This window comes from Spea bombifrons, chromosome 7, assembly GCF_027358695.1.
Source record: "Spea bombifrons isolate aSpeBom1 chromosome 7, aSpeBom1.2.pri, whole genome shotgun sequence".
Lineage (NCBI taxonomy): Eukaryota > Metazoa > Chordata > Amphibia > Anura > Pelobatidae > Spea > Spea bombifrons.
The window spans coordinates 2,765,473-2,835,938 of NC_071093.1; the positions used below are offsets into that span (position 1 = coordinate 2,765,473).

General features: G+C 44.0%; 7 protein-coding genes across 8 annotated transcripts in view; 2 read left to right on the forward strand and 5 right to left on the reverse strand.

The window, feature by feature from the left end:
* Window positions 1-5,267: 5,267 nt before the first annotated feature.
* LOC128501937 (C-X-C chemokine receptor type 2-like) lies at window positions 5,268-6,402 on the reverse strand. The gene has a single exon (XM_053471596.1). The coding sequence runs from the start codon at window positions 6,386-6,388 to the stop codon at window positions 5,318-5,320; it is 1,071 nt and encodes a 356-aa protein (XP_053327571.1). The 5' UTR covers window positions 6,389-6,402; the 3' UTR covers window positions 5,268-5,317.
* A 3,053-nt stretch (window positions 6,403-9,455) lies between these two features.
* Window positions 9,456-10,767, reverse strand: LOC128501936 (C-X-C chemokine receptor type 2-like). The gene is made up of 2 exons (XM_053471595.1): window positions 10,654-10,767; window positions 9,456-10,547 (listed from the first exon to the last, which is right to left on the reverse strand). The coding sequence occupies exon 2, from the start codon at window positions 10,533-10,535 to the stop codon at window positions 9,459-9,461; it is 1,077 nt and encodes a 358-aa protein (XP_053327570.1). The 5' UTR covers window positions 10,536-10,547; window positions 10,654-10,767; the 3' UTR covers window positions 9,456-9,458.
* A 5,888-nt stretch (window positions 10,768-16,655) lies between these two features.
* ARPC2 (actin related protein 2/3 complex subunit 2) lies at window positions 16,656-23,390 on the forward strand. The gene is made up of 10 exons (XM_053471599.1): window positions 16,656-16,848; window positions 18,545-18,579; window positions 19,069-19,181; window positions 20,886-20,931; window positions 21,205-21,391; window positions 21,635-21,728; window positions 21,975-22,101; window positions 22,350-22,450; window positions 22,827-22,927; window positions 23,020-23,390. Exons 1-10 carry the CDS (start codon window positions 16,775-16,777, stop codon window positions 23,042-23,044), a joined length of 903 nt encoding a protein of 300 aa, XP_053327574.1. The 5' UTR covers window positions 16,656-16,774; the 3' UTR covers window positions 23,045-23,390.
* Window positions 23,391-23,453: 63 nt separating this feature from the next.
* Window positions 23,454-28,271, reverse strand: LOC128501935 (keratin, type I cytoskeletal 18-like). Of its 2 annotated transcripts, none has more exons than XM_053471593.1 (8): window positions 27,754-28,271; window positions 26,831-26,913; window positions 26,402-26,558; window positions 24,772-24,936; window positions 24,545-24,670; window positions 24,213-24,433; window positions 23,872-23,903; window positions 23,454-23,724 (listed from the first exon to the last, which is right to left on the reverse strand). In XM_053471593.1, exons 1-8 carry the CDS (start codon window positions 28,102-28,104, stop codon window positions 23,627-23,629), a joined length of 1,233 nt encoding a protein of 410 aa, XP_053327568.1. In that variant the 5' UTR covers window positions 28,105-28,271; the 3' UTR covers window positions 23,454-23,626. The 2 variants fall into 2 exon arrangements, with proteins under 2 accessions (XP_053327568.1, XP_053327569.1); XM_053471594.1 differs by having other exon boundaries at window positions 23,669-23,724; window positions 23,859-23,903.
* A 1,054-nt stretch (window positions 28,272-29,325) lies between these two features.
* On the forward strand, window positions 29,326-37,301 carry LOC128501933 (keratin, type II cytoskeletal 8-like). Its single transcript, XM_053471591.1, has 9 exons — window positions 29,326-29,750; window positions 33,207-33,415; window positions 33,488-33,548; window positions 34,245-34,340; window positions 34,899-35,063; window positions 35,829-35,954; window positions 36,125-36,345; window positions 36,733-36,779; window positions 36,917-37,301. The coding sequence occupies exons 1-9, from the start codon at window positions 29,463-29,465 to the stop codon at window positions 37,054-37,056; spliced, it is 1,353 nt and encodes a 450-aa protein (XP_053327566.1). The 5' UTR covers window positions 29,326-29,462; the 3' UTR covers window positions 37,057-37,301.
* A 10,122-nt stretch (window positions 37,302-47,423) lies between these two features.
* GPBAR1 (G protein-coupled bile acid receptor 1) lies at window positions 47,424-48,589 on the reverse strand. Its single transcript, XM_053471597.1, has one exon. It carries the CDS (start codon window positions 48,492-48,494, stop codon window positions 47,493-47,495), a length of 1,002 nt encoding a protein of 333 aa, XP_053327572.1. The 5' UTR covers window positions 48,495-48,589; the 3' UTR covers window positions 47,424-47,492.
* A 19,420-nt stretch (window positions 48,590-68,009) lies between these two features.
* AAMP (angio associated migratory cell protein) overlaps window positions 68,010-70,466 on the reverse strand; it is a 4,885-nt gene continuing 2,428 nt past the window's right edge. The window contains exons 6-12 of the mRNA XM_053471592.1: window positions 70,424-70,466; window positions 70,254-70,337; window positions 69,821-69,936; window positions 69,587-69,690; window positions 69,349-69,439; window positions 69,072-69,226; window positions 68,010-68,319 (exon numbers count right to left, since the gene is read on the reverse strand). The exon at window positions 70,424-70,466 is cut by the window's right edge and continues 102 nt beyond it. Of these exons, the coding sequence (XP_053327567.1) occupies window positions 68,244-68,319; window positions 69,072-69,226; window positions 69,349-69,439; window positions 69,587-69,690; window positions 69,821-69,936; window positions 70,254-70,337; window positions 70,424-70,466 (669 nt within the window). The 3' untranslated portion in view covers window positions 68,010-68,243. The remainder of the gene's footprint in view (window positions 68,320-69,071; window positions 69,227-69,348; window positions 69,440-69,586; window positions 69,691-69,820; window positions 69,937-70,253; window positions 70,338-70,423) is intronic.

Genomic DNA, 70,466 nt, shown 5'->3' on the forward strand with positions numbered 1-70,466 from the left:
GGGGAGGTTTCTACAATGGTGACCCGTGTTACTAATTCATTCTACGGAGCCGAAGAAGCTGTCCAGGGCAGGAGCTTCCATGAGGCCATGAAGGACGAGGGGCATTCTTGAGACCTCCAAGCGTCTCCTTCCACCAAGCGAATGCAACATAAGGGTGAGGTGGGATCTCTAATCCTGCGCTAGGCTCTGAGGGTCCCAGTTTCCATTCCGGGGGTTGAAGTCAATGGCTTGTAAAATTCACTGCACAATTTAGTGAATACACCCCACTCCGGGCTTTTCTGGTATCCAGCCCTGACCACTTTGTGCGGCGTCCGAGGGGTCTCGCTGTGCCCGCCTGCGTTCCATAAAACATGCGCGGGTCGTTCCACTTCTTGATGACGTTCTCCGTCTTCTTGTGAGTCCTGAGTCCATCTCCATGCGGGGAGATCTTTCTATTCTTCCTTCACGGTGAGAAGGATTTGGCCACCAAGCCATTAGCGCTGGAGGTTCGGATTCCAGGTAACTCCAATCAGCGCCCCCCATTGTGTCGGCTCTGTTTGCGTTGCGCTTCTTTCCTCCGCTGGGCAAGTTGAGAGCTGCAGGAGGAATCGGGAGATCCTCGCTCTGATGCAGCCATCGCATACCTCGCTCGTCCACAAAAGGCGGCTTTTGGCTTTATTTTTGGCCCATGCTCAGGCTCTTGTTTGCCTCGTCTGCGCCGTACCTGCCGTGCGGACTCTTTCCTGGCTCACGTTTCAGCCGCGCTCGGTTCCCAGGGCTTCGCACGGCTCGCTCTCGAGATGCCGGGGAAATCAGACACTGGAATTACAGAAAGAATTTCTCAGGCCGGTTTGGTTGGGAGCAGATGAAAGAAGACGGCGCATACCAGGCCGACAGACGCTCAGAAAGCTAGGACTAGATCTTTTTTTTTATTTAATCCCTTTTTTAGCGCCTCATCTCTCATTAATACATCAGACAGGACTCGGCCCGCAGCTGGAACCTCTGTATTAGTACCAAAGTCACAAGAATAAATAAAAAAGGTATAAAACCATATCAGGGCGTGACAGAATATGTCAGCGTATTGTATTTTATGGAAGGGGTAGTGGATACCTGGAAAAGACTTCCAGTGGAGATAGTACAGGCAAACACGGTAAAGGAATTCAGGAACGCTCACCATGAGCACAAAGGGAAATAAAAAAAGTGATCGGATTTAATGGATAATTCATTGGTTCCTTTTTCCTATTGGTATCAATATATACAGGCCCACAGTATGTAGGAGAAATTGGCCAGGGTTGGCCCTTCATAATGTATATTTAATAATACCAGATGAAATGATTCACCTAAAAGGAGAACTCCCACCAAATGTGTAATTCCTCCTATCAGATAAAAAATTAGTTTTCAAAAATATTGTGCTTTTTTCCTATTTTAAACCAGTTCAGGCAGCTGCATATCAGCCATTTGTATGATTCTCGCTCTGTTATCTGACCCCCGATCTACTAAACACCCCGACTCCTGTGGGAAATAATGGAATGGCTCAGTCTTAATCACCCAGCCGGACTCTCTGACGAATGAAAGTCTATGGAGGAACGGAATTCATTAGCATTGCCATAAAGCGTCAGCTCAGTGTGGGGTTTGGTGAACGCTGCGGGTTAGGGTCTATTAGGAAAGCACTCTCATTGATTTTCTTGCCACTAATTGGTCTAAAACACCCAATCAGCAGCAAGAATCATCAGGCCAAGGAGGAGGAGGAGGGCAACTGCAGCTTCTCCCTACGTTATGTACATTATTTCATTTTTTTTCCTTTTTAGAGAATGAATAATAAATAAAAGTACTTTTATGTTTATTTTTCTGTAGTTGAGCTCTCAGGGATGGGTTCCTTTAATCAAAGACCCTCATGGGTTTGTCACCCAGAACCCGCACAGACGTGAAGAGGGTCGGGGGTGGGGTATTTTTTGTATTATCTTCAGATCAAAGAGAGGGGCTGAGAATACGGGAAACAAACGGCTGCTTTACACAGATCCAAAACATGGGGGTCTTCCCTTAATTTACTTTCCCCCATCACAGGGCAGCGAAACCCACATCTGAACCAGAAAGTATCCACATCAACGAGCTAATGATACATTTCAAAGATACATCAGTCGCAACTTATGAATGAGTTCATCTGTGAATGTCAAGCCCGAGCGAAAGTGGTACGTAAGATTAGGGTCCTAAAAGAGGGACTTCTTCTCCTAATCAGGGACACTTGGGAGGCATGATGCAGTAGCAGATACAAAATCTGGAACTCGACGCACGCTTTAGGCAGCCTTTGTCAGGGTGCGGGGAGGAAAAAGCGCTTCTATGCTATGATATACCCATTGCATTTTGACTTTGGCTGCCTTTCTGTGAAGTCAGTGGATTAAATGCCTCTCCCAGGCCCCCACCGAGATGCTCTGGGCTCCGCTCCATCCACGATTAACATTGTTGGCAGGACAAGAAGCAAATCTATGAAAAAGGAGAGTCTGAGGGTGATCTCTGCATGGGGGGGGTGAAAGGAGATAAAAGCAAGGAGTCAGGAAAGAGGATGGAGAAAGCGAGGGAAGACAAGAGGGAAGAGAGCGAAATGTACAGGGAGCCGAGGAAGATACAAACTCAATTAGACAAAAGCAATGATCAGGAGAGAACGTTACAAAAACTCACTGACGGCTACAAATGTATCAGAGTTTTAATAGACACGCTCAGACAAAGGGAGATTAACCCATTCAGGGGTAGAGCTGTCTCATCCCCTCTCTCTCTTCTCTCCTCCATCCGGATAGATTGAGTTCTCTTAGTCTTTCCTGATTGTTTTTATCCTGCAAACCGTTCACCATGTTGGTCGCCCTCCTCTAAGCTCCCTCCAAAATGTTTATATCCTTCTGGAGATGAGATCTGTAAAGCGTCTCCCTCTTCCTTCTAGACAATCACATGAGTTTGTAAGATTGGAACATTGGAAGATTGGAACATTATACTAGAAGGCGGCGGCACTTTGGCCGGAGAACAAAACAAAAGTATAAAGAACAGCACATTGTGTGCAAAGAGAACACAAAGGGGTTCGCAAACAGCATTGTCTGAAAGAAGGACGTCAGCGCCCCCTGCTGGTTTACAGCAATATAACAAAGAGGATCTTTAACAAAGGTGGCAAGGGAGGCAAGCAGTTAACTCACAAGCTTCTGTTTACAAAGTAAAAGAGGCTTATATGTAACATAAGAAAGTATTTCTTTATTGAAAGGGTGGTGGATAAGTGGAACAGCCTCCCAACTTGCCAGCAGACGTGAAAGGGGTTAATCCAATGAAGGAATTAAGTCGTATAACACAATGACGAGGACCTAATAAAGATTGGGTTAATTAAGTTCTTTCCTTCTTAATAATAATAATAATAATCATTCATAATAATACAAACCTGAATCCACTTTAGCCTGTATTTTGGTAACTGGCCAGCAGGGGGAGCTCCTTCATTATGCATCCATTTAGATAACTCTGGGGCAATTAATGCGATTAGTTTACTATTTTGCCAACCATAGACTTAGTCCTCCCCTCCGTGAAGCATGTGTTAGGGATGCCCTTTCCAAATATACTCATTACTTAACGATGGACGAATCAGTGATTCATTATTTGTGATAAATCCTTTGTCGCCAATGCAAAGTTAGGTAAAATGAGGTGTTGGGAGACAGCAGGATTGCGACAATTCCAGTACGTCCTCGCGTTTCCTAACGTAGAGAAGGTTTTTTTTTTTACAATGTGAGTTAAACTATTTACCCCGGGGAATTTATCTCAGAACGGACCCCATCAGTTCACTAAAGAGTTCTTAATATGGATACAATAAGCATTTATTACTCTGAGCCTCAGAATTATACCAATATTTACAACTCATCATTTACTCCAAGAGCCAAACCACTGCGTGGATCAAAACTGTTCTTCATCTACTCACCAAACCGTATCCAGCACTCATCAAAACAATGTTATAGAAAAATAAAGTTTAATTTATAACACCACACATGGATACCACACAGTAACACACACTCACACTATACACCATGCATGCATACACACACACACTCACTCTAACTCCACACATGGATACCACACAGTAACACACACTCACACTATACACCATGCATGCATACACACACACACTCACTCTAACTCCACACATGGATACCACACAGTAACACACACTCACACTAACACCATGCATACACACACACACTCACTCCCATCATCACTGTACCTGACACAGCTCAATAAAGGCTCAATAAATCAACACTAAATCACTGGAATCACGCAATTTGCGCAATAATCTGAAATTTCTAATTTCTTCATTTATTACTTCCTTTTCATACTACATTTTAACCCATTATGGGCTGATGCTCCCATGTGTTCTCTTGAGTAATCACCAATCCCAAAATAAATTAAAGGCACAACATGTTGCCGACAAATCTAACCACGGAAATGTTATTCGGGCCGGATGTATGAATGAAATAATAATAAAATCAAAGCGAAATAATGTTTCAATGGAAGAATCTGCAGGCACGGACCGCGGTTACTGCCGCGTCAATCTGCTTCGCGTGCCTGATTGCTGGTGTTGTACTGCGCCACAGCGTATGTCGGAGTCACTTGCTTTATTTGCAATATACACTTGGTTATCCCTGCTAATGATTGCGTTCTGCGCTGTGTATAAAATACGTACGTTCTGCCTGCCTTAAACTCATCAAGAATGAGCAGGAATTTGGAATTCAACTCAAAAGTCATTTTATTGAAAGTCTGCAAAAATACATAAAAGAAATCAATTAAAAACAATTATATTTGCGTATGGTTTTTAAAGTAATACTTTTAACACTTTTATGAATTCACTATTATTTATCATTGGAAGTGAAACTGTTTCCAAAGAACCAAAATATAAAATAAAACAAATAAAAATCAGTGATTTATTAATATTTTTTAAGGTATTTTTAGTAATAGCCATAAACCTGTGCAGCAGGTAAGTCTTTATTGCAGGGGCATTTTAGGCACTCATTTTTTTTTGGTGAAAGTGTTCAAAAGATTATTTTTATGGAAGCTCCATGCCATTAATCATTGAAAACGTTGACGATGAGATTAGGGACAGGTTGAGCGATGAGGCCACGCATTCACTGAAAAGCCCCCCGTTATTGGCGACGTATCCAGTGGTCAGCCAAGTCCGAGCGTATTAGAAAGATAGCTGCGGTCAACTTTGTGGGGCAGCAGAAAAGTTAGAGGTGGAGTGAAAGGTCAAGCTCTATGCCCCTGGCAGTTATTCAGTGGAATAGTGAGCGGAGCGTGCGCTCGGTGACGTCCATCGGTGATACTAGAGGGTTGTCGATGTGTTTCCAGACGTGGACATGACAGAAGAGCTCCGTGCGTAGCGGGACATCAGCTCTTTGTTGAGGAGACCCTTGTTGGCCAAGATCCGCATTAAGCTGTGCCGGAACTTTTGGCCAATAAACGCGTAGAGAATGGGGTTGATGCAGCTGTGAGTGTATCCAAAAACCTCCGTCACAGATAATGCGACGTCCAAGTGGTTTCTCAGATCACATTTCTCTGTTATGAGTCCTGACCTCATCAACGAGTCGAGAATGACAGTGATGTTATAGGGGAGCCAACAGACGAGGAACACGAGCACGACGGCAAATATGATCCTCATGGCTTTATGCTTTTGGTTGCTCTTGGTCTGCAGTAGCGTTGTAATGGTAAGTCCGTAGCAGAAGAGCATAACTAGCAAAGGAATGAAGAATCCAATCAAATGTCGACCGATTCTCATGTAAATCATCCATTGCTCTGTATTTTCATGCCCAATATTTTCATAGCAGACTTTTCCGATTTGAGGAGCAACATATACAGTCCTGAACAGTATCGTTGGTAGAGATATGGCGAAAGAAAAGAGCCAAACCCCAAGGCAGATAAACTTCACCCAATGTCTCCTGCGGTTGATGGTTTCTGTGGCATGGACGATGGCCACGTATCTATCGACACTTATACAAGCCAACAAAAGGATTCCGCTGTAGAAGTTGACTTCTTGTAGAATAGATATGGCTTTGCACATGAAGGTCCCAAATATCCACTCCGTGACTCTGTAGGATCCCCAGAAGGGCAAAGTAACGGCAAACAACAGGTCAGCGATGGCCAGGTTCAGGAGGTAGACGTCGGTGGTGGATCTCTTGAGCTTGTTGCAGTAGATCACAAGGACAACCAGGCTGTTGCCAATGATGTTCAAAATGAAGACCAGAGAATATATCACAAGCACCAGATATTTATTGATCCTCCACGAAGGTTTACAGGGGGCGCTGTCAAAACTTGGGACCCCAGTGTTACCGTCGTAGTAATCGGAGAAGTCTATGCCATCAAAAATCGAGCCATTGCTCACAAGCGACGCTTCCATGTCTTCGCTCCAAACCTGCTTAAAAGAAGAAGAGACCGAGATCTTTACTCTCCAGAGTTCAGAGCAGGTAGAACGGAGACGCAGAGTTTTACCCCGCAGAGCATTTGCCCCAAACCCTACGTTTCCTCCCTTCTCTCGATTAACTTTGTTGCGCAATAAAAGCGGTTACCTTCCCTCCCGTGTATTCCCGTCATTCCCCGGGCTTGTGGCTCTACGGCCGGTTGCTGCAACGCAAGCTATTTCCCCAATACCAGTTCTGTACCTACTCTGTAGCACCAATTAACCCCTCACTTGCCAGATCGATGCTTATGTGAATCTTCCACCAAAAAAATTTACTCCAATCCCTATCAGTCCTTGGTCTGAACCCATAATTAGAACAGCTTTATGCCTATCCCAGGCATCTTTAAATTCCCTCACTGTATTTCCCTCTACCACTTCTACTGGGAGGCTGTTCCAGTGGCAGATCTGGCCCGGCAGCTAGATCTGATATGATATATATACATCCAGCCGCAGGTATGTTATTTGACCGGGGGCCACTGAGACATCAGCAGTCCGGCTCTGTGAATATGTAGCCATTAGCCAAGCAGATATCTCTATGTAACACCCAAGGAGTTTTAATCAAAATATGTTGTTTTGCAATGAAAGTTTTCACAAATATTAATTGTTTAGATTTTTTTTGCTGTGAAAAAAATTTTAAGAAAGAAAAAAAATGCAGCATTTGGTGATTTCTCAACCTAACCAAAGAATTGTCAAATTCAGCGCATGTATTACTTAACCACGCGCTGCTTGGTAAATATTGCGACACTGTTATCCGTGCAGCCGGACACATCAAAGATACACATTAAAAGTATCGCAGGTACAGAAATGGGAGAAACAAACAAAGCTGGAATTATGAATTTAGAAATGTTTTTGCAACAATGGAATGTAAGGAAGTTTTACTTTACTGACAGGGTGGTAGATAAGCGGAACAGCCTGCCAGCAGAAGTGGTAAAGGGTAATACAGTGAGGGCAGTAAACATGCATGGGATAGACATACGGCTCCTGAATCTAAGACGAGACCAACGACTGATTAAGGTTTGAGTCTTTACAGCAGGAGAAACGGGCAGACTAGACGGGGGCCGAATGGGGCCGATCTGCTGGCAGGTTCTGTGTTCCTAATTAATCTACGGTGTATTTATGTATTTAGAGTAATGATACCTCCACTGCTTTATTTACGTGTCTGCGATTCCTTTGCCCCCATAAATGCCCTTAAAAGGGGGATCGATACAAAAACTGTGATAGAATTCTAAAGGAGAATAAACTTATTACCCCCCCCCACCGACCCTGTTCTCCATCTATGGCAAATCTCATCTACAAAGTACCCCACCGGTGTCCCCAACCAGTGGCCACGTAACCCCTAAAGTGCAGCACGTTAACCCCTTATAAGAGGTCACATTAATACCAAATATCTTCAATCATCATTTTTAACCCATACATCCCCATCCATAATAAATGACATTACGAAAGCACAGCATTCATTTATCCCGTCAAGTAACAGGAATCGCTAATATTTTATCAAGAAAATAGATATTCCCTGTTACCTGCTGGTCTCCGCGGACGGTCACTGCCAGGGATTTCACCGATTAAGACCTTTAATAGGGCCAGGGTTGCGAAGGAGTAAAGAGGAACTCATATTTCACAATCTAGATGAATGCGAGCGTCTTCCCTGGGGGAGGCGATGGATTCTGGTTTAATTGAAATGTTGCAAACGCATTAAGATGCAGGCTGAATGTTTGCAAAACGGCAGAGCAATCTGTAACACCGAACTGTATAGTCATTTACACCATCGCTGAAACGTTTGGGGTCACTCGGCTGTTTTCATGGAAAACAAAGGAATTTCTGGCTGTAACAAAATTCAAAAACAAAAACAAAAAGCCTCCGTTCCCCCTTCTCTGCTGATACAAGGGACCCTGGTTTAAAGGTGGGCATTTTTGAGACCTTCTGCTTAGACCTCCTTTGATGACAGGTTGTCCTTCTCTATTCTTTGGTCACCAAGCCTTTTTTAACCCTTTGGGGTCCTGAGGGCATCTTCTGGCACACAGGGGCTGATTGTCTTGGGAAACCCACCCCAGGTTGCCCCATGGAATGAGCTTGGTGACGGGTTTTGCCCCATGGATGGGGGCGTCTTGTTTGTGCAGCGCAAAGGAGCGCCCCGTATTTTATCAATGTGGTCGATCGCGTCTGGAGCAGCCGTCCTCAGAAAGCTTTGGCCACAGAGTGGTTTTAATACAGATTTAAGTTGTGGTCACTGAGATCTCTCTTTTCAGGATTTAGATCGACCTGAATCGGCGTCCCCCAGGTCTACATGATGCGGGGTATAGCAGCGCGGAAGAGGATTATCTGCCAGAATATAGCAGCAGGAACTGTTATGTATAATATAGGGGGGGTAAAAAATAATGAGTTTTTAAACCTATGGAACTATAATAAGTCACATTCAGGCTGATGTTATCTCTGATAAGATAAAAATCTCAGTATTTTATTTCCTCGAATTGGCTTAAAATTGCTGGCTAATAAAGGAAATGGCTGAGCCGAATTTCTCAATAACTCATTTAACGTTTTTAAATCGTTTACAGATATTTATTTATTTTATTAATATTTATCTCGAAGGAAAAGTCATCGCACTCGTGCATTGCATTGCATATCAAGTTTATTGTTTGACATCTTGTTACATATATGTAGATACACAAAACCCCTCATTTATGCCATTAATGAAGATAATGGAAGATTAAGGACAAAATTTCCCCATATCACCCAATAACTTGAGACTTATGGAACCCGGTGGTCCCGTCTAGTTGCCCATTTCTCCTGCTGTAAAAAAAAAAAAAAAAAAAAAAAAAACATAATCCCATAATCCAAATTTAATGGAAGATAATCAAGCAATAGTTTCTCAAGATCCTATAGAACCAAAGGTTCAACCCAAAAGTAATCAATTGTTATGCAGTGATCCATTTCATGGAACGTGAAGCTTTTAACTACGGGTTTGATGAAAGTTATTCAATGGAATAATAAGCGGAGCGTGCGCTCTGTGATACTACAGGGTTGTCGATGTGTTTCCAGACGTGGACATGACAGAAGAGCTCCGTGCGTAGCGGGACATCAGCTCTTTGTTGAGGAGACCCTTGTTGGCCAAGATCCGCATTAAGCTGTGCCGGAACTTTTGGCCAATAAACGCGTAGAGAATGGGGTTGATGCAGCTGTGAGTGTATCCAAAAACCTCCGTCACAGATAATGCGACGTCCAAGTGGTTTCTCAGATCACATTTCTCTGTTATGAGTCCTGACCTCATCAACGAGTCAAGAATGACAGTGATGTTATAGGGGAGCCAACAGACGAGGAACACGAGCACGACGGCAAATATGATCCTCATGGCTTTATGCTTTTGGTTGCTCTTGGTCTGCAGTAGCGTTGTAATGGTAAGTCCGTAGCAGAAGAGCATAACTAGCAAAGGAATGAAGAATCCAATCAAATGTCGACCGATTCTCATGTAAATCATCCATTGCTCTGTATTTTCATGCCCAATATTTTCATAGCAGACTCTTCCGATTTGAGGAGCAACATATACAGTCCTGAACAGTATCGTTGGTAGAGATATGGCGAAAGAAAAGAGCCAAACCCCAAGGCAGATAAACTTCACCCAATGTCTCCTGCGGTTGATGGTTTCTGTGGCATGGACGATGGCCACGTATCTATCGACACTTATACAAGCCAACAAAAGGATTCCGCTGTAGAAGTTGACTTCTTGTAGAATAGATATGGCTTTGCACATGAAGGTCCCAAATATCCACTCCGTGACTCTGTAGGATCCCCAGAAGGGCAAAGTAACGGCAAACAACAGGTCAGCGATGGCCAGGTTCAGGAGGTAGACATCGGTGGTGGATCTCTTGAGCTTGTTGCAGTAGATCACAAGGACAACAAGGCTGTTGCCAATGATGTTGAAGAGGCAAACCAGAGAATATATCACAAGCACCAGATGTTTATTGATCCTCCACGAAGGCTTACAAGGGGAAAACTTGGGGTCAAAAGTTGGGACCCCAGTGTTACCGTCATAGTAATTAGAGAGGTCTAGGTCATCAAAAGCTGAACCATCGAATATAACGGACCCTCCCATGTCATTGAAAACCTGCTTAAGAGAACACAATTACAAAACAAAGGTTACTACGGTGCTGATGGAGAGAAACCCAAAAATACCCAATTTTTTGGGGCACAATATTTCTTATCCTTCCTACCTCGGGCGTCAGAGACTCACAGATCCACGTTCTTCATCTTGTTGCGTTGGAAATGTTCTTGAAGTGCAGGTAGGCTGGAGACGCAGAGTCTTTCTTCACAGTATTTCACAAAACGTTTCCTTTTCTCTCCATCTGTTGTAACGTTGTTGCAAAATACAAGGGGGATCCGTTTCCTTCTCTGCGTTAGTCTTGGTGTCCGGTGTTTGGTGTTTGTTTTTTTTTTTTTTGGTCCCGTGAGAACTTCGGCTTTAGGTTTTATTTAGCCTCGGCTAGCGAATCACAAAGAGAGAGAGGGGATCGGGTAGAAACAGAAAGGGATTTAACAAAGTCCAGAAGAGGAGAAATGTTACAGAAATGTCTTAGAGTCCATTATCTAAAACTAGAGGGTCGGAAGGTTAGATGGAATGGAAGGAAGGTTTACTTTACGTAGAGGGTGGTAGATATATGGAACAGCCTCCCAGCAGCAGCGGTAGAGGGTAATACAGTGAGGGTGTTAAACATGCATGCGATAGACATACGGCTCCTGAGTCTAAGACAAGACCAACGACTGATTAAGGTTGGAGTCTTTACAACAGGTAGACTAGATGGGCCGAATGGGGCCGATCCTCCAACCAGCTCTTGTATTTTATTGTGTGTACCGAGACAGGCAGCTTCCCTCTTCGTTCGGTTAACCAAAGAAAACTGAAGGAATTGAGGAAATGTTGGCTTGTCCAAATTGTTTGAGAAAAAGGTATTAAATGTATATTTTAGCATGAAAAAAATATGCCTTTTAAATAAAAAAATGTTATTTTATTATTACGATTAAAATGTAATTACTAAAGTCCACTAAATTACATGTTGTTAAGAGTTTCTTTCTGGTAGCTGATAATTGTACAAAATTGGGATTGTCGCACAAAAAAACAGGTCATTTGGCTGGTATACTAAAAAGTATAATTTCATCCCAAAGACAGAAAATATTTGTCCCCAAATAGCCTCTCAGTGCCATATATGTGTCCCCAACCAGCTTGTCACTTGCCAGTACCATTGTTGTCTGCAAACAGCTTATCAGTCCCATATTTAAATTCACACAGGTACACAGTGCCATCTTTATATCCAAACAGCTAAAAAGTGCCATCTTTATATCCAAACAGCTAAAAAGTGCCATCTTTATATCCAAACAGCTAAACAGTCTTGGTCCCCAAATAGAACCAAAACAGCTAAATGGTGCCATTATGGTTCCCAAACAGCTAAATGATGCCATCTTTATATCCAAACAGCTAAATTGCACCATCTTGCAATTTATACCATCTATAACTATCTATTATTACTATTTATGGATATAGTGCCACCATATTCTACGGCGCTGTACAGCAGGACATAATAAGGAGTGCATCGGAAACTAATTTACACTGACAGAAACAAAGAGACAAGAGGGTTGTACGTAAGAATATTATTATCGTCATTATTGTTGGTATTATTAAAATTTTTATAGCATGACAAATCCCTTTGACCAGAAGGATGAAAATATCAATTTTAAAAATGATCTGCCGCAGAATGGTTTGATAAGCAGAGGTTCTAACAATACATAAAAAAAAAATCCAGTTCAGATACCACATACAGGGCATTGCTGTAACCGGATCCGTGTCGGTGAGTCCACAGGAGAATCACTCCATCCTCTCGCAGAGGGGGCTAACAATCATCACCGACACAAACACACAGTAAACCGCAGCGGTATTTATGTCCCGTAAAATCACGCCATTCAATGGTTATGGCGAGGGTTCAAATTTTTTTTTTATTTTTTTTGTCATATTGAAATCTCCTACAGGTAATTTATTAAGTGACATGATTATTTTGCATTGTTATCATGTTCATCTTAGCTATTCTTGTAAACTATTTGCTCAGCTGCACGGTCAAGTCAACGGGCGTTAATATATGCATGGAATCAGCCATTCACAATCCAGTGGGCGTGGTTATCTGGCCAACGCAATAAAATAGGCACAAACGAAAAGACAAAGGCTGATGCAGCTGCTGAAAGCCTATTTTTTTTGATGCAATTACTTGATTTGGAGAGAAATAGGTGAAGCACAAATCCCACGAGTATCCCCCTCGAACATTGTTACATGTTGGTGCATTCTCAATAATCACCAGCAAATGACTGGGAGTCATGTGAGTTGTGGTCATCAAAAGCAGGTGTGCCAGAGGTGCAACATGGAGAGGCTTACCATATGGAGTATTTGTTTTCTACAGCAGTTATATTTAAATAAAAAAAACATATTTATTATATTTATAAATATTTATTGGTGTTTGTGTGACGTTTTTAACCCATTCAGAAACAAGAGATTTTCATACTCCAATGATCATATTTGCTAAAGCATGTTTCACTTTTATTTATTTGATGTATAAAAAAATAGACATTGGTTTGCTCAGGACACGTAGAAATACATAAAATATAATAATTAATAATCATTAATAATCATTAATAGTGTTATTATGTAAAAGAAACCCCTATGCTAATATGCCAAATGACCATACCTGGGGACTCTCTGGGTTTGACCGGGAGATCTCCAGGTGAAGCACCGGTTCTCCGGGTCAACACCCGAATCCTCCGGGGGTCTTGACACGCCCCGCTCCCCGCCCATTGTCCCATTTAATAGGGGTGTTTCCCACTGACATCATCGGGAACTCCCGACGTCAGTGTGCAGTCCTGGCTGCGTCCCGCAAGGGAAGGCTCCGGTTAGCTGGAGCTCGGAAGTTCCCAGGTATGCTGATACCCCCCAGAGATGCCTCTCTGCCCCCCAGATATGCCGTATACACCCCTGTATGCCCACTCTGGAGGTAACTGTTTGGAGGTGTGTACAAACACAAGGATATTCTTAATAAAGGCCATCTATTGAAAAAGCCCAAATTCAGAACTTCATCTACTGCCAGCAGCGAATCAAATGTAAGATTCTTCTTCATACTGAAGCACCTGAGAAGGTCTATAAGGGTAGAAACATGCGGTGGGTATTTGCTTTATGGGTTAAATGAACAATAAATCACTGGAGATTGTATTCTCTCTAATAGTACGAGTGGCTGAAAGCTCGAGATGTCCTCTTGGGTTGGTTATTGTTTTCTTCAGACTTGGTGATCTGGAGGGGACTCTGCTACAAATGGCAATAATGTATCTAGCTCTTCTTTCATGATACAACGGGCAAAAGATAATATTAGGAGGCGCCGTTATTTGCCCCCTAACCCACTGGTATCACAAACCTGGTAGGTGTCCAGAGGGCAAATGCCGGCGACGTGAGAAAGTCATCTGGGAAACAAGGCTGCGCGACGAACGCAAACCAAATAATCTTATTCTGGGTGTTTTCCGCCCATAAAAGCTTCTGAGACTTCTTGAACACACAACTTCATTGCTCCTCGTCCGCAGTGAACACACAAACACCCACGCCGCCCGGCCCCGTGTCACTCGGAACCTCACACACTGTTTAAACTCATTAATAATGATAAATATTGGCTAAAACGTTACGCGGAGGGAGCTCCTTCGTCTGCAAACAAAACTAGAAAGGAGCGCAGATTACTGGAGGGTGGGACGCGATGGGCAACTCTTCCGATTCCAGAGTTTGGTTTATCGGCTTCGGTTTTACGAGTTTATTATTTTACATCCGTCCAAGTAACGCCAACGTGGAGTCCGTTTTCCATGGGGGGGCAGAAGAAATGTCACTGCTGGGGGAAAAAATATCTTATCCACTAAACTGTGCGTTTTAGGTGACTTACTATTTCCTCAATTTATATTCATACTCGAGAAGTGTCCTGGTTTGCCCGGAGTCTCAGGGTTTTTACCCCAGTCTCCTGGTCTCAGGGTGAATGGGCAGCTTCTCAGGGTTTTTACCCCAGGTTTTGGGGTAAATGGAACTCCGCTCTTCTACCTGCTATATCACAGCTGGTATCCCTGCTTGAATAAAGGTGACTGCATTCAGAATAACTACCTCCTGACAAGTCACGGTTTCAATAAGGACCTTATTAGAATAATTTGGCTGCCGCCATTAGCGCGTTATTTTTGTAATGGGTTATTTAAGGGTTAATGTGTGAAGGTTTTAGGGCCAGTTTGTGTATAACATTCCCAGGTACGCTTATACACACGAAACACCCTATACACACAAATTAGGCATTCCACAAACCCACACTATACACTCCCCGGCCGTGCCCGATCTTATCAGCCTCTCTGTGTTGTTCAGATGGGTTGGTGATGCCTGCTTAGAACTCATCTGCCCCTAAAAAACCTGGGGCTTTAGCCTCTATTGCCCCCCAAAAACTCCCTTTTAGACAAAGGGGACAGCACCCCATCCTTACCTAATCTCTGTGGTCTCTCTTCTTCCAATGCCCATTTTACCCATTGTACAGCGCTGCGGAACATGATGGCGCTATATCCATCCATCTATCCATCTATCTATTATCTATCTATCCATCCATCTATCCATCTATCTATTATCTATCCATCTATCTATCACAATAAATGATAATTTATTAATAAACACCCCACGTGAATCAATGAGAATGAGGAAATTGGGACCGAAATATCACATCCTTTCCAAACTGGTTGGGCCAGGAGGTTGTAAAAAAAGGGTAACCATTAAAACCCAAACAAACTCCTCTCCCTCAACAAACAGAAAGCGTCCCTCTCCTCCCGTGGGAACCGACACTGAACACGACAGGCAACCCGGCCGCGAAATCCAAATAAATACGGCCTTCAGACGAAAACAACACGCTCTGGCAATCCCCTTGGCACGTGCGCAACCTCAGAATATCTACGGGAGATAGATATAGATTGTCAAAAATTTTTTTTACTATTTTATGTCATTTATGGACTAAGCGGCCCTCGCACTTTAACCCCTTCACGACAACAGCATTTTCAAAATTTCTGCTATGTCCTTGTTAGACCTCATTTGGTGCCCCCGACGCAAATTACGGTATATATTGCTTCTTTCCATCTATATAATCTAAAAAATACAAAAAATATATAAAAAAGTGACAAATTTTGGTTTGGCTCCCGGCTTATGTACAACCGCAGAAACAAACATCGGTACATGTACAGCGACGCCGCGCATGCAGAGGTTTTGGGGAAGCCATGGGGGCAAATTATTTTTTACAAATATTTCTGTTTCTGTTTTTAGGCAAGGGTTTGAGACGGTATAGGTTGTTATTTTTGCGTTTCATTTTTTTCACTTTATTAAAACAGTTTACATTTTTATTTTTTTCATTTTCAAAATAAAAAAAAATATTTTTATTCCAATATGAATTGTGTAAAATATATATATATATATATATATATATATATATATATATATTTTATATATAGATATACTGGTATATTTTTTTGGACTGTTCTAGGCACCGTGACTGGAGATCTCATAAAGGGTCTTCTTTGAAGCAGGGAAGACCCTCGTCGTGAAGACATAACTAGCTGGGTTTCGCGCCGTCACACTTATTTATTTTAGAGCTAGAAATGCATGTTTTTTAGAAGTAGTAGGCCATTTTTTCTCTGGCACACTTATTTATTTTAGAGGTAGAAATGCATGTTTTTTAGAAGTAGTAGGCCATTTTTTTCTGTCACACATATTTATTTTAGAGGTAGAAATACACGTTTTTTGGAAGTAGTAGGCCATAGGTTACGCTTTTCACAGCCGTACATATCCAGACCGCAGAAGTCTGAGGATAGCGAATATGAGGGGGATTTTGTATGTTTTATTCTTTTATGTCAGTTGGATATTTGGGTCAGTGTTGATTTTTTTTATGTTATTATTAAAAATAAAATTTTAATCCAAGGTAACTAGATTTTTTTTGTTAGTTTATTAAAACCAATATCTTACTTTTTCAAGTAACTTTTGTTTCGTCATTGAATAGTTTACAAAAAGTAATACGATTCTATTGAAAGTGCGGGACATAACATGCACGGAGTGGGCGTGACTGAGCTTCCGTACGGAGGAAACGCAATGGTGCGGCGCCATGTTGCTGTACGGAGGAAGCGGTACTGGGCGGCGCCATCTTGCAATACGGGAAGAGGGAAGTGTCTCGTTGGGTGAGAATAGGCAGGGAGCGGCGGCCTGTCAGCGAGAGACAGTTCGGACATCACCCGGTAACCCCCCCTCCCGGAGCCGTCATGATCCTGCTGGAGGTCAACAACCGCATCATCGAGGAGACCCTCGGACTGAAGTTTGAAAATGCGGCGGCTGGGTGAGGCCGGGGAGGGAACGGAGGCCTGAGGTGGAGAGGCAGCGGAAGAGACGGGAGTTATAAGAGTCTGAGGTCACCAAATGAGTCTGGGGGTTATAGGAAGCAGAGGCCACAGGAGGCTGGGGGTTATGGGAGTCTGAGGCCACAGGAAGCTGAGGGTTATGGGAGTTTGAGGCCACAGGAAGCTGAGGGTTATGGGAGTTTGAGGCCACAGGGGGAGGCTGAGGGTTATGGGAGTCTGAGGCCACAGGGGGAGGCTGAGGGTTATGGGAGTCTGAGGCCACAGGGGGAGGCTGAGGGTTATGGGAGTCTGAGGCCACAGGGGGAGGCTGAGGGTTATGGGAGTCTGAGGCCACAGGGGGAGGCTGAGGGTTATGGGAGTCTGAGGCCACAGGGGGAGGCTGAGGGTTATGGGAGTCTGAGGCCACAGGGGGAGGCTGAGGGTTATGGGAGTCTGAGGCCACAGGAGGCTGGGGGTTATGGGAGTCTGAGGCCACAGGAAGCTGAGGGTTATGGGAGTTTGAGGCCACAGGAAGCTGAGGGTTATGGGAGTTTGAGGCCACAGGGGGAGGCTGAGGGTTATGGGAGTCTGAGGCCACAGGGGGAGGCTGAGGGTTATGGGAGTCTGAGGCCACAGGGGGAGGCTGAGGGTTATGGGAGTCTGAGGCCACAGGGGGAGGCTGAGGGTTATGGGAGTCTGAGGCCACAGGGGGAGGCTGAGGGTTATGGGAGTCTGAGGCCACAGGGGGAGGCTGAGGGTTATGGGAGTCTGAGGCCACAGGGGGAGGCTGAGAGGTATAGGGGTGTCAGGCCACACAAGGGGGACAGAGGCTGCAACAGGAGACCTGGGGTGATTAGTCTGGTGCTAGGGGGCTGCTTTTATGCTTGCAATGATGGGAGTGGCAGTCCAGAAACAGTATTTGCATGGCTGTTCATACAGATGTCTGAGGGCCAAGGCTCAGGCCTGGGCGTGTGGGGTAAAGGTGTGGTTCTTGGAGGCAAATAATTATTAACCAATTGGGAGGTGACGCCGGCGCAAAAGTTGAAATGTGGCCTTACCGCTGTAGCAATGATTGGTCCCCTTCATTGATTGCTATAGCGATAAATAGTAGAGCCGAACGCCAGATCCATCACCAGAATAGTTCTTTAATAAACATTCTCTCCATTCATAACTATTCATGGAATGCTTAATTGTCATGCGTCACCATAGAAACAGGGTAAAAAATATAAAAAAAAAAAAATTTTAAGTAAACCAAGGGCCAAATCAAAGAATCTGAAAGATCTGCTAAGGTCTTCTCAAAGTGGAACAGCACCTTTAAAAATGTCCAATCATGATCGTACTTCACACGGTTTAATATAAACCGCATTAAAGCTGTAATTATATATAGGTCTGCATCCTCCCCTTTGTAATTTTATTTTGTATTTAAAAAAAAAAATCAAAAACTTCACCTTTGCGGAGGGGCTTTTTGTCCATTTATTAAAATATTTAACCCAAACAAATTCCGCCCTTCAGGCTGGTGCGTTACTTCCTCATCTTTGCTGCATTTCAGTGCTAGTTGCGACAAGCCCTGCGTTTGAAGCATTCTTCTCGCCGCAGTGCATGCTGGGACGGGGCTCCCTTATGCCCAGTTGTGTGTTTTCCTGCAAAAAAAAAAGTGTCATTGACTTATACAGTTTTTTTTCCCTTTTCTTTCAGAAATAAGCCAGAGGCCGTCGAGGTGACATTTGCAGGTAAGACTCGCATAGCTGTTTATTCACCTCGTTCCAAGGAACGTCCACATCTCCCCACCTGGAAACTCATCAGATAAATTCATAATGGGCTTTATTTACTAAAGTTGGAGCTTGCGCGAGAATTATGTTTTTAATTCATTATGAATGAAGCTTTTCCTGGAAGGGCTGGGCTGAAACGGTGCTGTTCTGTAGGGTGAGGAGGCTTTAAAGCATTCTTACCTGTTTAACTATGTATTTACCAGGGGCAACTAAGCTCTTCTTGCAGGAGACGTTCACTGGGGGCTGCCTTTTATATTCTACAGTAAAGTCAGCTGGTATTCCCCGTTTAGTGAATAAACCCCAATAACCGTTCATATAGTAAGAAGCTACGATACATAACGGTTTAATTCCCTACTTGCGTTAAGAGCGCAACAAACGATTTGTAGACGTGCCGTGAGATTCCTTGACCCGCAGAAATCTCACAGAAGTCTAACCCGTCCCCTCTTGCAGACTTCGATGGGGTTCTCTACCACATCTCCAATCCAAACAGTGACAAGTCCAAGGTGATGATCAGTATTTCCCTGAAGTTCTACAAGGAGCTGCAGGAACACGGAGCTGACGAGGTTAGTGAATCCATGATGGGGATTGGATGTTACTGGACGTTATATGTGGGTTTTAAGGTATTTTAAATACGTTATAGATCTGTCCTAAATGGGAAGCACCATGGGGGGGGAGTAAAACCCAGTTTAGTATTGACAAAAACACTGGTTTTATCTCCTTTTGTTTTATAAACTTCTTTTATCTGCCGTGGTGTATTAGGGCGGCAGGTCCAAGGAGACAGGAATCCTCTCTGCTATAAAAGTGGGGTGCACGGAGATGACACTGTATTCCAGCACCAAGTAGGAAGGACAGCGACATGGAGGGGGTGGCAGACAAGACTACCCTTGAGTCAGGTCTAGATCAGTGTTAAAGATAAATATACCTGGAGGCGGCGTTGCTGTCAGTCATGTGATATTTTGGGTAACGTTCCCGGCTCAAACACCACACTGAGCTGACGCTTTATGGCGATGCTAATGAAGTCCGTTCCTCCATAGACTTTCTTTAGTCGGAGAGTCCGACTGGTGATTAAGACTGAGCTATTGTTTCCCACAGGCAGTATTATAAAGAGTCAGGGTGTTTGTCTAATAGATTAGGCTCAGATAACAGAACAAATGGCTAATATGGGGCTTCCTGAAAACATTTATATTATGGAAAACAGCAAAGCAGGCGGAGGACTGAGGTATATATATGTGTATATATATATATATATATATATATATATATATATATATATATCTATCTACTATGAATGTTTCTCTCCTTTCTGGGGCAGCGTTTCCCGGTGTCGCCGCGTCTCTGCGTTAATCTGCCCGGCGCGGGATGCTCCCCGTGTAAAAACGTGAACGTGAGACAGCCTTTTATGGAAGAAGCGAGCCCTTTGTAGTCGCGCTCGCGGCTCTGTGGTCGGAGATCAGGAAGTGTGTCAGACTTCCTGACTCGCTGCACACGGCTGCATCACGTTAAGATTCAGCACATTACAAACACCGCTGGAATGCCTTCCCCGGAGCCCTGACTCTATCGCAGAGTCAGCAGTCTTCACCATCCATAAACTAAACAAATACAGGCTTAGTTAACAATTTCGTTATTAGAAAATTAGCAGCTGCAGCGATTAGAAACATAGAATTTGCAGGCAGATCGGCCCCATCCGGCCCCCGCATAGTTGCGCGTTTCTCCTGCTGTAAAGACTCAAACCTTAATTAGTCGTTGGTCTTGTCTTAGATTCAGGAGCCGTATGTCTATCCCATGCATGTTTAATACCCTCACTGTATTACCCTCTACCACTTCTGCTGGGATGCTGTTCCACTTATCCACCACCCTCAGTAAAGTAATACTTCCTTACATTCCATCTAATGTCTCTGATCCTCTAGTGTTAGGTTATGGCCACTTTTAACGTTTCTCCATCCCTTTATATCTCTTCCACACATTGTCTTATAATACGTGTTTAGTGTCTTATTGGCCTGGCGTCCCTGACGGTACGCGGCAGAAGCGTTCTGTGTTATTATCCAATTACAGCTCACATCACTCTCAGCCAGTCATAGCTGTTGGCAGTTGTAGTCCAGCCGCAGTCCCCGTCGCATAGGCCGGTAGGTAGGGATTATTCAAGGTGAATGAGATGAGCTCCAATTTCGTTGTATTGTTTTAAGCCGGATATTAAATCGGTGCTCGTTATTTGCAGTTATTTATGTTTGTGTTTTGAGTCTGACTCCCTTGTTCTTCCTTCTGGACAGATTTTGAAGAAAGTTTATGGGAACTTCCTTGTCTCCCCCGAGTCAGGTAGGAACCTTATTTAATGTTCTGTTTAATAATTAAGGGCAGCGGGATCGACACACGAGAGCATGTGACAGGAAGTGTACGCAAGTATGCGTCCTGCTTCCAATAGAGGAAGCCTGGGAGGAGGAGGATGAGATAGAAAAATACATTACATAATACTTTATATTTATCCAAAATGGACTCGGATATGAGTTACTCAACCATAGTGTCCGTTTAAAGGGGTTTTATTAGGATCTTATTAGGCATTATCAGGACTGGCTGGCTTGTTTCCCGCAGGTTACAATGTATCCTTGCTCTATGATCTGGAGTCCTTACCGCCAAACAGAGAGTCCGTCATTCACCAAGCCGGGATGCTGAAACGCAACTGCTTCGCGTCGGTCTTCGAAAAGTACTTCAAGTTCCAGGAGGAGGGGAGAGAGGGTGAGAGCAGAGCGGTGATCCATTACAGGGACGATGAGACCATGTAAGACCTTCTTTTTATTTTCTCTTGCCTAATGTTAGAAAGCTCTAAGAATCACATCTTGCACTTTGTGTATTCAAAAAAGCGTCCGCTCGTAGAATGTCAGCCGCGTTTCCCGATATTCACCTCGGTTATCATCAGTCAATTGGCTGTTCTGGATTCTCGTGTTTGGATATAATTTGGATGTTGCTGATATATCTCTTATCAGGTGCGTTTCTTATACGATCACTTTTTGTGTCTCTGCAGGTATGTGGAGTCCAAAAAGGACAGGGTGACCGTTGTGTTCAGCACAGTGTTTAAAGACGACGACGATGTTGTTATAGGAAAGGTGTTCATGCAGGTAATTGCCGTTATATTTCTATTATAATTAATTATTATTATAATAATCTATCAGTTCATACCCATGTCGGTAAGACTGCACAAGTAGCCACGCAGAGGGCCGCCAGGGTCCTCAGAATTCTCTGCCGTCCTATTCCAGTACGGATCCAGATTTAATACGGTTTTAGTTTATGGCTTCCACTGTTGGGACACTGAGTCCGTCCATAAACTGCAATATTCTCACTTGATGATCTTTATCCCTGCGCAGGAGTTTAAGGAGGGGCGACGTGCCAGTCACACAGCCCCCCAAGTGCTCTTCAGCCACCGGGAGCCACCTCTGGAGCTGAAGGACACAGACGCAGCAGTCGGTGATAACATTGGGTATATCACCTTCGGTAAGTAACACTGTAAAGGATCTTCGGTGTTGCGGTTGGACCCTCACTGTGTTCTGAGTGCCGTGAAAGCTTCGACACCAATTATTTCCTGGCTTTAACCGGACAAATTCATTCTAATCCGGCCTGTCGCCAGTCGGAGTTCACTACCTCTGTCGAGTGAGGCGCCTCGCGTGTTACTCGCTCGTCGGTTTTACCTCTGTCTTTTCCGTCTGCACGGTTTATTTAATGCTCTTCTCCTATTTCCTTAGTTCTGTTTCCTCGCCACACCAACGCCAACGCAAAGGACAACACCATCAATCTTATCCATACATTCCGGGATTACTTGCATTATCACATCAAGTGCTCCAAGGTAATTCCCCGGGGGAAAAATACCTGCTGCCCGAACGGCAGCACCAAGAAGCTCCGAGCAGGACTCTTGCTTTGGTTTACGTATTATAATTCTACAAAAAACAAAGTGTTTTGGTCAGATCCTGGATACTTTCGGTGATCGGCGGGTTTGTCTTGAATTCTGTGGGTACATTTAAAGTATGGATATGAACCTCATAGGCTGGGAGTTGGAAAGCTCGGTATGAGGGTTCCTTCTTGTCTATACATTATTCCCTCTGGATTAGTAGCAGCCGTATGGATCTAAAGTTACTTTAATCTGAATTCCTGTTCTCTCCGATGCCCCGGGCTTTGCAGGGAAGTTGTTCGGTTCAGTCATCCATATTTCTTTTTGGCCACAGGCTTATATCCACACCCGCATGAGGGCAAAAACCTCGGACTTCCTTAAGGTCCTGAACAGAGCTCGTCCTGACGCCGAAAAGAAGGAGATGAAAACTATAACGTAAGTCGGGAGGCATCCGCTGAATGCAAAGACCTGGGCGGTATTACTTCTTACAGGCATAAGATTTATCCTCTGTGTTCTTCTCTCCGTAGGGGCAAGACTTTTTCCTCTCGCTGATTACTTGCACTAGAGCCGGGGCAAGACCAGCGGAGTTAGACAGAGCGGCTCCTCTCCCTCCCGAGCGTAAAACCCCCCGCGGAACGGTTCCAGATCTGCATTCTGGGGTATTATCCTGTAAGCTCAAATGTTGAAGCTGTGCTTTGCCAAGACTGAAATATATCGAGACAGACCGGCGTCATGGCCGCTGTTCTACCGTTATCCCCGTCCCTGCCATGTTTCGCTTCTATATTTACTTGTTTTCTTATTGGACAAAAAAAAAATGATATCCAGTGAATACACCTGTGCGCATGAATTGAAATGTTGACAGTAATTGTTTTGCAATTGTTGAATAAATAAATCTTTCTATCCTAATGCTGGGACTGTTTTTCTAGCACATGTTTTATATATAACAAAAAGCAGAAAGATGTACCATTAAAATACCATTTATTGTTTCATAAAGAGCCGGTTTAGACAAATCAATTAGTAGCCAAGAAAGGGTAATAAGACACAGAATGAAATCTACCCCAACCCAAAATAACAATCTTAGATTTCTTTAGAATGATCCGGATGCGAGTCGCAGATGACAGGTTTTCTAGATTTTTATCTGACAGCTTCTCTGGATGAAGAGGAAACGACTTCGCCGTCCAAAATTTCCCATTCGGTCACCGATACCTTCTCAGCGGTCTGTCTGACCTGTTCTGTGGGAGATGCAGAGAGTCAAACCGACAAATAAGAACAGTTTGATTAAATAGAATTAAGAGATTTTGCTAATTCTTAGAATGTGTTAATTTTAGAATTCAGGTCGATTTAATACATAATTTACCATGCTTACCGTATTCACTTACCCCCCGGCTGCGGGGAATTCGGCTCGTCCTGCCTGAAACACAGAATATCGAGAGGATATTATTACAAAAAAAAGAAAAAATTATAATATGCTGCCAGATCGGCCCCATTCGGCCCCCGTCTAGTCGCCCGCTTCTCCTGCTGTAAAGACTCAAACCTTAATCAGTCGTTGGTCTCGTCTTAGATTCAGGAGCCGTATGTCTATCCCATGCATGTTTAATACCCTCACTGTATTACCCTCTACCACTTCAGCTGGGCGGCTGCTCCACTTATCCTACTACCCTCTCAGTGAAGTACAGTTTAACGAAATGTCTGCATAGAGATGGAACGGGGGGAACCTCACTTGTCCGCGACTCCATCGAGTAGAGTGCGATAGTCGTGGATCTCGTTCTCCAGTTTGGATTTTAAGTTCAGCAGAGCCTCGTAGTCCCGGACTTGGCGCTCAATGTCAGACCGACAGGCGGCGAGCTCGTCCTGCAGCCTGGAAAGGACCCGGTTTAATTCCATCATATTGGATCCATAATGGTTTTCGGTGTCCTTCAGGACGCGATCCAGAGAATCGACCTGCGAGCGGCGGCCATATGAAAAAAAACGAGGAAAGTAATAATAATAATATATTTTAATGTTCTATCCAAGAGCCCCCCCCCAGGAGTTCTGTTCTTTAACGCTCCTCACCGTCTTCTGCAGGGTCTGATGTTCGATCTCCAAGGCCTGCAGCTGGCGCCGTAGATCGGCCACCTCGTTCTTCGCTTGTTCCAACGCCTTGGTGTTCACGTTGGCCTCCTGGGACATGGCGTCGAACTGGGGCAGAAAGAGAGAGATGCGATCGTTTGACTTGCGTTACTAACGGGCCGGGAAAGGATTTTTATTTATTTTTTGGTTAATTATAACGTTTTTCTTGCCTTGCTCTTGTAGGCGTTTTCGGCCTCCGCTCGGTTCTGCTCCGCCATTTTCTCGTACTGGCTGCGGATCTGGGCGATGCTGTCATTCAGGTCCGATTTTTTGGGTGCGTCGACCTCCACGTTGACGTCATTGTTGGCTATCAGGGCCTGGAGGGCCGCCGCTTCCTGCAAACCCGAGATACACAGACATTTACCGTCAGTGCGCTCTTCCTTTTGCTTCAGTGCCACTTGGACACCAGCTTCACTTTAAAGAGGAAAACTATTGACGTCATAAAGGGATAAAAAAAAAAGTGTAATAAATGTGATGCTATCAAACGTAGCTGCATTCAGGTTTTATTTGTTACCCCCACTGTAACTTTTTGGGGGTCCGCAGTGTCTTATGATTTTATTAAAAGAAGATGGCACGTGTGTCCTGCCCAGTTTGCCCCGTAACCCCTCCATAATCTTTACATTCCCTTTAGGGTATCTGGTGGGTTGTTTTTGTGTTTTTTTATTCGCCCCGATGTCTCCGTTCAGTGTCTGTCTCTCTGTGACCGCAAACTCTCTGCGACGCTCTCTCGCGCTGTCACGTGAAACCGAGAGACAAACAGATCCCTGCCTGATAAACCCAGCACGCGGTTACCCGGATGAAGGAACCTTTCGTGTCTCGGGGGAACACGCCTTCTGGACAAACATGCTTTGTAATAAGGGAGAAACGAACAATGCCATAGATTTTTATTCTGTAAAAGGTTGATTAACCCTTTGTGTCCCACAGGAGTGAACAATGCGTCGTAATGAAGGGTATTGCACCGCGTCACAGTCCCCTAGAGGATAAAAGTAAACCCCCCTTTAACAAGTTGTATAATTTTATTTATTACTAGTAAGTTTGTCCAAACTTTAAAAAAAAAAAGGTTTTCCCCCATAAAATAACGTTTTCAGGCAGCTGCATATCGGCCGTTTGTATGATTCTCGCTCTGTTATCTGAGCCCCGATCTACTAAACCCCCCGACTCCTTATCATACTTCCTGTGGGAGACAATAGAATGGCTCGGTCTCAATCACCCAGTTGGACTCTCTGACGAATGACTGGATTGACAGACTTCATTAGCATCGCCATAAAGCATCAGCTCAGTGTGGTGTTTAAACAGGGAAAATCACCCAAAAAAGTATTTTTTGTCAAAAAAGTACATTAATGTCAGAAATTATTCATCCAAATCTTTTTGTTGTTTTAAAAATGTAAAAACAAAAGAAATATATGTTTGCTTTCTGTATCTAAAAGCATACCTTCCAAGTGTCCTTGCTAAGTAAAGAAAGTCCCTCTTTAGGACCTAAATCTCCTCTTCTTAAACAAATCATTGTTATCACGTTTACTGACACAACTTTTAAGGTTTTTATTTTGTAAAATAAGATAGTTGGGATTTTTTATAATTAAATTAACTGCAGTAAATATCTTTAATTTTATTTAAAGCCAAAAAAATGTTGTTTTTCCCCATTAGGCTTCTCCATTGTACGCCGCTGTGGAATATGAAGGCGCTATATATATATAAATAGTAATAATATTAATTAGGCTTCCTCATGAGGAATCCCTCGGGGTTTCAGAGGACGTTTTTGGGGAGAAATAAAAGGAAAGTAAGGAAAATCCTCCTTGTTACCTCCTTGTGGCTCTTGTGGAGATGGGACAGTTCCTCCCGCAGGGTCTCCACCTCAGACTCCAGCTTCATGCGTAAGAAGTTGGTGTCATCCATGAGTTTGCGCAGACCCTGGGTGTCCTTGTGCACCCCGTCGCAGATCACCTGCTCAGCCTCCAGCCTGCGGGGGCAACAAGGGCAAATATAACCGGGCCATTACTACAGCAATACCCCCCAGACTGACCAGGGGGGGCGAGGATTTGGGTAGCAGAATGTATGGATCAACATGTTCAAAGTTTTCATTTTTTACACAACAAGATCACTTTAAATACATTTTTTTAAAAAACCACATAAATAAATATTCATTAATGAACCAAAATCCTGCTCGGTTTACGCATCGTCTTGTGACCAAATTAAATAAAAAATAAATAAATAAACAACATAAGAACTTACTTGACTTTAAAGTCGTCCGCAGCCAGCCTGGCGTTGTCAATTTGCAGGAGTAGTTTGGCGTTGTCCATATTCAGATCCTCCACCTTTTTCATAAATAAAAACACAAAAAGCTTTAAAAATAAATAAATTCTACAAAAAAAAAATTGTCAGAACTGAAAATCATCGCTTCTGTTTTTTCTTTCTTTTTCTTTTTTTTTGCTCCATTTTTTTATTTCTCTTCATTTATTTTTTGCAGATTCGGTGTGTTTAGGAGCTGACGCTTTTTATCGTCCGTGCTGCGTTAGCAGATGTGACCCCGCCACGCGAGGACACGGGGCTGGCAGGTCACGCAAATCATATGCAAAGGACGGAGGTGCGGAGGGATCTAAAATCATTCCTTTATCAAATAAATTCTCACCTTATTTATATATATTTATTATTATTATTTATTATTATTATTTTCTTTATTTTTTTACTGGGAATATTTAATCATCATGTGACTGAACAGCAGGCGCTGATAGTTTTTTAAGTTTCTATGGTAACAGCCTTTCTGTAATAATACAATGATGGATCTGCTACAATGTATTTGCCTGACATCCCAGAGAAGGGAATTAATATTTGGAAGAGGCAAACAGAGCTCTGCCTGATCACATAAAGGAGACAGTGACTGCGTAGAGAGTGATGGGAGTTATAGTCCACAGCACCGGGGGTTACCAAGCATGATGGGAATGCTACATAGTAAAACCTTTCGAGAATATTATATAATAAAGCGTTGAGACTGCAATGAGCATGGACTACAACTCCCATCATCCTCATCCAAATCCTGCGCATGGTGGGATTTCTAGGGCGCAGCGTTTGGGGCCATAGGTTAGAGCACTTGTTTGGAGCCGGTCGAGGCTGAGCGTGATGGGAGTTGCAGTGCCCGGTACCCGTGTGGCACTCACCTGCTTGCGCAGTCCCTGCAGGGGCGCTTGGTAGGACTCCCAGTCCCTGGAGCCGAGGCTCTTGGTGGCTTTGATCTCGTCGATCTCCTCCTGCAGTTTGCGGTTGTCCTCTTCCAGCCCCCGGACCCGCTGCAGGTAGCCGGCCAGCCTCTCGTTCAGCCCCTGCATCACCTCCTGGTGGTTATTGAGGAGCATGGAGTCCACCCCGGAGCGCAGAGCCGGCAGCGCGGAGTCCATCCCGGAGCGCAGAGCCTGCAACCTGGAGCCGGAGATCCTGAAATCAGGGGCCCCGGTCTGGCTCGAGGAGCTGCTCCGCCACGAGGGGGCATTAGTGGTCGAGTAGTAAGACATGGCGAGGAGGGTAGCGTGAGCTGTGCACCTGCGCAGGTGTGCGGGGCAGGTATGGGGAGGTGAGGAGGGCAACAGGACACCTGGGATCAGGTAGCGGACCTGTGTGCCGGGGGAGAAAGCGACCTGGTAGGGATGAAAGGTGCCCAGGTGTGTTAGTGACCCAGGTGAGACACCCTGCGGGTCCCAGTGAGACGCTCAGGTGCACAGAGTGTAGAGATAAGGTGCAGGGTATATATAATGCCCCGGCAGGGGTATGGAGACGGGCGCTGCTTTGGGAAGGGAGCGTCCTCTTTCTGGCTGTTATGTAGAATTCTGCAGCTGCTGTTATGATAATGAGCGATATTTGCAAAGACAGAGAATGGGCGGGGTCTGTGGTCACGCCCCCACAGACAGGTGAGTTAAAGGGACAGGTTTAAGGGACAGGTGCTCTGCAACCCAGACACTGACAGCAACGGCACCCCATGAAACCTCTTCAAATCCCACACGATGTCATAGCGCTCTCTGACATCATCAGTCATTCTGGATGAGCCAGCAGACAAGGCAAAACAGACCCACTGGCAACCAAAGGGTTAATCTTTACCTCTGCAGCCCAATGTATGCCGTGTCAGCAATAAGGTGCGCAACCCGCAGTAAATATGTTTAAAGACACGCATTCTCCATTCCAAGCACGTTAGCGTGTAGTACATTCCTTCACATGTATGACATGAAGCCCATCCGGGTCCAAGCAGAGGTGGTATGAGAGCGTTAACCCCTCTATAAACCACGTATTGTTTGGGTTACAAAGTAGTATTATCCTTCATTTATTAAGCGCTAACATATTCCGCGGCGATGTACGGTTTATTTATGGAGTGGCTGATGAATACATAACAAAGATACATTTACACAGATACAGCAGGGGTTGGGGACCTGGGCCAGTGAGCTTACAATCTAGCCTTATGGCACCTTCATACAAAGCTCCTGGCAAGGATGGTGGGCTTCTGAGGGTCCCGCACATGAGCTTACAATCTAAACACGTATGAAGGAGGGGATCTGCTCCCCGGAGCTCGCACTCTTTGAGAGCAGAAGCATAGTATCCGCCCGCAGATAAGAAGACAGGCGGCCCGTTTCTCCTGGTTAGACGGGGAAGCTTCCGGTGGCCCCAAGGCCGACACAAGCGTTAAGCTGGTTGTCGGAGGCAGGTGATGCGGCCCATCCCTCGGCAGGAGGAAGGTTTATTCAAATAATGTGTCAACAAACGGGGCAGGAGGACCGCGCCGGTCACATATGAACGTGGTGTCCGCGCTGCTGCTTCACTTTGCTGCCTTCGCTCGGAACCCCGCGGTCCTCCCCAGAAATCTCCCCGCCGGCCCCCGGCCGCCATGAGTCTGTACAACAGCCGCTACGGGGCCACCCGCGGCTTCAGCAGCCGCTCGCAGGGCTCGCTCTCTGGGAGACCGACCGTGTTTCGGGCCAGCACCGGCTTTCAACCGGGTCTCCAGAGGTCCATCAGCGGGCTGAACCTGTCCCGCGCGGCCCCGGGCTCCAGCACCTTCCTGCTCTCCTCCCTACCCAACCTAGAAGTGGACCCCAAACTTCACGAGCTCAGGACCAACGAGAAGGAGCAAATTAAGGGGCTCAACAACCAGTTTGTTAATTTCATAGACAAGGTAAGCAACGAGCGGTGTGTGGCCCCCGGCGCTGCGTGCATTGGCTCCCCGGGCTTACTAGCGGGCTTGCGTAGGAATGGCATGGATGAGGAGTCGATGAGATCACCGCTGATCTCAGTACCAAGTGAGAAATGGCACAGGGGGCCAGAATGCACGTTCCCAGAACCCTCGCGCATGCACGGAGACCGCTTACTGCTGCCTGACCGATGTCTTCGGTCCGCAAAGGAACATTTTCTTGGTAAAGCCCTGTCCTGGAATTCACTGGCCGTTACGGAGAACCCAAACAGCAACCGAGCAGCAGAGAAAGGGTTAAATAGATTTGAACCCTGAAAAGTCCCAACGCAGCCCTCCGGCAGATAAATAGTTAAATGGTTTTTATACTGTAACTACCAAAAGGGCACCCAGGCAGCTCCCTGGCACTCAAATGGTTAAAGACTTTGAGACCCAATAAAGCTTCTAAGGTGTTCTCTGGCCGATAAATGGTTAAGTATTAAAACACCTAAAACTTTACCCAGGCAGCTCCCCGGCACATAAACGGGTTAAAAAAAACCTTTAGACCCAATAAAACGTACAGGCTGTGCTCTGGCAGATAAATGGTTAAATAACGACCCAAAAGAGCACCCAGGCAGCTCCCTGGCAGGAAAATGGTTAACTACTTTTTACCCCCCCCCCCAGTTCTTTTTCCTCCCCGTCAGTTCTAATCATATTCTGTTTTGTAAATGTTTGTGCAGAATTTATTTCATTAACTCTTCAAAAAAAAAGAATGTGATCATTTGTCGTATTTATTTTAACCCTTTACGCACATGCTGTAGAATAGAGGAAGACGTGGGACGGGCTAAATAGTGCAAGGAAAAGGCAAATAATCGCGGTCAGCGAAATTAAGATTTTAAGAGGCGAGGGATCCTATTGGTTGCAGATGCAAATCCAGCTGCCGGATGGCAAATGCAACCCCTGGGGAACGTCCAGCCTGCTGGCCCAGATACCGAGCAGATGAGAAACCCCTGCAGATATGACATCATAGTGTTTATGTCATGTGTCTGCTCGTGACATCACAACTTATGAGAGGCTCCAGAAATATTGGGACTTTTGTCTTTTCTGTGCTAATTCCAATGAAACCCTGAGAGGCAGAGTGTGGCTGGCAACGCAGCGTGCAGAATCGTGTGCATGCGCAGCGCTCCGAGGCTCTGCCACCCCCGGCATCCCGATTCGTCGGGGGTAGAAGTTGGCAGCTATGACAGTAGGACCCTCAGCTGCAAGGAAACTCTTGCGTGAGACATCTTGTTCCCACACCTGAGTTTCCGCCATGTATGACATCACAAGTGTCGTGATATTTAAGCCGATCAGATGTCCGTTTTTGTCCAATGCATTCGAAGTCGTGTCCTCGGTAACAGATAATGCCGGCTCGGGTTACAATGTAATAAAATCCCACTTGTATATTTATAAAAAGACTCAGACTGCGCATGCCCAACGCTAACAATAATAATTAATAATAATAGTAATAATAATAATAATAGTAATAATAATATAATATATTAATAATAATGTATTAATAATAATAATTTATAATAATCACCATCATACTACTAATAATAATGTTAATAATAACATTCATAATAATCATATTAATAATAATATTAATAATGTTTTACTTATAATAATAAGAATTAATAATAATAATAATAATATTCGTGGCGTATAATGAGGTTCGAATAACGTGGGAGCTTCATAGACAGAAACAGACAAAAGACAACTGAAACGGAATGCGATGGAAACCAACAATTCTAAGACTGATACATTAAAAGAACATTCAGCACAACCGGCCCTTATACAGTCAGCTCAACTGCACCAATAAAAGTACAGAATCCGCCAGCTGATCGGCCCCATTCGGCCCCCGTCGAGTCGCCCCTTCTCCTGCTGTAAAGACTCAAACTTTAATCAGTCGTTGGTCTCGTCTTAGATTCAGGAGCCGTATGTCTATCCCATGCATGTTTAATACCCTCACTGTATTACCCTCTACCACTTCAGCTAGGAGGCTGTTCCACCTATCTACCACTCTATCAGTAAAGTCGCTTTTATTAAAATCTCCCTTTTTCTTGGCATCGCCATCTCTCGTTCTCATATACCCGTGGGATAGATCTACCTTGCTACCAATAAATGTCTTTGCCAAATCCAGTGCGGGGCGTGGGGGGGTGGGTGAACTTTGCCAACCTGCGGGATAATAGTGGGAACGTAGGTGCATCAGGTTCCTGTTTCATTGTTGAATTATTAGAAACAATACCCTCGGTAAACAGATCGCGTATAATCCCCGGGGCAGGTGCCACCCTTGTTGGCTGGCGGTGCAATGTTTGCCCTCTTGTGTTCTGGCAGGGAGAAGACTGATCTGTAGGTTAATCTATAGAGCCCGGCTAATCCTCCCCCTTTATGTTTTGTGTGTTGTGATATACATGTTACTGCCCCTAAAATACATACAGTAAATCACACGATGCGTTCAGCTGCACCTTTAACCCTTTAAGTGCCATCAATAGGAACGATCGCTATAAATTTACACTCAGGGGGTGTAAACCAGCTCAGGCCCTGCAGGGGCATTAAAGGGACACTCCAGCCATCATACCTGCTTTCATGCACACCTGGCCCCTTTAAATGTTCAAGTTGCTCAAGATTCCCCCCATTTATCCTTAGACTGGGATTGTATAAAATACAAAAGGTGTGATATTGCGCCACCTGGTGGACAGGGATTAATCTTACATCTACCTGGTTACATTGTCATTATTATTATTGTTATTATTGTTATTATCATTGTTATTATTATTGTTATTGTTGTTATTGTTATTATTATCGTTGTTATTGTTATTATTATTGTTTCATATAGCACCATCAGATTCCACAGCTCTGTATAAAGGGTAGACTGGACATAACAATTAGAATCCCTTTTATAAGAAGGATATTTCCTCCACATTACTTCTAAGTATTTATTTTTCTGTTTTCTTTAATAAATATTGCCCACTTATTCATTAACGATATTTGCTCATCACAAGCCAAAGGCAGTCAAACAAAGCATTTTATCGGTACATTTTGAGCTGTCGCTATGGGAACCAGCGTAATCCTACTGCTGATTGCCCATTATTTAGCATTAGACTAGAGCTGACCCATTGGGTGCACTGAAGGAATCCGTCTGCAGATTAGAGCAAATCTTTCATTGTTTCCATTTATCAAACGCACTCATCGCTCATTATTATCGGCCCATAATAGGATCCGGGACTCAAAGTATGAGTGCAGATCCAACGAGGACTTCCTTGCGCTCCTCTAATCATTATTCAGAAAGCTGTCCTTTCACCAATACAAAGAATGTATAAAGATTACACTTTTATTGGCTGGTTGAAGGGTATTTTGTGGTCACCGAGATGATAATAGTTGGTGGGAAGCCACGTCGCCTGAGGATCCCCTGCTTGTTAACAGGTTCGGGACCTGGAACGACAGAACAAAGCGTTGGAGACCCAGCTGCATTTGCTAAAAGGCAAAGACAGTTACCGATCCAACATCGATCAGATCACGCTGGCTGCAAGCAATCACCTGAAGCAGCAGATCGATGGCCTGCTCCACGAGAAGGACCGGCTGCAAGCCGAGCTCCACAACATGCAGGGAGTGGTGGAGGAGCTCAAAAGCAGGTAAACGCAGAGCGATATTTTCTGCAAAGTAATTCTCTTTACTGTCCTTTTAAACTCCGTCTCGCTCTGCAGGTACGAGGATGAAATTAACCGACGAAATCAATTAGAAAATGACTTTGTTTTGACCAAGAAGGTATGTGGGTTTTGTATCCGGTGTTAATAGGGGAAGAGACCGGCCGCGCGTTTCACACCGGAGCAGAGGCTGAATAGGGAGGTTTCAGGTGCACTGACATGGAACTTGTATTCTATGTAAATCTAGTGAGAAGGTGGTGGATTAATGGAACAGCCTTCCAGCAGAGGTTTTAGAAGTTTATAGTATGATGAGTTATCGACATATGGCTATCCTGAATAAAAGACCAAGGAGTGCAAAGGGCTTGAATGGGATAGACATACGGCTCCTGAATCTAAGACGAGACCAACGACTGATTGAGGTTTGAGTCTTTAAAGCAGGAGAAACGGGCGACTAGACGGGGGCCGAATGGGGCCGATCTGCCGGCAGATTTTTTAATTTCCCCAGAGCTCAGAAAGGACCCAGTCAGGGTATAAATGCTGTCTGAAGCCTTTGTTTCTCTAGACGCCCCGGTGGCTGTATGAGGTATTGCACATGAATCATTGAAGACTCATTGAAGACTCATTGAAGGGGGGGGGCAGTCAGTTTCCTTGCCCATTCTTGTTCCTTCTTTCCTTAGATCCCATTTCAGTAAATGTTATATAATGCGTTTACGTCTCCTTGGAAAACCCTTTTTTTCACATTAAAGGCTAATTTGGAAATCCTTCTCTGCGTTCGTTTGTTTCTCGTCCTCTTAAGGGTCGCTTTGTCTCTTCCCAGGATCTCGACGACTCTTACCTCCACAAGGTGGACAATGAATCCAGACTGGAGAGCCTGACGGACGAGATCGAGTACGTGAAGCAGCTGTATGAAGAGGTAACACGCAAAACACACGCAATCCCATCATTAACCCTTTTAGTTCCTGGGTCACCGTGGTGAGCTAAGATTTTCTTCCCTGATTGGCTTTTAAAGTGTTAAACATGCAACTTTCTCACATCTGTATCTCTCACACCAAACTCCGAGGCGAAACATTGTCTGGGGTTTTAGTCTGTAACGGTGTCTCAGTGACCCCCACAGCCAGTACCTCCCAAATCTCCCCTGTTTAGTTTGGCCAGTCCCTACCTTGGTACCAAGTGTCCCTCTTTCCTCCACGGAACTTTAGTCACCAGGCTAATTCCTGTCCAGATGAAGAGCAAAAACACCCGGCTAGGAGCTTAAAAGCATGTCCCAGAATCCATTTCTCTCGTACTTATTCCGAACTGGGATATCCCTAATTTGTAAACCACCGATACCGATACAATGTATCAATACCATGTATCGAAGCGCTCCGTGGAAAGGTTTGTTCTGTTAGTGATGGCCGTTCCTGTAAGATGATGGTTTTTTTGGTACAGATTTAAGGAGGGTAACACTTTGGGGGGGGGGTCTTCTTCCCAGGAGCTGCAGGAGCTGAAATCCCAGGTTCAGAATGCTAAGGTGACCGTGGAGATGGACAACAACCGGGACCTTGAAATGAAACACATAATGGAGGAGGTGAAGGGTCAGTATAAGGCCATGGCCGAGAAGAGCCGGCAGGAGGCTGAACACTGGTACAAGAGCAAGGTACCTTAATGGTGTTAATGGTCTTAATGGTTAACAGGGATCATGTTTAGAAACCTTATTATGTCTTTTGTGGATCTGAGTGGTCAGTCGAGTTAAGGGTTAACGCTCGACTCCACATGATAATATTAATCCACGAGTTGTTGGTGAGGATATGTAACTTTACGTTCTGTGAGTTACAGGTGAGGGCATGTGAGTTGTTTCTTTCTATCTTTTTATGGCGAGAGTCAATGCGAATTAACATTAGATTTGATTGTGTGATTTTTATCCAGCTCGCAAGTACCTGCACTTTAGTGAATAGATCTGCTTATTACAGAATGGATAAAGTGTCTATAATTCCTGCCCCAGATTCTGCAGTAAATCAAACCAAAAACTCAATATGTGGTGGCCTACGTTTTTCAGCCTGTAATAGCAAAACCCAAATGAATCCAAGTTTCAGGACTCCACAGAGGAAACGTTATAACACACAAAGAGATTGTAGAAGGGAAGTTACAACAAGAGGCCGTACTTCACTGAGAGGGTGCTAGATAAATGGAACAGCCTCCCAGCAGAAGTAGTAGAGGCTAATACAGTGAGCAAACTTTTATTATACAACTTGGGTTTATTTGGAAAGGGGAGCTGCCCAGGATGCAGAATAACGCGCTTCCAAAAAATATAATAAAAGTAATAATAAAATAGGAGAGGATAGGGTTCTTGGTAGATCTTGATGGATGTAAAAGATACATTGTATTATTTTTTATTATTTTGTTATTCCCCCCCCCCATGTAGATGGATGATATGGTAACCCAGGCCAAGAGGAGCAACGATGAGCTGAAATCGCTGAAGAATGAGCTGGCGGAGCTGAACCGCATGATCCAGCGCGTTAACAGCGAAAACGAGGCCTTAAAGACCCAGGTATCCGAAGTCCATGCCGGGGGGGGGGGAGATAAGGGGTCTTAAAGGGACAGGTATTAAAATATGCTGATTACTTTTCTCATTAATTTGGGGCAAAAAATGTGCTTTGTTATAAAAAATTCAAACTTACGCCGTAAATGAAGCTTCTTCCTCTCTTCCTCCCCCGGCAGCGAGCCAACCTGGAGAATGCCATCGCGTCGGCCGAGGAGCACGGGGAGCAGGCCGTCCAGAACGCCAAGGCGCATGCCCAGGAGCTGGAAGACGCGTTGAAAAGGGCAAAACAAGACATGGCGCGCAAGGTCAGGGAATACCAGGACCTGATGAACACGAAGCTGGCGCTGGATATCGAAATCGCCACCTACCGCAAGCTGCTGGAAGGGGAAGAGACCAGGTGAGGGTCAAATGCGGCAAATAGGCCATAAGCTCAGGTTCTATAATGATTATTCCGGCATTGGAACCCTTAATGAAAAGCGCATAGGGGCATCGAGTAAGGGTGGGATGGCTGGGGGGGGCAATTGTGCCCGGGGGCATTTCCAAAATCTTCAAACAGAGCTGGACAGAAGGGAACGCGCTGGGGTCCTGTAATGGAACGCTAAGTGACCCCCCCCGTAACAGTGTATCTGCTCATATAATGTGTATAGAGGAAGGCTCCGGAGGAGCGGATGGAAGTGCTTGTTACTGGGGGGCTCTTGGCTTTACTTGCTCCCCGACCAGGAGATATCAGCCCTCTCCTAACCGGGATGAAAATTTCACATTTTCGCATTTTCTCTTGTTTTAGGCTGAAAAACCATTCAAGCCCACAGCTCAGTGTTTTCGATAAAATGGGTGAGTTCGAAAATCATCCTTTTCTATATAAAAAAAATTAAGAGGTTTTTCCACCCCATGGTAGCAAAAAAACAAAAAAGCACGTCCGCTATTTAGTTGTTAAAGTGCTTTTCTAACGTGACGTATTTTCCCAATAGCCAGCCTCCTGAACGTGGACCTGAAGCCCGGTTCCGCTGCACGGAGGTCTTCGGGCCCAAAGAAGGTGGTTCTGGTGAAAACGATCGAAACCAACAACGGCAAGCAGCTGTCCGAGGCGAGCCACTACACCCAGGAGTAACCCCCCCCCCCGCCGCTCCGGCCAACGAATTCACCACCAGCGCTCCCGGATCACTTCATAAACGGATCCGTCTCCCAACCGCCGCGTCTCTCCAGCTTCTAAATGTTCCTCGCCTCTTTAGTGGCCGTTCACGACTCGCGCGTCTCGTCTCGCCGGCACTGAAATGTTTATCTAGCGTGATATATTTTAAACGCGCCGTCTGTTACACTTTCTCCAGCAATAAATGTTTAAATCTTTCAAACGTTTGTCACTCGTGAGTTAACAATTTATGTTTAAAAGCAAAACACGAACTTCCGATAAATTCTTTCCCCGCCGAAGAAATCTAACGCGATTTTTGAACGTTATCTTGGGGGGGGGGGCTAAAAAAAAATGCATTGCAATAAGCACAACAAGTCTTCAGTGACATCATCATAATAATAATAATAATAATAATAATAATGATAGAATGAATAATACAATATTTATTAATAATAAATTATTATTTTTATGATTTTTTTATTAATTATAATGTATTTAATTATTATTTTCGAATACCTTTCAATAATACAGCACTGCTGCAAGCAACAACCCTGAAATATTAATAATATTAATATTATCATTTTTAATAATCATCATAAATTGCATTGGAAAAAAAAAAGTAAAAAATGGAATAACGGAGGGGCAGAAAATTGCATTTTTGCACCTATACCACCCCGAAAAAATTGCTTATAATTTTATACTTTATACAGGGTAATGAATTCCCCGTTCTGCTCTGGATTTGGAGATCCTTCTCTAGGGATCTGGGACGTAGCGCCCGTTAATCTGCGTCTTGAAGGACTTTTTCCTGACTTCCTAGAATCTTGAGAACAATGAGAAGAGGAGTGAGAGATGTCGGAAATGCCGATCCGTGAATTGCGGCAAAGCCTTTCCTCTCGGCGAGTTCTACCCAAGCAGGGGGTTAATATTATTATTATTATTATTATTATTATTACTGGGCGCCTCCTGAATTCGGGAAGAGATATTCCCCGGTTCAAAAGGATGAGCGTGATGAGAGTGATGGCTCGTCGCTACAAAGCAAAACAAAGCCATGCAATCGGGGAGAGCGGATCTCTAATGTATTGTGACGGAGGGGCAACGCGGTCTCAGAATTCCCAGATTTCCGGCAGAAGCTCTCAACAAGCTCTGATTTCCCGTACACAGTCCCAGCGTGGCCAGAATTCCAGTATATACGCTCACCGAGGCCAGATCACCGGTGCATGATGTCAACGAGGCCAGATCACCGGTGCATGATGTCAACGAGGCCAGATCACCGGTGCATGCTGTCAATAAACCAGATCACCAGTGCATGCTGTCAATGCGGCCAGATCACCAGTGCATGCTGTCACCGAGAGAACCTGATCACCAGTACTCCAAATTACTCTCAACCACTTTTAATAAATCCAGGAACTTGCAGGTAATAAAACAGCTTAAATGACCCAAAACTTCAAAAGAAAATGCAAAAGTCAGCGAATGAACAGAAACCTCTCAAATCCAATGAACTTTCATTCAACCGCTCGCTCCTGCCCCGGTTCCAAATACTAACGAAATATCTAAATATCTAAATGTCGAAATATCCAAATATCTAAATGTCGAAATATCTAGACTAAATATCCCTATTCTTGGCCAGATTTCCTTTCATCTCCCGCTGCCGCCGGTCCCAGATCTCGCCGGCAGATCCTATTTGTTCCTGTAGCTAAATAAACGCATGAAATGAATGATCGGGGAGGACTTGGATCGCTTCGGACCCCTGTAAGATGTCAAAGAGACGTGATTTACACAGAGATGAGAGGCCTCATTAGTTATCTGCCTCCTCCGGGGGCATTTGCCTTATAATCTTATCAGGGGGAGCTCTGGCGCTCGGCGGCTTGTCTCCCCGGCGGACAGATTGCCCTCCACCATTACCATCTATACCTTATAAAGGAATTGTAGCCGCCGGGAAGACAGGGGGGTTAGTGATGGATCCCAAACACAGGACAGAGCGATACAAAGTATCTTCCCCGTGTGATCGTTCCGGCCTCTATAATAACAGCCGTTCATAACAAGAAACCCAACAATCTGTACTCGCTTAATATATACAGTAATATACCCCCCCAGCGCTGTATACAGTAATATAACCCCCAGCGCTGTATACAGTAATATAACCCCCAGCACTGTATACAGTAATATAACCCCCAGCGCTGTATACAGTAATATAACCCCCAGCGCTGTATACAGTAATATAACCCCCCAGCGCTGTATACAGTAATATAACCCCCCAGCGCTGTATACAGTAATATAACCCCCAGCGCTGTATACAGTAATATAACCCCCAGCGCTGTATACAGTAATATACCCCCCAGCACTGTATACAGTAATATAACCCCCAGCGCTGTATACAGTAATATAACCCCCAGCGCTGTATACAGTAATATAACCCCCCAGCACTGTATACAGTAATATAACCCCCCCAGCGCTGTATACAGTAATATAACCCCCCAGCGCTTTATACAGTAATATAACCCCAGTGCTGTATACAGTAATATAACCCCCCAGCGCTGTATACAGTAATATAACCCCCAGCGCTGTATACAGTAATAACCCCCAGCGCTGTATACAGTAATATAACCCCCAGCGCTGTATACAGTAATATAACCCCCCAGCGCTGTATACAGTAATATACCCCCCAGCGCTGTATACAGTAATATAACCCCCAGCGCTGTATACAGTAATATAACCCCCCAGCGCTGTATACAGTAATGTAACCCCCAGTGCTGTATACAGTAATATAACCCCCCAGCGCTGTATACGGTAATATAACCCCCAGCGCTGTATACAGTAATATAACCCCCCAGCCCTGTATACAGTAATATAACCCCCAGCGCTGTATACAGTAATATAACCCCCCAGCGCTGTATACAGTAATATAACCCCCCAGCGCTGTATACAGTAATAACCCCCAGCGCTGTATACAGTAATATAACCCCCAGCGCTGTATACAGTAATATAACCCCCCAGCGCTGTATACAGTAATATAACCCCCAGCGCTGTATACAGTAATAACCCCCAGCGCTGTATACAGTAATATAACCCCCAGCGCTGTATACAGTAATATAACCCCCAGCGCTGTATACAGTAATATAACCCCCCAGCGCTGTATACAGTAATATAACCCCCCAGCGCTGTATACAGTAATATAACCCCCAGCGCTGTATACAGTAATATAACCCCCCAGCACTGTATACAGTAATAACCCCCCAGCACTGTATACAGTAATATAACCCCCCAGCACTGTATACAGTAATAACCCCCCAGCGCTGTATACAGTAATATAACCCCCAGCACTGTATACAGTAATATAACCCCCAGCACTGTATACAGTAATATAACCCCCAGCACTGTATACAGTAATATAACCCCCAGCGCTGTATACAGTAATATAACCCCCAGTGCTGTATACAGTAATATAACCCCCAGCACTGTATACAGTAATATAACCCCCAGCACTGTATACAGTAATATAACCCCCAGCGCTGTATACAGTAATATAACCCCCAGTGCTGTATACAGTAATATAACCCCCAGCGCTGTATACAGTAATATAACCCCCAGTGCTGTATACAGTAATATAACCCCCAGCGCTGTATATACAGTAATATAACCCCCAGCACTGTATACAGTAATATAACCCCCAGCGCTGTATACAGTAATATAACCCCCAGTGCTGTATACAGTAATATAACCCCCAGCACTGTATACAGTAATATACCCCCAGCGCTGTATACAGTAATATAACCCCCAGCACTGTATACAGTAATATAACCCCCAGCACTGTATACAGTAATATAACCCCCAGCGCTGTATACAGTAATATAACCCCCAGTGCTGTATACAGTAATATAACCCCCAGCGCTGTATACAGTAATATAACCCCCAGTGCTGTATACAGTAATATAACCCCCAGCGCTGTATATACAGTAATATAACCCCCAGCACTGTATACAGTAATATAACCCCCAGCGCTGTATACAGTAATATAACCCCCAGTGCTGTATACAGTAATATAACCCCCAGCACTGTATACAGTAATATACCCCCAGCGCTGTATACAGTAATATAACCCCCAGCACTGTATACAGTAATATAACCCCCAGCGCTGTATACAGTAATATAACCCCCAGCACTGTATACAGTAATACCCCCCCAGTGCTGTATACAGTAATATACCCCCCAGCGCTGTATACAGTAATATAACCCCCAGCGCTGGAACCTAAATACTAAAGACTGTGATTAACGTTTTGCGTGTTTTGTCCTCTAATTTAGATGGAGGCTAGAATTTCTTAAATTGAGTTAAAATTATTAAATCTGTCCCAAAATCTTCAAATCATGGACCCCCCTCGTCCCTCGCCGGTAGGTACCCGCTACTAGAACACGGCGGCTCTTAGAATTTCTCTTTAAGAAACTAAAACTTTTGTACCGGAGGAAAAAACAACTTTCTTAATCTCCTTTCTCGATGAGTCGTTTAATCGTTTATTCCTTTTATAAACCAGCTGGCATGTTCCAGACGTGAAGCCAAACAGATAACAGAGAACCGAGCCAAAGCGGATACGAATCGTGAGAATGAGCCGCTATCTTTCTATCGCAGAATTTGCGCTTTTTGGCTCTTTCATCTCTTTTTATCCTGAAGATCTTTTTTATTTTTGACTCAACTGAAAATTCCCCGACCCCTTTTATTTATTTTTATTTAAAAAAAAAATATGTGGTGCGGAAAGAAAAAAAAATAACTGGGATGTTTTTAGATGGAAAGGAAAGTCGTTCTCCGCTTTAACAACGAGCGAGAGGCTTGGGATAGGAAGCTCAATTGCAACAAAGCACAAAAAAGTGAAATCAATTGAAATGTTGTTTTTTTTAATGAGGAAATTAACATCACATCGGCAGATGTTTTTAAGTAATGAACTTCCATTCTCTTCATTGAGGAGCCCGTGTTACATATTCCGCGGCAGCCTTGATAGAGATGGTCTTGTGACTTCAGAAACACATATGTAGCGGTATCGGACACTAAGATAGTTCAATTGATTTTGTAATAAATATTTCTGTTTTAAAGCAAATGTTAGAACTAGAGGCCATAATGTAAAACTAGAGGGTCAGGGGGTTGGATGGATAGTAGGTTTTACTTTACTGAGAGGGTAGTAGATAAATGGAACAGTCTCCCAGCAGAAGTGGTAGAGGGTAATACAGTGAGGGTATTAAACATGCATGGGATAGACATACGGCTCCTGAATCTAAGACGAGATCAGTGACTGATTAAGGTTTGAGTTCTTACAGCAGGAGAAACCGGAGACTAGACGGGGGCCGAATGGGGCCGATAATTTGTTAAATTCCACATTTTAACGATACATTTCTTATATATATAATTAGCGAATCATTTATTGTGTAGTCTGCTATTTACAGAGAAAGAATTGAAAGAATTCCCCCGCCCATGACTTCAGAAGGTTCACGGACCATTAGGTGTGGCTTGTCATGGAGACATCACAATGACATCACAGTGACATCAGTCAGCAAAGTTTTATAGCAGATATTTGCCTTTAAAGAGGAACTTTCTCTGTCTCGGCATTTAAATTATTTTATAAAAATCACCCACAGCTCGTGCCGGAGGAAAAAATGCAAATCTGGCAGAAACTAATGTTTTTATAACAAAAGGATTATCAGCCATATTATTATTATTATTATTATTATTATTATTCTTATTATTATTATTTTTATTTTTATTATTATTTATTTTTATTATTCTTATTATTTATTTTTAAAAAATATTATTTTATTATTATTATTATTATTATTGCTATGTATTATTATTTTTTATTATTATTTTATTATTATTATTATTATCTATTATTATTATTGTTATTGTTATTATATTTTATTTATATAACTCCAACAATTCCCGCAGCGCATCTTACAGTCCCTACCTTCGAATGCTCTGACAGAACTAGAACTGGCGGACTGAGATGAACCGATACATTAGGGAGAGAAGGCTCGGCTTGTGAGCTGACAATCTAGATCATTCCTAGGCTTAGATTTCTCAAACAGAAAACAAAACAAAAATAGTTAGTGAAAGAGTTAATTGTGTGAATTGTGTAGTTGTCCCGGCGCTCGTTTAGAGACAGGGATCATGGGATGCGTCTAAAGAGGAAGTTGGGTGAAGAAACAGAATTGTGTTAACGCGGTTTATAATAAAAGACAGTTTGGGGACTGCGCAGAGCCGTTTATGTTTCCTAATCTCACTCCGACATGTAGGCTGCACTGTGCACACCGCCCGGGTGTCTGGCTTTTTCAGGACCAGTCCCTCCTAGTGTCCCAAATCCCTCACGCCCCCCTCTCTCCTCCCCTGATGCCCCGCTCTCTCCTCCCCTGAAGCCCCTCTTTTCCAGGAGGTCAGAATGTTTGCTGGGTATGAGGGGATCGCAGGGTTCTACAGCCCTAAAAGCCCCGATAATGTGTATAGAAACAGCAGGAAGCGGCTTTATAAATGAAACGGGGGAAATAAACATATTTTTGAGGAAATGCAGATATATTATTGCGATCCCATATACTGTAAATGACTCCTTTGTGTTAATGATATGATGTGACCCTCGCATAGAAATATATTTATAGATATATAGATAATGTATAGGAACGAGCGCCCCTTCCTTCGCTTAGGAAAGAATTCTCCCGTTTCCTTGACGATTCCCCCGACGGGACTCGGCCAGGAAGGCAGCGAAATATAAACAAAATTGTAAAAAATATAATAAGTCACACAAACAAAGGAAGTGCTTTTGAGTTTACAACGGAAAAGAGGGCATCGAGCTCCGGCGACACAAAAATAATCATTTCACGGATCACAGAGAAACGCAGAACCCGCCGGCAGATCGGCCCCATCCGGCCCCCGTTGAGTCGCCCGTTTCTCCTGCTGTAAAGACTCAAACCTTAATCAGTCGTTGGTCTCGTCTTAGATTCAGGAGCCGTATGCGGATGAGGATGGACTTCCCAATGCTATATATATATATATAATAATTATATCGCGGTTGCCTGGTTACATAAAATGTGTACATTAAACGGTAAAAGAGAACGTCTCCGGTTCTAAGTTTTCTGTCACTGAGGACGGGGAGTAGGTTTGTGCTTTAATGTCCCTGTTTACCGGCAGAGACGGCCGCTGGGCAAACACATTTATCCATTTGGCTGTCAGCGCGGGATGCGTTTAGCGAGACGGCCGTGTTTGCACACTCGAAATTTATGAGCTGAGAGCTCGGCGTTTTCTCTCTCGCCGCTCAAACATCGTAAATGGGCTTATAAAAAAACCAAAGGCCGGGGCTAAAATTTGACGGGGAAGCCATTAAAATATCGTTTACAACCTATTTTTCACACAGTTTTAGCTAGAGGCCGGGGTCCCTGTCTCCGGTGGTCCTCCGTTGGAAGGCCTAGCGGTGTGTCCAAGGGGGGGAGCTGGTGCTAGAGACCGGACCCGCCGCTCGGCCGCCGAGTCCAAACCCCGGACTATGACGTAATTTCCCGGCGCTCTGACATAGAGGAAGCGCTGGCCCCCGGTCTACCGCATCCTGAGCCAACAAGCGTGGGTTGTGTGTGTATCAGTAAGAATGTTAGTGTGTGTAAGTATGTGTGTTTATGTGTGTATGTGTGAGTGTGTAAGTAAGAATGTTAGATGTGTTACTGTATGCGTGCAGATGTTAATACATGTGTGTAGGTATGTTACTTTGGGTGTATAAGTATGTTAGTGTGTATGTCAGTATTTTAGTTCATGTGTGTGTTAGTATGTGTAAGTATGTTTCTATGTTACTGTATATGTAAGTTTGTGTCAGTATGTTAGTGTGTGCAAGTGTTTTACTGTGTGTGTGTTAGTATGTTTGTATGTTTGTATGTTACTGTGTGTGTGTTAGTATGTGTAAGAATGTTTGTATGTTACTGTGTGTGTGTTAGTATGTGTCAGTATGTTTGTATGTTACCGTGTGTGTGTTAGTATGTGTCAGTATGTTTGTATGTTACTGTGTGTATGTAAGTATGTTAGTATGTGTATGTGCATAGGAGGAGCTTGGGGTCCCAACTCCTTTCTCACAGGGGGTCCCTGGCGTTTTTTGTTACGTCACTGAGTGGAGAGGTGAGTCTACATGCACAGTGTTAGGGTAAGCGGGTGTGTTAGTGTGTGCTGTTGCATAGCATGTGCATCTATGTGCTGGTGTGTGTGTATGTATGGTGTTGTGAGTATTGCATTAGCATGAGTGTGTAGATCCACGTGAAGTGTTAGAGTGTGTGTCTGTGTGTGATGGTGTTAGCATGCCTGCGCACGCGTGTATGGTGTTAGCATTTGTGTGTTTGCAGCTCATGTAGCACAATCAAGAACTGGACTCGGACTCTCCAACACCCGTAAATACGATGAGTGTCCACTCACGCCCTAAAAAAGGTTTTCTGTGTTTCAGTAACAAATATGAGGTGAAATCACAGCTTCTGTGCCTTTTAGGTTAATTTATTTACTGCGTGTGCCCTCCCAGTGCCCCTCTTTAGCAGGACCGGTCCTCCTTCTGTCCCTCTTTCCTCCTTTTGTAGGGCTTAGAATGTTCGGAAGAAGCTATAATATCTGCTTAGATAATATCTCCCTAAAATGATGTCATGCGCGCTTTACATGCAATTGAATTAAAGGACGACTTTCAGAGACGCATCACTTGTTTAATCTTTAACGGCCAATTACGTCGACATATTTAGTCACGGAGTCCATACCGAGCAAAATGTAACAGAAGCAAACACGGCGGAGGGACGTGACATTGTACGACGTGACTCAATATTGATCTTTCTTTCTACTCGTCACAGAATCTCACACCTGCCACGTGAGAAACGCGCGCCGATTTCCGCAGACCGGATGCCGCGCTATCAGCGGACATTAAAGCGCTTTCCATGGTGAACCGTGAGTGCGGACTAATCAAGGGGTCAAAGGATTTCATTATTTTTTCTTCCGAGACATATCCTGAGCGCGTCTGAGGACTCGAGGGGTTAATGAAGTAGAGTTTGTAGACTTTTTGTGTGAGCCGATAAAAAGTAGAAACAGGAGAAGGGTTCATGGATTCGTTTGCCCCTGTGCTCCTCTCCCCTCCCTTAAAGACCCTCTTTCCTCTACCTGTGCCCCTCTTTCTTCCCCATGCCCCTCGCTCCTCCCTTGATGCCCCTCGCTCCTCCCCAGATGCTCCACTTTCCTCCCCTGATCCCCTCTTTCCTCCCCTTGCCCGTCTTTCCTCCCCTGATCCCTCTTTCTTCCCCAATGCTCCACTTTCCTCCCCTGATCCCCTCTTTCCTCCCTGTGCCCCTCTCTCCTCCCCGATGCCCCTCTTTTCTAGGAGGTCAGAATGTTTGCAGGGTATGAGGGTATCGCAGGGTTCTACTGCCCCAAAAACCCCGATAATGTGTATAGAAACAGCAGGAAACGGCTTTATAAATTAAACGGGGTAAATAAAATCCATTATTCTCTTTTCAAAGGTTTTAGTGGCAGAAATTGTCATCAATAGGTCACAAAATCACAGAAAAAGGCGTAATAAAGCCGCGTCACCAGCCGTACCCCTACCCGGGCATTTAAAACGTCGGAAGGTGAGGTTTGTAACCTGATGGAATCAGACACAAAGCAATAAAAGTATAATATACATAAAACACAGCTAAATACAGTATAAAACCACAGCAATCTGCCCTATAATACACAGTATTTTAGTGCAAAACACATCATTTTTATTTCATAGTAGCGGCAATCTGTTGATTACTCCTGATTAAAAGTAAAAAACATAGTAGTCATTCAATGGCCCCAAAAGTTGCCAGTGTCATCAAATTTACGGGCGCCGCTGCAGAAAAACAAGAAGTTAAAAAATAAAATAAGAAACGGGACATTTAGAAAATATTGTGAAACGTTATTTTAAAGTAAATCAGCATCTAATAAGAACAGACGAATAAATAAGACAATCGTCGGACAGTATGACGTCCCGTCACCGATAGCAGACAACGATAAAGCACGAGGAGTGATGGGAAAAGGCAAAAGTAGTGGTAAAAGAGCTGCAATCGCCATGGAAACCAATGGAAGGTTCATACTGATCGTTTGCACCAGAACATTCTTCATACATAACCCCAAAAGATATTATTGCTGAATATTCAATAAAAAGCTCTTAATCGTGTGCAGAAAGCCTCTCTAATGTTCTGTGGCCCCGGAGGGAAGGAACATCTACATTAATAGTCCACGTCGGCCTGGCCTTGAGCTTTCAGGTACCTGACGTACGAGCCACATATGAACACCTCTCACCCCTCGGGTACCATCATGGTCTTCGCTCCTCGGGTCAAGACTACAAGTCTACAAGAAGTGGGGCTTCATCAGGCAACGTTCTCAAGAAACCGTTTGAGTTCAAGTTTGCATAAAGACTTTACTTGACAGCGGTCAGACCATCCTCCAGCGTCTCGTCTTTGGTCGTCATGTCATGGAGACCGGACGGCGTTTTTTGGCGCTGGCAGCACGCGCTGCAGTACGTCCTGAAAATGTTCCTCCAAAGTTCTGTGTACTGGTGATGGCTGAGACCAAGGATGATGGGGATTATAGCGGCACTGCCACTTCCGACACAGGTGAGCGTGAGCATAATCCACCAGCTGATGACATATTTCTCCATAGCCAAGACCGAGACTTGGAGGAAAGCGATGTAAGGGACCCAACACACCAAGAAAGTCAAGGAGACGATGGCGATGCACTTGGCGTACCTCATGTCCATCTGGTGCTCCAGCTCTGTGGCTGCTCCTCTCTGAACAGAGCGGTGGAGCTTCTTAATATCCTTCAACTGTTTCCTGGCCACGGAAAGTAGTTTGACGGTGATGAACGTCATTGCCAGAATAGACGGGATAACAACGCCGTAGGTTTCCACGTAAATGTAGGCGTTCGTGAAGACGTAGTTGTAGGAACAGGTGCTGGTTTCGTTCCAATGATTCCAACCCATCATGGGCAAGCAGGCAAAGGCCAGCGGTAATATCCACACCAAGACCAAAGAGAATGGAACGCAACGGTGGACCCATATACTGCGATAGTGCAAAGGGTAGATGATACACAGGTACTTCTCATAGTGAACCATCAACAGGTTGGCCAAGAAAGACAGGAAGAAGAAGTTGGGGGAAATGAAGACAAACATACAAGGGAAATAACGCAACTCCTTGTTGAATCTCATTCGGGGGACGCACGGTAGTGCGACGCCGGTGAAGAAGTCTGCAAATAACAAACTAAGGAAGAAGTAGTTGGTCGTGTTGTGTAATTTACGATTGAAGACAATCCCAAAGATGATGAAGAGGTTGGAGATGATGATGAAGGCAGAAAGAGGACTGGAAAGGACAATGATAAGGTTCCGCTGGAAATCACTGTCGTCGACAGTGTTATTCTGCTCCATTCCTCCGCTGGTTAGGTGGAAGAACGAGTCCTTATTGTGTACAGAGGGACCATTCTTCTGCTGGAACGAGGGGGAGGAGCCAAGAACCTTCAAAATGGCTGCTCACACAGCCACATAACCTGTAATAGGGGAAAAGAGGCACGTCAGACATGTAAAGTACAGTAATGACGACACAGTTTGTACCAACAAATATGAGGCTTTGTGATGAGATACTACACTAATTTGGTTGTAAGAAGACTCGGTGATGTTTATTGGTCACAATATTAAGTATCTTTGCCCGAAAAGAGTTGTGGGGCGGGGGGTTCCCAGAGATATTTGAACCTAGTTGCTTGAAGATCTGTTCTTCTGCCATTGGTCGTCTCTAAAAGACGTGTAGCCAATGGGATCACGCGCAGGGCAGATAAGTAGAATAATTGAAGCTTTGTCTGTCTGTGGCTCGAGCCGGCGGACGCCATGGAGTTCCACAGATCTTAATCAATGCAAAGCAGCCGTTACAGGTGAGGAGATAACGCGCTGGACGATGCGTCGCCATGTAGACCTCTCACTGGAGACGCGCATGGATCTGAAGAGCGCTACATCGTAAAAGTATCGAAGAAAGAGCTATTATGCAGTCATCGCGGATCACCGTATTCCTCCTGTAGTCAGGGAAGGTGAGACCTCGGCATATTGCCGCGCGTATAGCGTATTAACCTTTCCTAGGAAACCATAGCAACGGGCGCTTTATGCTCAGGGATGGGATAGAGCTATAAAAAAATAAAATAATCCTACCGAATTCTGTGTGTGTGGCGGGGGCGAGGAGCCCGCGGGGATCATCGGCAGGGAGAATGGACGTTTTTATGGCCGCTCTGTAAAGCAGGATCCAATTATATCATTAAGGTCGGCAAACAGGCAGTAAGTGGAACATGCGATCAGGACGGGGATTTGTGACGCTACGTGCACCGATGTGTGTGTGCAGGGGCAGGCAGGGGATGGGAGACCAGGGGGCGTTGGTGCATGAGACTACAATCCCCATCATCCTTTAGACGATAGCCCAGGGCAGTGTCAGCCATAGAAAGGAAAAAAAAGGCAGATTTGGTAAAGATGATACCTTCATTGGCTGATGAAGAGACCAAGGTTGCCTCAAAAGCTTGCAATCCACCAGATTCGGGGATAGCGTTACTTAAAGGTCTCTAAAAAGATCAGTAGCTTTTTTTTTTTTTTCTATATTTTTCAATTTTTTTCTAATTTGCTTTCCCTCCATTTTTTTTTTTCCGTGAAACGCAGTTCATCTGTGAATAAATCCCACTTATTATTTTTTACCTTTTTTTTTAAAAAAAAAATAAAAAAAAAATGCTAAATGACTTCTTTAAAACTAAACTGTCCCTTGAAGCCGACCTCCTTATGGGGCTGCTCGCACATCCGCCCCCCCCACCACCACCACCCTCGGAGGCAGAAAATTGCCGGTCCGCCCCGGCGTATTCACATCGCTGAACATTCAACGACAAAATGGACTAAATCACCATTTCCACTGACTACTTGTTTGCTGACTTTAATGACATAATTAAATTCCGTTTTATAGGCTGGTTATAAAAAATCCATTTTCTCCACGGATGTTTCTTTGCAGGTTGGCGTCTGCGTCCCATCAACGAGGGGCGACTCGGTAAGAGAGATATATCTCCTGAAACCAATAATACAGCCCTAAAAGCCCCGATAATGTGTATAGAAACAGCAGGAAACGGCTTTATAAATGAAACGGGGTAAATGAACCCCATTATTCTCCTTGTTAGGCTCCGTTAGCCTCTGCCTGAAATATTTGTGCTAATGCTCTATCCGGCAGAAGAGGCTTTAGGATTAAATGTCAGAAACTCAATATGAACATTTCAAAAAATCATCAGTTATGCTATATTCACATTTCTAACGCTCATTCAGACATTTCCACCAACTATGAAGCCCAAAACCAGAAATAATACCGGAAAGCTCCGGTGAATTCTAGAAATAGCATTTATAATAGCAATGCTACGCACTTTAGAAATAACACTTGCTGTATTCCAGTAGAAATGCAGAATTTCGGTAAAAACACGGCTTCATCATAACAGTAACATTTTTTCCAGAGATGCCAAAGTTATTTTTCAAGTTTAATGCGTTTTCAGGTCATGGTGCAGGGCTGTGGCCCCCTGGGATAAAACGCAAAGTGTATTATCCATGGTACAGTGCCCTGGAATATTATAGTGCTATATAAATGAATAAATAATATTAATAATAATAATAATGATGATGGTAATAATAATAGTAGTAGAAATAATAATAATAATGATGATAATAATATTAATAATAATGATGATGATGATGATGGTAATAATAATAGTAGTAGAAATAATAATAATGATGATGATAATAATAATAATAATAATGATAATAATAATAATAATTATTATTATTATTATTATTATTATTATTATAATTGTTGCAATGAAAATAATAATACAAATAATAAAAATAATAAAAATAATAAAAATAATAATAATAATATCTATGGCTCATCAGGTGTTCTCTCTTTGAGTGAGATAACAAGGTATGATTCCAATTAGCATTGTATTCATTTAATATCGATTAATAAAATAAATGGGAAAAGTTAGGGTGAAAGCGCCGGGTTCAAAGTTCATTTTTTATATTTAGATTTTATTTTGTCCAAACTAAGGAATTAAATGCTTCAGGTCATTTCATTCCTTTTCACAAATATATTATTAATATTAGTAATTGGGGTCCCCGTTAGAAATTCTTAAGTAGAAATAAAGAATAGAATGTTTAGAATTGTAAGTTTCTTTGAAAAGAAATAGGTTACAGAGATATAAGTTTAGAAGAGAACTTCTACTATTAATTAACCCATTAGATGGCTGGAGTATGAAGTTACATTGGGATAGGGAAACACTTTAACTTAATGAGTATTGTACAGCGCTGCGGAATATGATGGCGCTATATAAAACGATAAATAATAATAATAGTTGCTTTAATATGACTTTAAATATATTAAAAAAACAGCCACTTTGCTAAAGAATAGGTGTGAGCCGCTGTTTTAATTTTTAGGGGACGGACCCCCGATCAAGACTTCCGTCCCCAGTAATTACGTGAATTCAGGGATGCCCCCCGAAACTTCTAAAGTCTAAAAGAAATTATGATTTAAAATTAATTTGGTCTTTTTGTAAAATCTATCTACCGAAGTCAATATAATGTATAACGAAAAAAGTTTACTGACCTCACAGGAATATTTTTGGAGCAAGGTAAAGTATCCATGGAAACCATATGTTTATTGAACGTCACCGATATTATTAAACTTCCTGGCATTGGAAATGATCTCGGCCAAAAAGTAACTTAATTCTAAAGTCACTTAAAGGGACAGTTTAATGTTCCAAGGAGCTGCTTTATTGTGCTTTCTTTAAAAAGCACTTAGCTTAGGGAGAAGCTGCAGCTCCGTGTTCTGCATTCTATAGAACATTGTGGAAATGTAAAGGGACCACTCTGGCATCATATGCATTAAAGTGCATTAAAGTGTCCCTGATATCATAATTGGCCACATTCCATTGGGGGCCGATTAGAACAGGTTACAGATAAATGGAATCAATGTAATTTTATGCCAAATCCCACCCAGATTCATCTAACAGGACAGTTGGCAGCTATGCTTAAAAAACAACGTTTTCAGATAAAAATAAATGGTTTTATCCTTTAACGGATGATTTCTCATTATTTTTTTAAAAACTCCTGCCCCTCCTGCGCAACATGGGCCAAAAATCACTAAAAATCTTAAGTAAGGTCTCCCACCAACATGTCAGCTACAGGCTCCAATTAAGGTATAGCTCAATATTTCATCTATACATTGTGCTAGTGAATTCTATACAGACGTATAGCCAAAATACGCTCACCTGACCCAAACCTGCCAGCCGTTCTCATATCATATATCCACATGCCAACTGCATACGGGTGAAGGGCGCAGTCTTTACAGCAAGGCATTTGATCTATACACTTGTTAGAAAAATGTAACTATCTTAAGTTCACAATGAATTATAGAGAATGCAAATATTTACGGCAACATATTTGATCTATACATTTACTCTAAAATACTAGGAAAATACTAGTTTCAATGAGCGCTTCAGTCCGCTACCCTGAGGTTCTGGCCATGCGCAGAGATCCAGACAGTTGGGTATGTATGGGTCAAATATTTACAATCATTTTACTCATTTTAAACATTGTTCTAATAGAAGAGGACCTTGTCCATTGATACATGCTACTCTCCCCCCAAAAAAGATAAAATTCAGCTTTTTGCAGTTTTTTTAGCCCACCAACCAGACGACAGCTACGGCCACTTCTATAGCTTATTTCCAGTAACCCTTTGCCACGATCCTGTGACATCACAGTCATTATGCGACCATCGCATCGTTCAAAGAAAATGTCACAGAACATCGAAAAGTTGCAACTTCATCTGGAAGCACAAGGCTGCCAACAATCGTGGGCGCTGCCGGGGTTAAACGGTTAGCTCGCCGTGCTCTGTCTGCACAGAGGGTTAATTTCCCAGTATAACAGCAGAAAGCGGTACTGGGCTTCAGCCACAAACTGCGACATCCGACAGCAAAAGCGTTACAACGGGGCTGTTAAGGTTCCCTTGGGGCAAATGTGTGCAGGGTATGGGCAGAATTATTGGGGGCTCAATAACCCCCAAAAGCCCAGTGTTTCCCAGTATTATCCATCTCAGTAAATTAATATTATAGCCAAGCTGCCCACAAACTCAACTTTCTCCCATTATAACTCTTGAAGTTAATGTTTAAGGGTCGTGAAGTGCCCTGGGTCGGTTAGAAGTACCCCACAGGACGATACGTACCACAGGCTGGAAAGCTCTCCCGTTGCCCGGCTGAGCGTGATGGGAATGGTCGCAGTTATCCTTGTTCCGCCCCAGTGCCCGCTTTTGCTCTGACGTCTCAGCAGCTCCTCTGCTTGTCTTCTCTCCAAACCTCTTCTGCTTCTCAACGAGAGGCAGTGAAAGTCCGGCTCCCAGTTCCACCCATTGCCTCCCAGTCCCTCCCTCTCTATAAAGCACAATATTTTACTGAATCACCCAAAAAACGGGCATTCGGGGCATGCAGAAGAGAACGAGAACCAGATTTTTCAATATAAGCTCACAGTTTAAATTCATAAATAAATTGCTGATTGGAAAATAATTATTTGCAGCATTTTTTGTTTTATAATTTTTTTATTTTTATTTTTTATAACTTTCGTTAACTTTTTTATAACGTTCTTATTTTTGTAAATTACGTGTAATAAATGTTCATACGATTAGTTTCATTATAACTTAACAAATGAAGAATCCTGCCAACACAATGGATGAAAATACTCCGCTGTTACATTGTATATATATTTACTAACAGGGGAGTTAAAATCTCATAATTCTTAACTTTATCACCATGCAGATTTGGTGCAGAAAAGGGTGATATTAACACCAGAAAGTTCCCATCGCTCTTTGCCAATTTCTACCCAATAACCGGCGCTGCCACCGCCTCTCCGCACCCCTAACGGCTCGTCGATGAAATACCTGCTGCGTTTAACCATCCCATTGTACAGCGCTTCGGAATAGGATGGTGTCACGGACAGGGCTATCGGCCGAGCCGCGACGTGGGAGTACGGGCGTAACAAGGGTCAAACGCCAACCAGACTTCCGGTGCGTTTGGTCACTTTCCCCGCAGGGCACCAAGCAACCACCACCAACCCCAACCAGTCACCCCAAAACTCCCAGTGTAAAACACGCTGCCACCACCAAGAACTTTAAAACCGGGCGTCTTAGGTTACCCAAAAACAATCAGACTGCTATAACTACACAATCCCCAAACTGATATCTATATAGTTAACCGCTTAGTAACGTGACTTATATGTATACAAAAGGCTATCTCTAGGCTGAGTTCGATTAGAGAACAAAGACAGAACTGATTAAAAATGTTTAATCTGAGCATAAAATGGGTCACAGTGCTGTTATACAAAAAAATGCATATAAAAAGAGACATAGACTAAAATAGTACAAGTACAAAACAGTATAAAATAAAAGGGATAAAACAGAGTATCATACCACACTTCCTTGGAACCTTGATGTTGTCTCTCTGATGGTAAAAACAGGCTCTCCTCCATTACCAATTGCCCACCTTTTTATCCCCCCCAAGACCGCCCTTTTCCTGTTACCTGAGCAAGGGGAAGGGAGTAGGGGGTTCAGAACTATGACCTTCTGAAGGCGGGGTTATATCTTCTCAACTTTGGTCTGGGATCAGAAAATATGTAATATGACGCCGGCCGAGCTTGGCATAATTATGACACCAGGATCATCATAATTCTCTGGTCCTAGTGATCATTTTCATACCAAACTCCACACCTGTATCAGTTGGCACAAGGACACATTCGCATAACACTTGCTATGGACATGCCTGCATGGCGTGTTTGGTCTCCCTGAAACCAGCACATCACAGGCATAAGGATGCAATGTATGATGGAGCCCAAAAGTTATGTACTCATCATATTTTGGACATTATGCATTTATTAATTTTACCCTGTGTCCATTGATACCCTGTCTCCACACCCCAGGGAGATGTTGCCAGGATGCCTGGCCTTTCACTCTTCCACAGGAATCCCTTCCTGTCCAAGGTGACAATACCCAGCATGGGGTAATCAAGTCTTATTTTGTGTTCTGGCTCCAAAAGAAAAGGGGTCAACAAATGTTACTGAATTTAGCCTCAAATCCCTTAACCCATTCAGTGCCAAGCCCCAGTTACTCATGCCGTGGCATGACACCTCCCCCTTTAAGATGATGGACAGAGGGATTCAGCTACAGGCTAATAGATCTGTCCAACATTAACCCTCTATTTCCCCCTGACGAGACAGGCCATCTGCATTTCCATGTAGGCTGCCCTTTTTGTGTTGAACAGAGAAATTATACTGTTGTAGTATAAGACTCCAGCGAAGCAGCTTGCCATTGTTACCCGACACTCTGTCTAGCCAATGCAACGGGTTGTGATCAGTTATGACGGTAAAATCTCGGCCATACAGATATGGCTGCAATTTCTGCAAAGCCCATACCACAGCTAGACACTCCTTCTCTATTACTGCATAGGCCACTTCCCTTGGTAACAGCTTCCTACTAAGATAAAGTATTGGGTGTTCTTCTCCTTTGGAGTTTACCTGACTGAGCACAGCTCCCAGCCCAAAATTAGAAGCATCAGTCTGTACCACAAACCTCCTACTAAAATCAGGGGCCTGGAGGACTGGAGAGTTAGATAATGCTGTCTTTAGGGCAATGAAAGCCTTTTCGCAGTCCTCAGTCCACGTAATTTGCTTTGATATCCTCTTCTTGGTCAAGTCTGTGAGGGGTTTGGCTATCTCACTGTAGTCTGGGACAAATCTGCGATAATACCCCGCTGTCCCCAAAAATGACATGACCTGTTTCTTAGTCTTAGGGACTGGCCAGGCCGTAATGGACTCCACCTTACTGGGTTCAGGGCGTATGGACCCCCCTCCTACTCTGTGTCCCAGATACTGCACCTCTGTCATGCCTATCTGACACTTTTCTGGTTTTATGGTGAGCCCTGCCCCTCTTATTTTCTCTACCACCTTGCGCAAATGAACCAGGTGCTCCTCCCAGGTTTTGCTGAATACAGCAATGTCATCTAAGTATGCCACAGCATATTCCTCGTGGCCTTCCAACAACTGATTAACCAACCGCTGAAAAGTGGCTGGGGCATTTTTCATCCCAAAAGGCATCACGCTAAACTCATACAACCCAAAGGGAGTAATAAAAGCCGACCGCTCCTGGGCTGCTGGGGTCATAGGGATTTGCCAGTACCCTCGGCTCAAGTCCATGATAGTTAAATACTGGGCACCTGCTAGCTGATCAAGCAGTTCATCTATCCTAGGCATGGGGTAAGCATCAAAGGTGGTCACTGCATTTAACCTTCTGTAATCTACACAAAACCTGGTGGATTTATCTTTCTTAGGAACCAGCACTACAGGGGAAGCCCAGGGGCTTTTTGACTTCCTTATTACCCCCAGCCCTAACATGTCTTCAATCTCCTTCTGGATGTGGGCCTTTACCTCTGGGGATACCCGGTAGGGTACCTGTCTTAGGGGTGTTTGGTCCCCAGTGTCTACATGGTGGGTGGCTAGTGTGGTTCGTCCTGGCTTCCCGGTAAATGTGTCACTAAAGCAGCTTAACATCTGATTTAGCTGCCTCTTCTGTTCAACGGAGAGCTCTGGATTGATCTTTGCATCCTGTAGGGATCCTTCACCTTTGGCTTCCTGTACCAGGTCCAGCAAAGGATCATTACCTAGTTCTTCCTCTGGTGCAGTGCATACACTGAGTACCAAGTTCTCTGGGTCATAATAGGCCTTTAACATGTTTATATGGTACTGCCTCTGCCTCTCACCTTTCTCATCAAGGGCTACTACATAAGTGGTGGGGTCTAAACGCTGCAAAATGAGGAAAGGGCCATCCCAGGCAGCCTGCAACTTATTTTGCCGGATGGGGTTCAGAACCATTACCTTTTGTCCCACCTCGTAGACCCGGTCCCGAGCAGTGCGATCATACCAATATTTCTGCCTAGACTGCGCTGCTTTAAGATTATCATGTACTAGCCCGGTCAATGTCTGCATCCTGTCTCTAAACTTTAGAACATATTCCACTACAGAAGTCTCTGGGGTATGTAGCCTCCCTTCCCATTCTTCCCTAACCAAATCTAGGGGTCCCCGCACTCTACGGCCATACAGTAATTCAAAGGGTGAGAAACCTGTGGACTCCTGTGGTACCTCCCTGTAAGCAAATAGCAAATGGGGTAAATACTTCTCCCAGTCCCGGCCCTGTGATTCTACAAACGTTTTGAGCATCTGTTTCAGGGTCCCGTTGAACCTCTCACAGAGACCATTTGTTTGGGGATGGTATGGGCTTGCTACCAAGTGCTGTACATTTACTTTCTTACAGAGACTTTGCATCAGGTTAGACATAAACTGTGGACCTTGATCAGTGAGCATTTCCTTAGGGAAACCAACCCTGCAAAATATACTGAGCAAAGCATCAGCTACCTTATCTGCCCTGACTGAGGATAAGGCGACGGCCTCAGGGTACCGAGTGGCATAGTCCACCACGGTAAGAATATATTGTTTCCCTGTGCTGCTGGGTATAGCTAACGGTCCCACAATATCTACGGCCACTCGTTCAAAAGGTACAGTTATGATGGGCAGGGGCACTAGGGGAACACGAGTAACATCTCCAGATTTACCCACTCTCTGACAAACATGACAAGACCGGCAGTAATTCGCAACTGCAGTGCCCATACCAGGCCAGTAGAAATTATGTGCCAACCTGGATTTTGTCTTGGCCACCCCCAGATGTCCGGCCAAGGGCGTTTCATGGGCTAACCTCAGCAGCTCGCTCCTGAACTGCATAGGAACAACTAGCTGCCTTTCTACCTCCCTGGGTCCCCGCATGTCAATGGGTAGGGACTGCCAGTATAAAATATTGTTATCCCAAAATACCCGGTGCCTATCCGTGTCAACAACTGGTTGTTCAGCGCGATATCTCAAATCTTCTAGGGAGGGGTCACTGTGCAGAGCTTCCAGGAAATCCTTATTGCCTTCCCCCCACCTTGCTGCACCAGGGAGTACAGCTCCCTCTGGCAGAGCCTCAAGGGGTGGGGTCACCCCTCCCTCTGCCCGCAGGTCAGACAGATCAACCCTTCTCAGGGGCGTACCTAGAGTATTTGGCACCCGGGGCGGATCCTGTAAGTGGCACCCCCCCCCAATGTAAAGACATCTACAAAATTATGTTGGCAAGAATATTTATTGCACCAATTTGTAAACTGTATGTCAACTGTAAACAACAAGAAATCTGAAAAAATAAATTAATAACTTATAAGTAAAATAAATATGTTTAAATAACATTTACTGAACATATAATAGTGCTTTCTTTAATAACCCCCCAAAAAAACAACAAACACAACAAGTTTCTAAGAAGACCTAACAAATGAGTGACAAACATTACAAATTAAGTACTGGCTAAGCAGCTAAAGACACTATAAACTAAAAAAATTCTGATATTATAATCAGGAGTCACCATAACATTGTTCTCTTTTTATTTAAGCATTTGGATATATAGTGGTGTTGCCATGTCGACTCATGATTATATATACCATATGAACCAGACACTGACTGTGGTATAGCATGACACCTATCACTATATACTGAGCCAGGCAGTGACGGTGGTACAGCATAATGCCTATCACTCTATACTGAGACAGACATTGACGGTGGTGCAGCTTAAGTAATTTCATTATATATTGAGGCAAACATTACAGTGAAACAGCATAACTCCTATCACTATACACTGAGCCAGATACTACAGTGGAACAGCATAACACCTATCACTATAACTGAGCCAGATATTGATGGTGGTACAGCATAACCGCTATCTTTATATACTGAGCTAGACACTTATAGTAGTACAACATAACTATCATTATACACTGAGGCAGACATTGACAGTTGTGCAGCACAACTGCTATCATTATATACTGAGACACGCGCTGACAGTAGTACAACATAACTGTTTCCATTATATACTGAGGCACGCGCTGACGGTGGTACAACATAACTGTTAATATATACTGAGGCCCACATTGCCGGTGATACAGGATAACACCTATCACTTTATAGTGAGCACACATTGACGGTGGGGCAGCGTAATCCATATCACTATACATTGAGCCTGACATTTACAATAATGCAGCATAACCCATATCACTATATACAAATCCATTGATGTGGTGTAGGCCTACCACTTCAGTGTCTGGCTTAGTATATAGTGATAGGGATTATGTTGTACTGCCCTCAACTGCAGATCAGGGGAAGACTGTGAGAGTCAGTACAGCCTTCCCTTCTTCTGACTGCACCGTGACATAGGGAGGTCCTCTCCCCGTAATCATCCCCAAAGTCCATTTGTCCCCTACGTCACTAAACCACAACTCTCTTTTAATTACTCCCTGTAGTTCAGGTATAGATCAAATAAACAACACATGGAAACAGCACGTGCAACTGAATAAGACATAAATATCCTGTATTTACAGGTATACATAAATAATGTATGGAAACATTGCATTGCAGGTATAAATCAACAGAACACACAAACCCAGCATTGCAGGTATAGATCAACTGGAAATCACTCAGCACTGAAGGTATAGATCAAATAAACAACACATGGAAACAGCACCCCAGGTATTGATCAACTGAATAAGACATACAAATCCTGTATTTGCTGGTAAACATAAATAATGTATAGAAACATAGCATAGCAGATATAGACCAACACATTAACACACAAACCCAGCTTTGAAGGTATTGATCAATTGGAATTCACATAAAAACTCAGCATTAAAGTTATAGATAAAACACCCTAAATTACAGGCATAGATCACAGATTGCACACCCCAAAGCCAGCGTCCACATTGCCCACATAGAACCTGCACCAGCACCCAAATTACACACACATTGGACGTGCCATCTTTGTCCCCAAACAGCCCAGCATGAGTCAGCATTGTTCCCAAACAGCCGAGTGTACGCCATCTTTGTCCCATAAACACGCTACCTGTGCCATCTTTGTCCCATAAACACGCTACCTGTGCCATCTTTGTCCCATAAACACCCTGCCTGTGCCATTTTTGTCCCATAAACACCCTGCTTATACCATCTTTGCCTTTTTGACAAATCAACTATACACCTATGATTAACACAAACACTTTTACAGTCACTCACTAATTCACTTTCATTCACACAATCATTTATTCTTTCACACAAATTATTTACACATATTCATTGATGCATTCTCACAAATTCATTAATTCTCACACAATTCATCCACATATTAATCCATTCATTTTCTCTCTCTCATTCTGACTCTATTTCAATATTTTTGCTACCCTCCTTTCTCCCTATCTACCCATTTTCACCCCCTTCTGACTCCCTTCTCCCTATCTACCCCCTATCCCTCCGTCTCACTCCCTTCTCCCTATCTACCCCCTCCTAACTATCTACCCTCTGCCCCCTTTGAAGTTCACTTACCTTTCAGGAGTCCTGCGGTGGGGGTGCAAGGCCTCTGTCTCCCAGCTCTGCCACTGTATGGAACAGTATAGAGTGATGGGAGTTATGATGTACTTTAGAGCATAATTATAATGAAAAAGACATTGGAAATGGTACAGCATAACACCCATCACTCTCACGCATTTACCAATCCACACTTACCAATCCACAGATTCCACACATACCAATCCACAGATTCCACACTTACCAATCCACACATATACCAATCCACACATATACCAATCCACAGATTCCACACATACCAATACCATACCAAGATTAATCTGATGTCACTTTGCTTCATTGTATTTGGATCATACTAATGGCAGTGAATTCACCTTCATATGCTATATTATGCTATATTATGATTGTAGGTTAATAAAGAACATATCACATATTACTGAAAAGTCAGAATATAAATTATACTTTTTTATTTTGCTATTATTTTTTTTAAATCAATAATACACAGGTCACGCTTACCCTGGTCTTACACTGTTGAGGTACAATATGGGCAAATTGTCCCATGGAAAGCCTCGTGTTTGTGTGGGGAATGTGGAAAGGGAGATGCTTTCAATTGACAATTTGATAATAAAAACTAAATTTGGGATACATACCAATCCACAGATTCCACACATACCAATCCACACATATGCCAATCCACACATATACCAATCCACAGATTCCACACATACCAATCCACAGATTCCACACATACCAATCCACAGATTCCACACATACCAATCCACAGATTCCACACATACCAATCCACAGATTTACCAATCCACACATTTACCAATCCACAGATCCCACATACCACACATACCAATCCACACATAACAATCCACACATACCAATCCACACATACCAATCCACACATACCAATCCACACATACCAATCCACACATTCCACACATACCAATCCACTCTCACTGTCACTCAGTCTTAATGAATGATTTCCTACCTTCTTTTCTACTTCTTTTCTTCTTACATCAGTCTTTTCTTTTTACAGCAGTCTTCCTCTGCGCTCCTCTTCTTCTGTCTTCTTCCGGGTTAGAGGGCACTGTGGGCGCGGCTTCAGTGCCGCCGGGGTTTGTTGTCAGATCCCGGCGGCACTGAAGCCGCGCCCACAGTGCCCTCTACACAGCAGCAGTTGCCGCGCAGATCGCAAGGGAGCAGTATCGGAGGTCTTTAACAGACCTCCGGCTCCCTTGAGTGATTTTAAGCCGGTTCAAGGGAACCGGCTTTAAATCACTCAAGGGAGCCGGAGGTCTGTTAAAGACCTCCGATACCGCTCTCTTGCGAGCTTGCTCCTCCAGCGGCGGACATTACTGTCCGTCTCTGGAGGGGTGCCGGGTGCCGGCAAGTTGGCACCCCCCTGATGAGCGGCACCCGGTGCGGACCGCCCCCCCCGCCCCCCGCTAGGTACGCTACTGACCCTTCTATCACCATCGTCCTCATTGGCTAAAGCTGCATCCCTGGCACTCTGCTGACGTGTTACCACTGCTACTAGTGGTACACATCCCTGGATCTCGCAGTCCTCCTCCCCCTTACTCACAGACATCCCAGTCTTACAGAATTTTGACCCAGGCACATCACCCTCATCCATATTCCTTTCTAGTTGCACACAAAACCCTCTCCCTAACCCGTCTCCACTAGGTTCGGTTATTTTGAATTCATTGAATGCACGTTTTACAACACACCCCATCTCATACGTGGAAGGCATTACTGGTTCAGTTATAGGCAGGGATTTATCTATCTCCGGCTCTCCCTCCCAGCCATCACATTTCACAGTGTCCCCCAAAGTTTCACACAGTACCTTAGGTGAAGCAGGGCTGTCTGTCATCCCTTCTGACTCGCAAGCAGTGTCCTCTGGAGCATAGTGACAAAGCATCCGGCCCAAATCATTCCCCAACAGAACATTAACAGGGATATCCTCAGAAACACCCACTTCCCGCAAACCTTTCCCCGCACCCCAATCCAGGTACACACGCGCCATGGGCACAGCAGGGCGCACACCCCCAATTCCTTTGATGGACATGGTTCTTCCAGGGATTATGTCCTCCGTATTCACCACTTCAGGGCGCACCAAGGTGAATGAAGCTCCAGAATCTCTTAGTCCCATGGTCACCCGGTCACCCACAGTTACACTCTGCAGGTTATCCTCCTTTCTCGCCACAGGCCCACCCACAAGCAAAACTGATGGTGCCCCTTCAGGGGCGCTCCCACCCCCACGAGCAGGTTGGGGTAGATTTCTAGTGGGGCAATTAAAGCTCAGATGCCCAATCTGGTTGCATTGAAAACAACGGCGGGCATGTGACTCACCAGACATGGCCCTTACCCCATTGGCAGTTGGTGGTGGTGAAGTCCTCACTGCTGATCTTGTGGATGATGATGGACCTGTAGCCCCTCTCCAGGTGGAAGTACCAGCTGACACAACTCCACGCCTAGATGCACGAATGTCGGCGTAGTCATCTGCCAGCTCTGCGGCATCCCTAGCTGTTTTCGGCTTTCTTTCTAAAATCCATTCTCGTACATCAGGGCTCCGGGTCTGTAAGAACTGTTCTAGGACCATTAAGTCATTAACGGCTTCATAGGTAGTAACTTGTACTCCGGTAACCCATTGCTTGTACGCGGTTTCTAATTGTGCAACATATAGAATGCAGCTGGATGACGCACTCTGCTGCATGCTCCTAAACTTTTTCCTGTAAGCCTCAGGAGTAAGGTTAAAAGTTTTTTGCAAGGCAGATTTGATTGCCTCATAATCGTTATCAGTCTCTGAGGGAAGGGACACAAACACATCCAAGGCTTTTCCTTTCAGTTGTGGGGTTAAATATCTCCCCCACTGGTCTGAGGGTAGTTGGTGCTGCCTGCACACTTTTTCAAAACTTTTTAGGAACACATCCAAATCAGTCCCTTCTTCCAGGGAGGGAAAATCATCCTTGCTAAGCCTACGTGTGCTGGGATCTGATGCATTACTGTTCAGTGAGGACTGAACAGTGGACTGCAGCTTGGCCATTTCCAGCTCGTGTCTCCTTTGTGCCTCTCTTTCTGCCTGCCTTTCCGCAGCTTCCCTTTCTGCCAGCCTTTCTTGTCTCTCTGCTTCTCTTTCTGCTTGCCGTTCCGCAGCTTCTCTTTCTGCCAATCTTTCTTGTCTTTCTGCTGCCTGCTGTTGAATCATCACCTGCATGGCCTCCCGAGGATTTGAAGCCATCAGTTGCCGAAATAACTCTGTTGCGCAAATGTCCATAGCACTTTGAGGGGTACAACCACTAGGCATTCCAATGAGCGCTCCTGCAGTAGTAGGGAGCTCTGTCACGCTTTCGGTGTCCGTCTCTGGCTGGACAGTGTGCCTATCAGTCTCCATAAGGTCAGCAATAAGTTGTTCCTTGCTTTTGCCAAAAGTTTGTAAATCCCTTGCTTGGCACATCAATTCCAGGGCCTCTTTGGGTTGTTTGCGATAGGCCTCCATATTCGGAAATGGTATAGAGAGAGAAAAACAAGAGTAGGGAGGGGAAACTGTTTTGTACTTTGTATGTCTTTTTAAATCAGCACTGAGCTCTGTCTTTGGAAATTACACAAAAAGGTATGCAATTTCTTCTAGTGCTTCAGGCGAATCCAGTCAGCACTAAAAACCTCTAAAAATATATATATCAATATATCTATCCCACCGCTATGCCACCAGTTTGTCACGGACAGGGCTATCGGCCGAGCCGCGACGTGGGAGTACGGGCGTAACAAGGGTCAAACGCCAACCAGACTTCCGGTGCGTTTGGTCACTTTCCCCGCAGGGCACCAAGCAACCACCACCAACCCCAACCAGTCACCCCAAAACTCCCAGTGTAAAACACGCTGCCACCACCAAGAACTTTAAAACCGGGCGTCTTAGGTTACCCAAAAACAATCAGACTGCTATAACTACACAATCCCCAAACTGATATCTATATAGTTAACCGCTTAGTAACGTGACTTATATGTATACAAAAGGCTATCTCTAGGCTGAGTTCGATTAGAGAACAAAGACAGAACTGATTAAAAATGTTTAATCTGAGCATAAAATGGGTCACAGTGCTGTTATACAAAAAAATGCATATAAAAAGAGACATAGACTAAAATAGTACAAGTACAAAACAGTATAAAATAAAAGGGATAAAACAGAGTATCATACCACACTTCCTTGGAACCTTGATGTTGTCTCTCTGATGGTAAAAACAGGCTCTCCTCCATTACCAATTGCCCACCTTTTTATCCCCCCCAAGACCGCCCTTTTCCTGTTACCTGAGCAAGGGGAAGGGAGTAGGGGGTTCAGAACTATGACCTTCTGAAGGCGGGGTTATATCTTCTCAACTTTGGTCTGGGATCAGAAAATATGTAATATGACGCCGGCCGAGCTTGGCATAATTATGACACCAGGATCATCATAATTCTCTGGTCCTAGTGATCATTTTCATACCAAACTCCACACCTGTATCAGTTGGCACAAGGACACATTCGCATAACACTTGCTATGGACATGCCTGCATGGCGTGTTTGGTCTCCCTGAAACCAGCACATCACAGGCATAAGGATGCAATGTATGATGGGGCCCAAAAGTTATGTACTCATCATATTTTGGACATTATGCATTTATTAATTTTACCCTGTGTCCATTGATACCCTGTCTCCACACCCCAGGGAGATGTTGCCAGGATGCCTGGCCTTTCACTCTTCCACAGGAATCCCTTCCTGTCCAAGGTGACAATACCCAGCATGGGGTAATCAAGTCTTATTTTGTGTTCTGGCTCCAAAAGAAAAGGGGTCAACAAATGTTACTGAATTTAGCCTCAAATCCCTTAACCCATTCAGTGCCAAGCCCCAGTTACTCATGCCGTGGCATGACAGATGGTGCTATATAAAACAATAAACAATAGCAATAATCTGGCTGACTCCATGCGCAGCACGTGCTCCTCCGGGTTTTTCCTGGGTAAATTGCAGAGAATGTCAGCAATCGGCGGAGTCACCGGAGTTTAAAGGGGAAGTCCAGAGGAGGCAAATTATATTTTTACTTCTTCTTTTTAACGTGTATTCGCTGCCAGCGACGTAACATCCGCTCTTTCCAAAATCTAGCAGCGTGTCGCTCCCCTGCAGATTGTATGGATATAGATCGCTCTTGTAGAATCCTACTAAGCGGCAGCGTCCCTCCGCTACTCGATCATCAACACATCCAGAAAAAAAAAAAAAGTAATAAAGAAAGGATAAAAAAAATAAACATAAATAAAATAATAAAAAGAAGAATTATATATATATATATATATATATATATATATATATATATATTACACCCGTACATATATATGCCCATGGATATGAGACATCCTTGCCATATTTAAAAGTCGGTTTAACTACAATTCCCACAATCCATGTCAATCCAAAAACTGGATAAGGAGCAGAGAGAATGGGGTTTTAAGGATATATTGTCTGGTTATCTTTCATGTAAAGAATAAAATTATGATATTATAACTTTTTAACGCATCTCCTTTAGGGAAAAGGCCTATATATATATAAAAATATACACACACACACTATATATATATATACACACACACACACACTATATATATATATATATATACACACACACACACTATATATATATACACACACACACTATATATATATATATATATATATATATATATATATATATATATACACACACACACACAAACACACTATATATATATATATATCCGAGACTAGAAAGTCGGAGGCTTAGGAGGCATAAGGAACGTAGCCGTTGCGATGGACACACTGTATACACACTGAGATGTATGAGCTGTAGGTAAAGACACATACATTAAACTTAACAATGTGCTCTTTTTACAATATAATAATTATAAAAAAATGAAACCCAAAAACTACCCAAAAACATTTGTCAGGTAAGAAATTTGTTGAATTTAATCATTTACAGAACCAGACGCACATTTTAAAGCTCGTCGTCGTCGAAGAAATCTGCAGGACAAGCCTCGCGAATAAACATCAGAAAACACAGTCTGCGTCGATCTTTGCGCTCCAAGACTCGAGATTATTGAACGTTCTCCATCATAATAACTGGAAACGCATGTGCCACCCCCCCCCCGGCATGCAAAGGGTTAAGAGCGCTAAGGCAGCCTTAAAACTGAACAACAAATATAATCTTACTTCAGGAAATTGGGGGGGGGGGGGACTAGAGAGGGGGCTCCGATTTGCCCATACAAAATAGTAACAAAAATGTTTATATATATATATAGGGGAAAAAAACAGTCATTTATATTACATTTTCTTAAGTGCCACTTGTTGACCATTGCTGTGTCGGACAAGTATGGGGCACGCTGATGCCTCAGCACTGTAAGGGTTAATATCCCACCTTAATAAGTCTGTAAACGAGACATTTTCATACTAAAACCAAAAATGACGCTTTCAGGAAGAAAACAAGGCCTACGGCGCTAAAGGGATTATTCACTAAAGTAGGAGGCAGCCGTTTGATTATCATGAACTCATCGACCAAAATCGCTATTTTTTCTGGAAAAAAAAAATACACAATTATTTTTTTTTCTTTCTTTAATTTTAATGTCCCAACATCTGGATTATTATTTTTCAGTATTTTCTTCTTCTTTTTGGGGGGGGGGATCATTTGATGGGAAATCGTAAAGTCGCCTAGTTAGTAATAAATGTAATAAACTTCTGCGTATAAATATATATCAATAAAGGTATTTATTATATTAAAAAGACAGTTTCATTTTGTTTCACTAGTATTTGCAGCCAAGGGTAACATAATAACAGACGATGCCTGGAAAATAAATAGGACAGGATCCACTAAACAAAGCGCCGCGGGACTATATATTAACCAAAAAGTGCTTTTAAAGCCACATCATCGGCAAAACACAATCCTGCAATACTAGATCATCTCCGGAGTGATTTTAACCCTCCGACGGAACACTTTATGAATGAAGAAGTTACGATATTTTGTGAATATAATAATTCTAAAGGTTAAGACAGAACGTAGCCGGAGCACCGAGTAGCAACTACTATATCGCTGCTTGTATGTTAGAATGACGTTTAGGTGATCATGCCTCCAGAAATAATTAGCCAATAGCTGGAGAGCGTAAAATATAATATATATATTACATAAATAATAAGGAAAGATTAACTACTTAGCAAAAAATATATTTGTTTTCTGGTTGGCTGAATAAACCGTGTCTTATCCCAATTCTGTTGAAATAAATTTAGAGAAAGCAAAGCAGTTTGCACAATTACCCATTTTCCCTGCCTTTTTTTTTTTAGTGGCAAACCGAGATTTACAAACAGCCCTTTATTCAAAAAAAAGAAAAAAAAGAAATCTGTATTTTGTAGAATTTTCGGAACCGACGTGACTTTGGTTTAAATTAAAGGAGTAAAAGCAGATCTTATCCGTCGTTCTTACGTCTCCCCCTTAACTTCTGCAGTTGGTGCATCATGATGGAACATACGTGTGTACACGCATACCAGGATATACTGCTCTGTATGAAAAACACGCATTTAAATAAATTTATGCTGTAAGAGAATACGCCGGCGGCTCCAGCTTCCCACGAAAGATGCCGTTCGCTTCCTATACGCGGAGATGTATTTTTAACGGTCGGGTCGCTGAACGCAGAAGACTTTGGCTTTGTTGTCGCCGGATGCCGTCACCACGATGGAAGCGTCTCTGCGAAAAGAAAAAAGGGAAAGCATGGCTACAGTACAGCTCGTAACAACCGGTAACAAGAAAAACCGGAGGATTCTAAACACCATGTTCCAATGGCCCTTTATCACTCCCATCACTCCTGGGTTCCAATGGCCCTTTATCACTCCCATCACTCCTGTGTTCCAATGGCCCTTTATCACTCCCATCACTCCTGTGTTCCAATGGCCCTTTATCACTCCCATCACTCCTGTGTTGCCATGGCCCTTTATCACTCCCATCACTCCTGTGTACCAATGGCCCTTTATCACTCCCATCACTCCTGTGTTCCAACGGCCCTTTATCACTCCCATCACTCCTGTGTTGCCATGGCCCTTTATCACTCCCATCACTCCTGTTTTCCAATGGCCCTTTATCACTCCCATCACTCCTGTTTTCCAATGGCCCTTTATCACTCCCATCACTCCTGTGTTCCCATGGCCCTTTATCACTCCCATCACGCCTGTGTTCCAGTGGCACATTGTGTTTGCTGATCCAAGTTTAAAAGACTAATTGATCGTCAGAAACCCTTTTTGTAATTATGTTACAGCCGGAAATGTGCTGAGTGACCCCAAACTTTTGAACAGCAGCGCAGATTCTTGTTTTTAGAGCTAAATTATTGCAATTCTTGCTAAATAAGATAACTCGTAAATGACGTTCTATCCGAGATGCTGTAATGCGTACGCTCGCTGGGTCAGCCCCTGCTTCAGTTTATATATCAGGAGACGAATACTCACTTGTTAAGTGCAAAATCGAGGATTTCGGACGAATGCCCGCAATATTCGCTAATCATTTTGCCGGATCTCGAGTCCCACAGTCTGACGGCGCCATCCAAGCTGCAGGTGTACACCACCGGCGAGCTGTCCTCCCACAAGAGATGCACGATCCCGGACTGCGGAGACAGACATTACAGATCACCCTGCAGACGGCCGGCCCCTCGCACATTCTAAATAGTGCTATACGTTTAAGACTTTAGGACACTTCCGTCCACCCAACCCGTAGGCGATCACTCACTTCATGCTGGCACCGGTGTCTCAGGCTCTGCGTGGAGACGTCGTAAATCGCCAAAGTCCCATCCAGGTAGCCAACGGCAGCCAGCGGCAGGCTGGAAAAGATTTGAGAACGAGGAGGGAGGCGACAGCAACAAATTAGAACAAATAAAACGTTTTCCAGCCCATTTTCATCCATGTGTTGAACCGTTCCTCGATTACGTGAATAAACTTTTTTGCCGTCACATTTGCCCCCCACTTACACGTTACAGAAGCCCACCGACTCCACAGAGTTGGTCTCCATTTCTCCTTCCTCTCGCTTTGAAGCTTTTGAGACGTTGCTTTCTGTCCTGAACACCCCAACAACCTGGAGACGGCGGCGGCCAAAAGAAAACGGAACTCATTTAATGAGGCAGTGCAAGATTGCAGCAAGAAACCCCCCCTTGAGTGCCCACTCAATGCTCGCCAACATATAACTTCATGCGCAAGCAACTTACCTTCCCAGTGGAAGTGTTCACCATCTTTGTGTCGCAGTCCACAGAGCCGGTGAGCACCAGGCTCCCGTCGGCATTAGACGAAACACACGTGAGCGGCCCGCCGTGCCCGTCTGCGCCTGCGCCGTGAAACCAGGACGTTAACCGAGGGTAGAAGAGGTCAGAATGCTTACTGTAGAGGGTTATATTTAACGACGGTCATAAAAATGATTTATTGCCTTAAAAAATGCTTCTCGGTCAACACGCTACTTGTAACCAACGTTGAGCGAACGTCGGGATATTCACGTGATCTCAGCGGGATAAGTCAGTAAGGCAGAGACGCTCATGGGGGTCTGGTCTATTACGGCGGTCCCTAATCGATAACGAGGGTCTCTAGTGTGGACTGACGGACTTAATTACTCCATTAGGCTTCTCCCCGTTGGGGAGACGGCTTTACCTTTCAGAACGTGTAGAGCGCTTCCCTGTTTCAGGTCCCAAATCCGCACGCTCCCATCTTCGTAACCCACGACCGCCTTCTTTCCTTGAGAGAAACGGTAAAAAAACGGTTTGAGTTGAACTTTTGACTTTCACGCTGTTGCCCTCTGCCACGGCCGTCGGGGCTCTTACCGTCAGGAAGGAACTGTCCGCAGGTGGCGGGGCAGTTGGACCC

Excerpts from the sequence above, each read along its gene's own strand:
- LOC128501937 (XM_053471596.1), bottom strand. The coding sequence starts at position 6,388 with ATGGAAGCGTCGCTTGTGAGCAATGGCTCGATTTTTGATGGCATAGAC.
- LOC128501936 (XM_053471595.1), bottom strand. The coding sequence starts at position 10,535 with ATGGGAGGGTCCGTTATATTCGATGGTTCAGCTTTTGATGACCTAGAC.
- ARPC2 (XM_053471599.1), top strand. The coding sequence starts at position 16,775 with ATGATCCTGCTGGAGGTCAACAACCGCATCATCGAGGAGACCCTCGGA. Across the intron at positions 21,392-21,634 it reads TACAGGGACGATGAGACCAT|GTATGTGGAGTCCAAAAAGG; the intron begins GTAAGACCTTCT and ends GTGTCTCTGCAG. Across the intron at positions 21,729-21,974 it reads TAGGAAAGGTGTTCATGCAG|GAGTTTAAGGAGGGGCGACG; the intron begins GTAATTGCCGTT and ends ATCCCTGCGCAG.
- LOC128501935 (XM_053471593.1), bottom strand. The coding sequence starts at position 28,104 with ATGTCTTACTACTCGACCACTAATGCCCCCTCGTGGCGGAGCAGCTCC. Across the intron at positions 24,937-26,401 it reads TCCACAAGAGCCACAAGGAG|GAAGCGGCGGCCCTCCAGGC; the intron begins GTAACAAGGAGG and ends TCGGGTTTGCAG. Across the intron at positions 23,725-23,871 it reads GAATTCCCCGCAGCCGGGGG|AACAGGTCAGACAGACCGCT; the intron begins GTAAGTGAATAC and ends CATCTCCCACAG.
- LOC128501933 (XM_053471591.1), top strand. The coding sequence starts at position 29,463 with ATGAGTCTGTACAACAGCCGCTACGGGGCCACCCGCGGCTTCAGCAGC. Across the intron at positions 33,549-34,244 it reads ACTTTGTTTTGACCAAGAAG|GATCTCGACGACTCTTACCT; the intron begins GTATGTGGGTTT and ends GTCTCTTCCCAG. Across the intron at positions 36,780-36,916 it reads CAGTGTTTTCGATAAAATGG|CCAGCCTCCTGAACGTGGAC; the intron begins GTGAGTTCGAAA and ends TTTTCCCAATAG.
- GPBAR1 (XM_053471597.1), bottom strand. The coding sequence starts at position 48,494 with ATGGAGCAGAATAACACTGTCGACGACAGTGATTTCCAGCGGAACCTT.